This window comes from Salminus brasiliensis, chromosome 10 (genome assembly GCF_030463535.1).
Source record: "Salminus brasiliensis chromosome 10, fSalBra1.hap2, whole genome shotgun sequence".
NCBI classification, from domain to species: domain Eukaryota; kingdom Metazoa; phylum Chordata; class Actinopteri; order Characiformes; family Bryconidae; genus Salminus; species Salminus brasiliensis.
In genome coordinates, this window is record NC_132887.1 from 40384042 (window position 1) to 40451199 (window position 67158).

Sequence of the window (67158 nt, forward strand, 5' to 3'; positions counted from 1 at the left end):
TGATCTGAAGGCCTGAGACACTGGGCTGGTGTATAGCTGGTGTATGACTGTGTTAACACCTTTACTCCATATGTGAAAAAGTGGCAGAATGTGTGTGTGTGTGTGTGTGTGTGTAATTTATTTACCCACTGCTGCCATGCGCTAACAGACGCATGTCGATCTTAACCCAGCTTTCTTTCCGAGAGCCCGCTGGACGCCTAAACTAATGGCCTTGTGCTGCGTTCACTCGGCCTGCGCTGCAGATTACAACCTTCAGACTCGCTCTTCTGACAAATCCAGACATTCACCCGACTGAGGCCGAGAGAAAGAGACCATTTATCGGTGTGTTCTTCTCCTGCACCCCCACACACCACCACACACCGCCTCCGCGCTTTCTTCCCTAGAAAAAACACACATCTGTGTCACAAAGTGACCATTTTCATCTTTTGCAAGGACAGTCTATTCTCTCTCTCTCTTTCTCTGAGTCGGTGGGTCTCTCGCCCCTTGATCCTGAACACATCTTCCGCCTGAAACACAAGTGAAACACAATAGTAGAGAAACAGGTTAGGGATGATCCTCTGGAAAAAAAGGAGGAAAACAAATGCAACCCCTGTGTTCTTACCTGTGTTCAAATAAACAAATCAACAAATCAATAAATACAAATATTAATTACCATTCCTTATTGTAATACTAACACAATTATTAGTTATACATTAATTAGCAAACAGAGAGATGCAGTCTTGTGCAAAAGCTTTTCCACGTGTTTTTATTGGATGTGAGTGTAAATAAGCTGCATTCTGCACAGTCTAAAACATCCGGACTGTTTATTTGCCTTAATTTTACATATTAGAAAAAGAGGAGCTGTGTTCTGAAATTCAGTACATAAACAGAAGCTTTGTGCAGAGAAATGTTTGTTGGTTTCTTGTAGAAATAAAATGTTCACCTATTTATACTTCAAATGTGATTTGAATGGTGTGCCATTACTTTTGCATAAGACTGTACAGAGATACAGACGGACAGAAATATATATAGAGATAGATAGATATAGACAGACAGACAGACAGATATATATATATATATATATATATATATATATATATATATATATATATATATATATATATATATATATATACACACACATATAGAGATACCTAAATAAATAGATAGTTAAAAAAAAAAAAAAAAAAAAAAAATATATATATATATATATATATATATATATATATAAATATATAGAGAGAGAGAGAGAGTGTGTTAAAAAGACAGAAATACAGATCCATATATATTTAAACAAATAACCTTGTTATAGTAATATTAAAAATGCTCTGTAACCATAGAACAGACATTGTGAAAATATCAGACCAGGCAAAAACCAAATAATTCACGTATACTCATTTTATTCTGCCTTAAGCATTTTAATTTCAACCTTAAAATGTCAAAAAGAAAATCTAGACATTTATAATTTTAAGACTTTTTAATCAATAATTACTGGTTTAAGAGTGTTTATATATATATATATATATATATATATATATACTTTTAAAGCTGTGACTTTAGTCCATCGCTGCAAATTTGGTGAAACATTCCTAGAACCCAGTGCAGTGCACGTCGGTCACAATGCCACGAGTCTGGCCAAACTCTGGCTATTACGTCTGACCTAATCGTTCTAACAGTCCAGCTAGCACAAATCAGCCAACCCACTGTTCTCCTGTCAAAACATCAGAACCACATAACAGGATCAGAATCTGACCTAAAAAACCTACGGCAACCCGTCCGGTAGTTCGGGCCCACCTGATCCGACATGTGCTTCTCACAATCTGAAAGACTCTTTGATCTGGAGGCTTATCGTCGGCGCCGAGAAAACAAAGCCTTAGAGAACTTTCCAGGAGAAGGGCAAAGCAGGGCTGGAAGAGAAGAGTGTACTGGTCTGTTTATTGTTTTTTTAGAATATAAAACTTTTAAAAAGCTGAAACTTTTATTTTTTAATTTTTGTTTCTTTAAACATCTACAAAGAAACTAAGACCGGAATACAACATGAATTTGGAATTTCAATGTCATTTTCAGTGTACCAGCTTTCACTGCTGCCTCCAGGCCAACAAGGGTTCTGAAGAATAGAAAATCTAACATACAGGTTGGATTTCTTCTTTAATATTTTTGTTTTTAGTAATTCTATGTCCAGTTTTTTTTATTTCCCCCTAAAACGTAAAACACAGCACAAATAAAGTGGTCGTAAGAATGATCCAAACTTTTGACTGATTATGTGCTCAGAAACCCAGCCTGGAAAGCCAAGCCTTCCTCTCCTGGAGGTTCTTCCACGGCCTTGTGCAGAAAGAATAAGAGCTCCAGCACAATGCTGCAAGAATGAACGGCAGGCAGATGGAGCTGTGTGTGTGTGTGTGTGTGTGTGTGTGTAAGAGAGATATCGGCAGTGTCGACTGGCCTTGCACGTATAAACCCACACAGGGAAAACTGAATTGCACCAAGAATGGCATTCACACACTCACAAATAACCTGTTACCTCGCCTCACAGCTAAAAACAATATAAATAAAAAACCCACAAAGCAGCAGAAAGACTCATAAGCTTAATGCCAACCAACAAGCTTCCCAACCTCACAAAAACACCCATTATTCAAGTGTCTGAAAGCAAACCGCCTCGAAACCACGGCGGCCTTTTGTGCGAGACGCCCGCAATCATCTGCGCAGTAAAAACGGCTGCACAAACGAAGAGGAGGAAGAAGAAGAAGAAGAAGACACTTTTATCTTATGAAATTTCACCCGGCCTACCCATCTACCCATCTACCCTCCTACCCTCAGCCGTACATCAACCGGACCTGACGCCAGAAAACTGGAGGATTTGAAACCCAGCTGAAACTTTTCCTAATTTAAGCTAAAAATGTGGACAAAGCAGGAAATCCTAAAGCAGGAAATTTGTCCTTTAGGATTTGCAAAAGCAAACAGGCACCTGAACTCAGAGACTCCAGTGTTTATGTTTATGTTAAAAAAAACAATAAAAATAATATTAATAACTTTTTTTTGGTTTGTTTTACATTTTAGATTTTTTTGTTGTTGTTGTCTTTATAATAAAAAAATATAAAGTTGGTTTGGCACAAAATAGGTAGACACATTTCAGAAAGATGCTCTGTAAAAAACAATTAAACATTATAGTAAGAAATTTGATATTACACAAATATTTTTCAACAAAATATGATTAAAAAAGTTGTTCTTTATATTGAATCAGAATTTCGGGATGAACGGACCAATAGAAATGCTCCGAAGTGCCTTGGAATAAAATCTTTTTTCATTGACTTCCATTGAAAGTTAAGCAGTTTTTTTCCTCCTCCTGTAAAGTTGTTATTTTAGTCAGACGACGAAGTAGAATTTGTGAAGCTTAGCATAGAAAACAACCTAATTTCAGTGGAGGAGATCTGAACTGTGTCCAGTCAGACTTCAAAGCAGTTTTCATAAAATAAGGAGAGGATTTACATTAATAATCTAATGATCATTAATGACTAAAATCTGATAAAATGTTAATAAAGTTAATGCTAAAGTTAAAAGAGTGTGTGTGTGTGTGTGTGTGTGTGTGTGTGTGTGTGTGTGTTTGTGTGTGTGTGGCAGGAACAAAAAAACAAAAACAAAAAAAAGAAGATGCTGGACTTATTTTTCTTTTTTTTTGCAGTCATATATAATATATATCCACATTCGTACCACAGGTCACAAAGGTCAATGGTCAACATGATTCAAGAACAACAGTGGCGGGAAGTTTCCTCCCCTACATTCACTCTTTGCATTATTTGCAAATAGACTAATGATCTATTTATTACAGACGTGAAATAATTTACAATAAAATAACATTTTTTTTTAGTTACAGTTCTCAATTGTTTCCTTTCCTTTTATACTACAATAATTTCACCCCCGGCATCAGTTTCCGTCCCTCCGTCTTCACGCTGGGTGAAGAATCTCCTTTTCTCCAGTTTTTGTTTTTTGTTTGTTTTTTTGTAGAAAGATTGGGGGAAAAAAATGAGGAAAAAATTGTTCCATATTGGTGTCAATTGTGTGTTTGTTTGTTTGTTTATTTGTTGTTTTGCCTTTTCTTTATTTTCCTCGCCTGCGGCAAAACGTCTAGTCCAGAAAATCCAGGCCAATCCTACAGAATCTCCAGGATGCAACAGAAGCCCCCCCTCTCTCCCCAGGACGCCTCTCTCTCCTCTCTCTTTTCACCTCGGAGCGCCGCGAGGGGGAAGGTTTAACGCTCGTGTTGGAAAAACAAACCAAAGAAATGAAAAATTTCAAATAAAACCCACAGAACAAAACATGGAAACTCAGGACTACATCTCCAGTACCATCGCAAAAACACGCAAAGAGCAAAGACTGCATATTCAAAGACATTAACACACAGATCGAGACAGCCTCCGAGAACTCATACAGGAGCAGAAACGGGAAAACCCTCACGAAACCAGTTAGGAATGACAGTGCAGGGGGACAGGAGCGGGACTGGAGCAGGACAGAAGCAAGACAGGAGCAGGACTAAAGCGGGACAGGAGCAGGACAGGAGCAGGACTAAAGCGGGACAGGAGCAGGACAGGAGCGGGACAGGAGCAGGACAGGAGCAGGACAGAAGCGAGACAGGAGCAGGACTAAAGCGGGACAGGAGCAGGACTAAAGCGGGACAGGAGCAGGACTAAAGCGGGACAGTAGCGAGACAGGAGCGGGACAGGCGCGGGACAGCCGGATGACTACAAACTTCAATTTCTAAATTTGAGCCAAAAACAGAAAAATAAACAAAACCAACCTGTGGCTGCGAACCCATAACCTGGTGATGTAAACAATACGCTTATCATATCCAGCTTCCATCAGTACGGCCTCGCTGTGCAGCTCAGTGTACGCCGGAATCTGAAGACGTGATTTCGAGCTCTGGGGGATCGTTTTAATCAAATCTACAGGAGTAGCTTCCGCTGGACATCCTGTACAGTCCAACTGGAGTCTGCAATATTGGTTGGTTTTGATATCAGGGGTCTTATTAATCAGTAGCCAGTAGCTGCTCTCACTGATTCAGTATCCAGTACCTACTTACTGATTCAGTAGCCAGTAGCTACTTACTGATTCAGTAGCCAGTAGCTACTCTCACTGATTCAGTATCCAGTACCTACTTACTGATTCAGTAGCCAGTAGCTACTTACTGATTCAGTAGCCAGTAGCTACTCTCACTGATTCAGTAGCCAGTAGCTACTCTCACTGATTCAGTATCCAGTAGCTACTTACTGATTCAGTATCCAGTAGCTACTTACTGATTCAGTATCCAGTAGCTACTTACTGATTCAGTATCCAGTAGCTACTTACTGATTTAGTATCCAGTAGCTACTCTTACTGATTCAGTATCCAGTAGCTACTTACTGATTCAGTATCCAGTAGCTACTTACTGACTTACTGATTCAGTATCCAGTAGCTACTCTTACCGATTCAGTATCCAGTAGCTACTTACTGACTTACTGATTCAGTATCCAGTAGCTACTCTAACCGATTCAGTATCCAGCAGCTACTCTCACTGATTCAGTAGCCAGTAGGTACTCTCACCGATTCAGTATCCAGCAGCTACTCTCACTGATTCAGTACCCAGCAGCTACTCTCACTGATTCAGTAGCCAGTAGGTACTCTCACCGATTCAGTATCCAGCAGCTACTCTCACTGATTCAGTAGCCAGTAGGTACTCTCACCGATTCAGTACCCAGCAGCTACTCTCACTGATTCAGTATCCAGTAGCTACTTAATGATTCAGTAGCCAGTAGCTACTGTATATTAAATGGGTTTATTCTAATGTTGTATAGAGTTAATTACAGGTAGACACTCTCACTGACCACTGACTTTATGTTTATTAGGCTTTAGTTGAGCTGTAAACAGTTTCTGTGACTGCCTAAGACTTTTTGCACAGTAATTATATAATGCACATCATATTACAGTGTAGATTATATATCTGTATTATTGTATAGATTTATTTTAGAATATTTGCACAGCACTGTCCATAACTCAGTACTATGAGACTATGAGTGTAGGTTCTGGAGCTGTGAGTGTGAGGAATAGCAGCAGCCCCACAGGCCTGATCCGAGTCACTGTTCAGCTCTGTAAGACCATGTTTGGCAGTCTAGCGCAGGGTGTTTTTCAGGGCTGACTAACATAAAATCATGTTGGAAAACGTTGTCCCCGAAATCACAGCGTCTTTTCCCCTTGCTACACATCCTTACTTTCCGATTTGGGTGCTGAGACTCTAAATTAGTGCAAGAAGCTCCTGTTTCCGCGAGAGAGAAGCGCGAGTTGGCTTTTCCGCGACCTTCCGACAACGTGAGGAATTTGAAAGAAGAAACAAAACCCCTAAAAACATAAAAGCGCGAGACTGACTGACTGACTGACTGACTGACGGACTCACAACCACGGCACGGACGACACGCAGACAGAGATTTTCTGTTTCTTAAATAAAACCAAAAACAAGAAAACAGGGAAGAAGTTCAAGAGCCAAAAACAAACGTGGAAACATTTCAAAAACAGGAAAATTGAGAAATTCAAAAATTTCAGACGCAAAAAAAAGAAGGAAAGGAACAGAGATCATTCCAGAACTTTCTTGTCCAGCACTTCTTTGCCATTGGTCCGCGAGTAGGGCTCGAACGCAGACGAGCTGAGGTACCGCGCCGACAGTTCCTGCAGGTTGCCGGCCAGCGAGCCGGCCATGGCCAGCGGCCCGGAGGAGGAGATCCTGGAAGCCACGGATGCCACGGAACCCAGCAGCGATGGCACAGGGAAGCTGAACAGGCTGTGGGGGGCCGGGGGCGACCCCTGCAGCCCAGACACCGCCGTCCCAGAGCTGGTCGCTGCCGGCAATGGGGGGCTCCCGGCTGCCGAACCCGACCCGGATGCACTTCCGGTTCCGCCGCCGCTTGCGCCGGAGGACACGCCGTTTGCGGTGATGCCGAGGGTGGGTGCGCGCAAGGCCGAGCCACAGTGGGGCAGGAGGCCTGGCAGCCCTGGGGGGGTCAGGAGACGACCCTGCTCCAGCAGCCGCAGCACACTACAGGTGGCAGCAGTCTCGGACACGACAGAGCGGAGCTCCGAGTCTTTACCCTGATCTTTCTTCTGCTTCGTGCGACGGTTCTGGAACCACACCTTCACCTGGGGGGCGGACCCAAATAAAGTCAGTGGTCAGTGAGAGTGTCTACCTGTAATTAACTCTACATAACATTAGAATAAACCCAAATAAACATAAAGCCAGTGGTCAGTGAGAGTGTCTACCTGTAATTAACTCTATATAACATTAGAATAAACCCAAACAAACAAAGTGTGCCATTATTCCTTTTTATTTAACCACATTACAACCTTTCTTTCTCTAAAGTGTCTCTAAATGTGCTATTTGTGTGCCTTTAAGTTGTATGTAAATACCCTCTACTCTGATTGGCTGCCCATATATTGTCTGCTCTTATTCGAAAAGCAGGCTGAAATACTCTTCTATTACTTCATAACTTCAGCCTGAACGTACCTCTGTCAACCAAAACTGGCGTGGGCTCAATGCTCAGATATCTGTAAATGTGTTGTGTGCATTTTTGTGACATCACAAAATCGTGAATATGAAGCCGTTTCTGCAGCTTAGCTGCCATATATGGACTATATGCATTGCCATACGTGGGGGTGAGCGCCACAGTAACCCAGTACCTGACACTGATACTGGTACTGCCCATCTGACCGATGATTTAACAGCTGCATTTCCACGGCTAGCTAAACTGGACTGCCTTTTTTAATTCAGTTGCACAAACAAATAGTCAATAAATCAGTGAGCCAGTCAACTCTCCAGTAAGTTCACTGTATTCAGTGAGTCAGAGAATCAATATATCAATCAGTCAACCAATAAATCAATCAATCATAGAATCAGTCAGTCAGTGAATCAATGAATCAGTGAATCAATAAATCAGTGAATCAATAAGTCAGTAACTGAATCAATAAATCACTGAATCAACAAATAAATCAGTAAACAAATCACTGAATAAATCAGTCAGTTACTTTATCAGCCAGTGATGTTACACACACACACACACACACACACACACTGTTCTTTAGGGTGAGATTTATAAATAAATAAAAACTAAATGAAAGTGAAGAAATAAATCAAAGAGACAGAAATCTGATCAACTCCTAATTAATAAACAGACAGAATAATCAGACCAATGAGAATCAGTTTCTCTCTCAGCATTAGCATAATTAGAGCAGAACTGACCGCTACTGTGACCCACTAACCCAGCTCCTCAGAGGAACACAGCAGAACTATCAGCTCACACACACACACACACACACACTACAACTTTCTGCTTCACACAGACACACATACACACACACACACGAAAGTACAAGCAAGCAAGCACCAGAACAGAGGAGAGAGAGAGAGCGAGAGAGAGAGGGGGGAAAAGAGAGAAAGAACAAGAGAGCGAGAGAGAGAGGGGAGAAGGGGGAAAAGAGAGAGAGAGAGAGAGAGAGGTAAAGAAAAAAGAGATGGAGAGATGGAGACATCGATAAAGAGAGCGAGAGAGATTAAAAAGAGAGAGAAAGAGACAGAAATACAGACAGAAGAGGGGGAGGGGGAGAGGGGGGGTGAGGGGGGTAAAGGAAAAAGAAATGGAGATAAATGGAGAGATGGAGGAAGAGAGATAAAGAGAGGTGGAAACAAAATAAACGAGAGAGAGAGAAAGAAAGCGAGAGCAGCGCGAGAGCGGGCTCATAGTTCAGTAGTTCAGCTTCGTGAGCTCAACCCGCTGACCTCCGGTTGACCCCAGAGCCGAGCACGAGGGGGAAACACGTCATGATATTTTTATTTATTTATTTATTTATTTTTAAGCCTGACTTCTAACACACACACTCTCTAAAAAGAATGCCGTGCTTACACAACGCTCTTACACACAGCTCAGCTCTCGCGTGGACGAGAGGAGGAGGAGGAGGAGGAAGAGGAGGAGGAGGAGGAGAGCGGCTGCAGTGAATGAACACACAGCAGTTATGATGCTGATTAATGTCATCATAGCCAGACCATTAGGAGCTATATTACAGCCTGCCCACAGCCAAACACTGTCTCACACACACACACACACACACACACACACACACACACACACACACTCATAGACTCTGCTTTCATTGGCTTAGAGGAGCATCTTCAAAACAGAGACAAAGCTTTTTGACATACAGATTCACAGACAGATTAGTGGATAGATAGGCATAATTTCACTATTTGGACAAAAGTATTGGGACGCCTGCTCATTCATTGCTACTTCTGAAATCAAGCTTATTAAAAAGAGTTTCTCCTGCTTCTGTTGGAGTGACTGTATCTACTGTCCAGGGAAGAATACTTTCTACTAGACTTTGGAGGAGAATTGCTGTGAGGATTTGATTGCATTCAGCGACAAGAGCTAGAGTTAGTGGGGTCAGGATGCTGGATAATGAACACCACCCCACCTCATCATCCCCAACTCCCCAACTCATCCCACATTAAAAGTGCTGGATGGAGCTCCACCACCATCAATCCAAAGGACACAGTTCTTCCACTGCTCCACAGATTCTCAATGCTGGGGGGCTTTATTACACCCCTCTAGTCCACGCCTGGCATTAAGCAGCATGGTGTCAATAGGGTCATGATGCTGATCTGCTCCAGAGAGTCCTATTCTATTGGCAGTACTTCTTCTCTACAGGGACTAGACAAGCTGTGTGTGTGTGCATTTGCACATCCGTGTCAGCAGCAATGGGTGCAACTTAAAGTTGCTGAATGCGTTCATTAGAAGGGGTGTCCGCAAACATTTGGACAGTTAGTATAGGCAGAAAGACAGACAGGCTCTGTTTGCTGTCTCTGTTTCTCAGACACTCAGAAACTCCGAGACACTCAGAAACTCCGAGACTGAGGTGTAGCCTCTTATGAGAGTGTGGACCCACATACAGGGGCCCTGTTCAGTGCAGCTCCAGCAGCGGTGTGTGTGTGTGTGTGTGTGTGAGAGAGAGAAAGAGAGTGTGTGATTATTGGTTTATTATGATTGAAGCCAAATGCTACGTTTATATCTGACATTTTCCAGCTCTGTGGTGTCACACAAGGTCACCTGCACTTATTCTAATGTTAGCGCCTGCCCAGACACATTAGCTTCATCCGTCATGTATATGTGTGCATGCAAAAGTTTGGGTACCCTCCGTCACTTTTTTTTTTGTTGTTAGTTTAAAGCATAAATAATATGTGAATGAAATGAACTGCAGCATTTTCTGCACATTTTAGAGCAAACAGAGTCAGAGGATGCTAATGCTTTAGCGTGTGTGTGTGTGTGTGTGTGTGTACCTGAGTCTCGGACAGGTTCAGCTGGCGCGCGAGCTCCGTCCTCTCTCGGCCCACGACGTACTGACAGCGCTGGAACTCCATCTCCAGCCTGTAGAGCTGCTCCGCCGTGAAGGAGGTCCGGGTCCGCTTGGGCCGGTCCAGATCCAGACCCTTCGGCAGGATGATCTCCCGGATCGAGCCTTTGGCATCTGAGCACAAACGCACAGTCACATCCCGTTTAGAACCAACAAGCTTTAACATACACTCGTAATAAATACACAACCCCTACCACAGTGCAGGCCTTAAAAACAGGGTTCTCCAAGGGTTCTTGAGCAAAGACAGAGGTTCTGTTAAGAAGCATGACAACCCAGACAACCAGATGGACGCCTAAACCGACATCTGACTCAGGGGGGGTGGTGGTGGTGGTGGGGGTCCTCACATTTGTGGAAAACCTTTTGTAATGGGTTTTATTCACAAATGCTAAAAAAATGGTTTTATACAGGGTTCCAAACAGGGTTCCGCTAGCAGGACTAGTGGTTCTGGATGAGACCCTTTTTTTCTTAGAGCGTAGAAAAAAAAAGAAAGCGCTGATCTGTTTCGAAAATAAAAAATATGTTTATTATATTTTAATGTTCGATTATAAAATGGAAACATTTTTTTTTTTTGCATATGTGACGTTTCCATGGAGAACCGAGCTGAAAACATCTGTCACTAATAAGAAAAAGCAAGACAGCAAATAAAAAGACGAGCCAAAAAAAACTAATATCAAAATATCAAAGTAATTCAATAGTTTTAATACTAGAAACACTTAATTTAAATTAATTATTAGTACTGATCCTCCTGATTTAGCTTGAAAATCAGAAGGAGGGTGTATCAGATCATGTAGCTGGGTTGCGTCAGCGTGTTGTGTGTTTACTCCCCTGATTTTTCTGCTCCCAATCTGATCTTGGAACCTTTCCAGTGGCTTTTCCCGCGAGAACTGGAGTTTAAATTTCCACTTAAAACCACACAGACAATTTCTCTCAACCTCTACCATCAAAAATTGACTTTAGAAATATGAAAATTAATGAAATATCTTTTCTATATTTGTTTTTATTATTGTTTTTTTTTGTTTTAAGAATCCGAACGACTTAAAAGTGACTAAATGATTCAGAATTAGAATAAAAAGTTTTAAACTAAAACGAATTTTAAATGTAACATTATATAATTATCAGTTCTAATAAACACAATGTAAATGAACATAAACAAAAACTAATATTATTACATGAAAAAATAAAAACATCTAAAGTCTTTTTCTATTTGCAATAACAATTAAAGCAACAATATTAATATTAAACCACAATAAAAATAATTTTTCAAAAATCAACATGACTCAAAATGTCTGATTAAATTACTCCACGCTCAGAAGCTTCCCTGATTTAGCCTCCAACCGGACCTCCAGGCCTCCAGAGTGTGAAGCAGGCGCGCCGCTCAATTACTCGGTCACGGCCGGAGGAAATAAGACAATCGTTTCATCAGCTTAATTTCATTGGCGTTTGATCAGGTCTCGGCGTGATGGTGATGGAGTTCGGGAGGGTAAATAAGACACGGATCTCACAGCCTGAGGATTCTCGGGAGCTACCGAGCGGCGCAGCGGGAACTTTTTAGTGCACTTGCTTTAAAAGAGATGTAAATTTAAACCCAATTTTCCAGCCCTCGGGTCGGGGATTACGGATGGCGTGCGAGCGACACGATGGGGCTTTATCCGCTTCTTCAGGGCTATCAGGTACCGGACCTCAGTCCAGTTGGGGAGGCACGGTGCTGAGGGTTAAACATACATTAGAAATAAATAAATAAATAAAAATGAGCCCAAAAATGACATTTTCGATATTTATGATTTATCTCCCTCAACACACGACTTCAGGATTCACCGCCCAACTTAAAATTAACACCGGAAACTGAGATTCTTCCTTTTTAAAAGTGATCAGAACAAAACTGGGAATTTATTCCCTTCTTTCTGGGATTCTGTGAAATTAAACGTACACCTGATTTTAAAACTACAAATATGTTCAAATACTTAAAAAAATAATTTCTAAAATGTTTATTACAAATCCTGCACAGGATACAAACTTAAACGTCGATTTTGGTGATTTTTTTAAAGTGAAAAAGTAAAACATAACATAAAATCCACCTTATTTTTTTTTGCACATGCCACATTTGCCATATATTGTACTTATTTACACTTATTTAGACATTTATATCAAAGAATTACATATATATTTGTAACTATATTTATATATATAATTATTTGTAATACTATATATTTATTTACAGATATGCTGCAATAACTTACTTACTATTTTAAAATATATATGTATTGATATTTGATTAGGTATTAAATATATTAATTACAATACAAATTTTGTGTTTTTATTAGACTAATCCCTTTATTTTAAATATCTTTCTTTTAAACAACAGGAAAAATATATAAATATAAACATATATATATATATTTTTTTGCCGTAGTTTGAAATTAACCTGAAATCCATCCCATTGCCACACTTCTAAACCCGGAACAGCAGACCAGGACTGAGTGTCCACCGTCCCCGGAGTGCATCACTCTGAGAGAGGCTTCAAATTCAGACCACAAGCCTGCTCGAGTACCGTCACTGGAGCAGAACTGGAACCCGGGATTGTTCTTGGATTTCCAGTAAGATCTGGATCATCTATAAACCAAACCAGACATGACTGCCTCCATGGAAAGTGGAAATTAGAAATTCTGATTAGATCTGATATAAAACAGGCCAAATGCGTCTGCTTTAACAGGAGCTGTTTCCATATATGAAATTAATTCCAAAAAAAAAAAAAAAAAAAAAAAAAAGATTAAAGAATTCCTAAACTGGACCACACCGGTCCTGCTTCCGCTGGAGCTGATCCCTATCATTTAATTCCAATAAGAAATTGGGAATTTTGGGAAACCTGACCACAACATTATCCCAGGAGACGTGGGATAGCTTCTATGGAAGCTGGTCTTAGAGCTCCATTCCGATAAGAACTCCATCCCAGACGCTCTGTGAAATCAGTTTCAGGGAAGAATTTCCTATCAGAATTTAGGAAGAACACACTGGCCCACGCCACCCCGAAGACACCCTTGCTACTCTACAGAGCCTCCAGACCCTTACCTCTGACCAGTATCCTCCGGCAGTAGTCCGGATCCCCCGAGCTTGTCCTGCTTTTCTCATGGTTCTCCACAGCTCCGGACGGGCCGAAGGACTCCTGCGGCTCCTTCAGCAGCGTTTTGGAAAGGTTGCCCTGGTGGGGTTCCTTGCCCTCCTTCCCTCCCTCCTTCAGTCCGTTCTTCAGCACCATCCCGGGCTCCGGCTCCTGGCTGTACCGGACATCCATTGCTGGCCTCGTCCCGCTCGGAGAAACGACTCTCTTTCTTTGCCTTCTTCTTCCTCTTCTCCTCCTCCTCCTCCTCTTCTTCTTCTTCCTCCTCCTTCTTTGTTGGGCCAAAGAAAAAAAAACAAAAAGGAAAGAGGAGAAAACGGGAGAACAGGAGAGTATCCCGTTAGTCCGACGCTCCCGATAATGCCGGGTTGTTTTGTCCCACCGCGTGCGGAACAACAGCAGCTATTGGGACGCTGGAGCCAAGGAGCTAATGCCTCATCGTTCCAGCGCTCTATTATCAGTGTCCAGCGTTAGCTTCTTCCTCTTCTTCGCCCAGTGATCGCCCGCACTTTTTTCCTCGGAAAAAAAGGCAAAAGAAGAAGAAAAAAAAAAAAAGAAAACGCAATTTGGCATCCCCCCTCTCCTCGTTAGGCTGATAGGGACGTTCTCCGAACAATCAGGGCTTCGGACGGACGCATCGTTCGCTCGTTCGGAATTGATTACGGTAATTTCGCACCGCACTTTTCGGGATTTGCGTAACCTCCCTGAACGCGCTAAATTGTTTGGGGGGAAATATATTGCGGCGCTAATGGAGGGGTGCGCTGCCTACGACCCCTCTTCTTCCAGCCCTCGTTCCTCACACACACACATTCACACTCATTCACACAGACGCACACATACATACACGCACGTACACACTCACGCAAAGGATCCCAGTCAAATGATTGGTCTCGGATCACGAAAGAGAGCGCATGCACACTCTCAGGCACTCACTCACTCTCACACACACACACACACACAACCGAGGGACAGCCCTTGAGGAAAAAAAGTTCCAGTCCAGCCCCGGGTGTCCCGGGACGGGGAGGGAGGGGAGGAGTAGGAGTGGGGAGGGGGGGGGGGTTCTCTGGTGGGGGGGTTCTCTGGCTCGGCTTTGGCTCTGCTGTTTTAATCTCTAATCGAGCAGCCGGCACATTCACACTCGGACCGCTCGCTCCTGAACGCTACGATGGATATGACACACATGGACAGAGCGCGAGAGTGCGCGCGAGAGAGAGCGGCTGAGCGCGAGAGAACGAGAGAGCTGAGATGAATAAGAACAGGTGGATAAACTGGAATCTACTTCTCCTACCACTTACAAAAGGGGACCCGCTAGGGACCCGAAAAGCCCACCGGACCTTGGAGGAGTTACCTGGACGCTGTCGGAAAAAGAGAACGTCACGTTCCGGCCTTTAAAAGCGAGGTTCTAGCCTCGAACGCCCACAGCAAACTGCCTCCTTCTCTTTCTTTCTCTCTCTGTTTTTCTTAAACCCACCCAAAAATACTGTCAAATAAAAATAACAACCTGCCCACAGCCTGAACACACACACTCACACAAGCTCAAGCAAAGCAGCAAAGCAGCCCACCGCCCGCCACCCACCCACACACTCGCACACCCTCCTTCCAGCCTGCTGCACACCCACCCACCCACTCACCCACCCCACTTTGGGCTATTTTCATTGTGGCGGCGACAATATCTGGGAGAATGGCGGCGGTGGGTAATCCAATAAGACCATTGATTAGGCAACAATGATTCAATTCAAGCCAACAGCCGCTCGCCCGGGCCCTTCTTGTCACCTTGTTGGGCCAGAGGGGCTTTTCCCTCTTCCCTCTGACCCCCCACCTCACCTCCTCCCTCCCCCTCCCTCTCCGTAAAGCCTTTCACTGCTGTATGGGAAAGAGAGAGCACAAGGGGAGAAAGATGGCAATTATCTAATTGGACTATTAACAAACAATTCAGCGAGTGTGTCTGCTAGGGAGTAGTGGGAAGAACGAGGAGGAGGAGGAGGTGTGGGGAGGGGGGGGGTGTGGGGAGGGGGTGTTCTCCGCTGCACTAACTTCATTCACAGAGTGTGTGTGGATGCGAGCGGCCTGTTGAAGAGAGAGAGAGAGCAAGAGAGAGAGAACGAGAGAGAGAGAGAGAGGGAGGGAGAGATTGTTTAAAGAAGAAGAGCTAAGTGGAGGAGGGGAGGGACTGTTTGAAGAAAAGGTAAGGAGAGGGCTCCGGGAGAGGGAGAGGGAGAGAGAGAGGGAGAGAGAGGGGGGGGGGTGCTGTTGAAGTTGAAGCTTGGGAAAAAAAAAACAAGGGTTTGGTTTGACAGTGACCAGCTGTGTGGCCTCAACTCCACGGCCCGACAAAGGACGAGGCGGCGAGGGGTCCCGGGACAGAAGTGCGCACTGCATAGAAAAATGACATCTCAGCAAAACGGAGGCATCTGCAATGTCATGTGATATCCCCCTTTGATCATACGTTCCTTAATCTACAGCAAAACGTCATCACTTCAGCACGCCAGCTGCCCTTCCACTCGTGTTGGGATTGGTGAGCTAAAGGAACTGAAACCAGGCTTCAGTAACTGCATTCAATTCTAGTCGCCATTTCCATTGTACAAAGTTTCGCTATAGCAGTGGCTGCGTTTACACACCCATACCCTCCTAAACTGACCTTACTTCTATTCCCCTTAAAAACTGACCTTACTTCTATACCCTCCTAAACTGACCTTACTTCTATTCCCCTTAAAAACTGACCTTACTTCTATTCCCCTTAAAAACTGACCTTACTTCTATTCCCCTTAAAAACTGACCTTACTTCTATACCCTCCTAAACTGACCTTACTTTTATACCCTCCTAAACTGACCTTACTTCTATTCCCCTTAAAAACTGACCTTACTTCTATACCCTCCTAAAATGACCTTACTTCTATACCCTCCTAAAGTGACCTTACTTCTATACCCTCCTAAAGTGACCTTACTTCTATACCCTCCTAAAGTGACCTTACTTCTGTACTCTTCAAAAGTGACCTTATGATTAGATGTATACTTTCAGGACGTGGTTTTATCACTAAATATACTGTAAAGTTTACAAGTTTACAATTTTTCAACATGCACTTTTATAACCTGATCACATTACTGAATATGTGTTTCTGTAAAATGGTTTGATGATTGATTCTATACTTATTATATACTCACAGAAAGTGACTTTATCGAGTGAAATGTACTTTGAATTATTAAGTATATCCAAATGAATTATTTAGAAAGTATTATAAATGAAAATTTATAGTATAAATAAAAAAATCTTTTTTATATAAATAAAAAAGTATCCGCTATGAATTATTTACTGTCTACTAAAAATGATTCAGTATCCATTATGAATTGTTTGGTATCTAGTATACATTATGTAGTATCCACTGTGAATTATTCAGTATTCACTATGAGTTCAGTAACTAGTATAAAAGATTCAGTATGCAGTATGAATTATTCGGTATCTACTATCAATTATATGAAAAATATCCACTGTGAATTATGTAGTGCTTATTATGCATTATTCATTATCTTATATTAGTTGTTCAGTATCGACTAGGTGTAACTATTATAAATGATTCAGTATCCGTTATGAATTATTCACTATTCATTATAAATTATTCAGCCTCTGCTTTGATTGGTATTTACTGAGTTATTCATTTTCTATTATGAATTATTCAGTATCCATTCTACTGCGACATATTCAGTAACCACTATGAATTATTTACTATTCATTATAAATGATCCAGTATCTACTATAAATTATTTAGTATCAACAATGAAATATTCAGTATCCACTATGAATTACTAGTATTTACTATATATTATATAGTATGAATATTTAGTATTTGTCAGTACTGACTGTGAATTATTTACTATTTATTATTCAGTAATTACTATGAAATGTTTGGTATCTGTGTATGAATTATTCAGTATCCAGTATGAATTAGTGTGCTAATGGGAAAAATTAACTGCCTCTACTTTTCATTTGCAGAGCAGGCGGACGCTCTGCATCTCTCAGACACCATTCAGCAGATTACACCCACATATGCGAGAGCGCCACTGTTAGTGCTGCTACTCCACTGAACACATACAGACTCGAGCAGCGTAGACGGAGGCTACACACGAGCCTGTGTCTGATTACAACAGCTCAATTAGACGTGTTTAATCCTATTCAGATTCAGCCCTGCGGTTCTTTAGAATCTGGCACTAAATACCCTCACACTCACAATGTCCTCAGACCCACCTTCATAAACCACAGGTGTGATTACATCAGATCCGATCCAAACCGTGTATGTGTATGATTAGATCAGTGTGTGTTTGTGATCAGATTGGTGTGTGTTTGTACAGATCAGTGTGTTTGTGATCAGATTGGTGTGTGTTTGTACAGATCAGTGTGTTTGTGATCAGATCAGTGTGTTTGTGATCAGATCGGAGTGTGTTTGTGATCAGATCAGTGTGTTTGTGATCAGATCGGTGTGTGTTTGTACAGATCAGTGTGTGTGTGTGTGTGTGATCAGATCAGTGTGTGTATGTGTATGATTAGATCAGTGTGTTTGTGTATGATTAGATCAGTGTGTGTTTGTGTATGATTAGATCAGTGTGTGTATGTGTATGATTAGATCAGTGTGTGTTTGTGATTAGATCAGTGTGTGTTTATGTGTTTGATTAGATCAGTGTGTGTGAGTGTGTGTGTGTAATCAGTTAGCTGATCTAAACTGGCTGTGTTTAAATCAGTGTATGAATCTAAACGCAGCACCGCCAGCTTGTCTACATTCAGCGTCACGTCACTCTGCAGCTACAACTTTCAGCAGCATGGTTCCCGCCTTGCTTGTTTAATGAGTTATTTTTAGTTGTCTGTGTGTGTGTGTGTGTGTGTGTGTGTGTGTGTGTGTGTGTGTGCCTGCTCGTCAGGCCTCAGGAAGGACTGAACACGGCTCTCCCACACAGTGTTTGTCTTTAGAGTGTTTGGGCTTCAGTTGTGGCTGTCGAGCAAACAGCACATTAATATTTCACTAAATAGACAAAAGTATTGGGACACCTGCTCATTCCCTGTTTCTTCTGAAATCAAGGGTATTAAAAAGAGCTGATCCTGCTTTTGTTGGAGTAACTGTCTCTACCCTAGAAACCCCCTGGGATATCACAGCAATTATTGTGGGTGATGATGGGATGGAGAGACCTTGGTTGGGCTTAGGCCAGGTTCATTCTCAGAACGTGGTGTTGAGGTTCGGACTGGGCTTGGACAGAAGGTTGGGTAAATTGGTATCTGAGGTAGCACAGCACCATCATAGGATCCACCTGGGATACCTCAGGAACCACTTTGGGTAATTATGGGTCAGTTTGGGCGAGTTTGAGAACACTGAGCGAGAACATTTAACAGCTATTAGAGGAAAGATTACAGAGAGAGAGAGAGAGAGAGAGAGAGAGAGAAGGGTAGACAGCTCCACTCACCCTCAATCCACTTTAACAGTCTCAGCTCGGGCAGCACAAAAGCACTGGTCATTTTGGATCCTCTGCTGGACCATGAAGGTAAACCTGCCACATACACTATATGTCCAAACGTTTGTGGACACCCCTTCTAACCAACCCGGCCTAAGACCAACAAAGGTCCAAACTATAGCCCGTCAAGTTTATGCTAAAACACTGATGTGCAAATGCACACACACAGCTTGTCTAGTCCCTGTAGAGAAGAAGTACTGCCAATAGAATAGGACTCTCTGCAGGAGCAGATTAACATCATGACCCTATTGGCACCATGCTGCCTAATAATGCCAGGTGTGGGCTATATAGGGGTATAAAGCCCCCCAGCACTTACAGCTGTGGAGCAGTGGAGTTACCTGTGTTCTCTGGAATGATGGTGGAGGAGCTCCATCCAATTCGCTTTTGGATGAGTTGAGGATGATGAGATGGGGTGGTGATCATCATCCAACATCCTGACCTCACTAACGGTCGATGCAATCAATGCAATTCTCACAGCAAGCTTCCCTGGACAGTAGAGACAGTTACTGCAACAAAAACAGGAAGAAATGAGCAGGCGTCCCAATACTTTAGTCCATTTAGTGTGCAAATATAGTGTGCATGACTTTATATATATATATATATATATATATATATATATATTGAAATGCTAGATTTTTCATCTCTCTCTTTTTGTCCTCTCGGTAAGCTCCCATTCATCTGTGTCTGAAATGCTAAGCGCTAGTGCTATCTTCCTCAACAATCGTCCTCTTGTGTAACACACACACACACACACACAAGGACAGGGCTTTTCATTAAGGACTGTAATAAGGCTTTAATCGCGGCCCGCCTCCGGTGTGTTAGCGGTGTTGTGATGTTGTGGCTCCGTGCCATTAATGTGTGTGAGACGGTAAAGAGGTGCCAAAAACATTAGCGGCTAAAAAGGTAGCAGCCATCTAGAGGAGGCCGTCCTAATCAGCAATAATGAGCTATTAGAACAAGATGGAGCTCAAAGCACACACTCTCTCTCTCTCGCTCGCTCGCTCTCCCATTATTTTACTCTCTCTCCCTCTTTATCTGTCTATCTTACAGCCTCACTGTCTCTCTCTTTCTCTTCCTCGCTCACTTATTCGCTCACACATATTTCTTCGTGGCTAATGGATGCACTAACTATACAGAAATACACTTATCTGAGTGTGTGTGTGTGTGTGTGTGTGTGAGAGAGAGAGAGAGAGAGAGAGTGACAGGCTGGACATCAGGTTTGTGTCTCAGTGTTGTGTAAATGGGCCATAAACTAAGCGTACACTGGCGAATGCAGAAGGAGGCCGGGTGGTAAGCGCTACCGCGGCGGAGCTGAAAGTGCTGCTGTGATCCATTAGAACCGGGATGTCGAGGTCCGGAGTTTCTGGTAGGAAACTTCACCTGGAACGCCACCATAACTGTTACTGTGCAGTTGATCAGCACTGCTGTCCATCAGCGTCTCATTACATCAGTCCAGCGTCTACCTGTGGACAGTGGAGTTCCCACTGAGGTTTGGCTGCTCAAAATACTGTTTAATGTGCTGTGATCAACTGGCCTCGCTAACAGTGCTAACCTGGGTCAGTGCTAACGGTGCTAACCTGGGACAGTGCTAACCTGGGACAGTGCTAACGGTGCTAACCTGGGACAGTGCTAACCTGGGACAGTGCTACCCTGGGACAGTGCTACCCTGGGACAGTGCTACCCTGGGACAGTGCTACCCTGGGACAGTGCTAACAGTGGGACCTGGGACCTATTTTAGTAAGATGAGCAGATCCCATTAGATGTAGGTAAACGTGAAAATATAATAATTAAAATAAATAAATAAACAATAATTAAAAAAACTATATATATATATATATATATATATATATATATATATATATATATATACTATATATATATAGTATATTATATATATATGTGTGTGTGTGTGTGTGTGTGTGTGTGTGTGTAATGAAAACCATGTATCTCCGCTGTAGCAGATTCTGGACACTGTGTGAATAATTCTTTACAAATTCAAAAATTTGGATATATTACACAATTTGGATATATATCACAGTTAACACATTATATATATATATATATATATATATATATATGTGTGTGTGTGTGTGTGTGTGTGTGTGTATATGTAGCAATACAAGAAAGAAGACAAAAAGAGGGAAAATTAATGAGTTATGGGAGAGAGAATGTCTTAGTGTTCTATAAGTGTGTGTGAGTGTGTGTATATATGTGTGTGTGTCTAGGTGGACCCCTAGACCCCTAGGCTGTGTGTGTTGAGAACAACTGCACTCACAGCAGGAGTAATCCACTTTAATACTTCATCACGCAACGCCGTTAGCATGAGGTTAAACAGAGAGCACTCACACACACACACACACACACACACACACACAGACAGACATAAAGAGCCTCCAACACTCCAGATTTAACCCTATAGAGGGGGTTCGAGGCCTGTAATAAACGAACCTGAACATCTACACCACAGAAGCGGCTCCTCGCAGTCAGGCAGCTTCCCTCTGATAAAACATCGATATTAATGCTGCTGCTGATTATCAGAAGTGCTGCGGCCACTCTCAAAAACCTGCTAATGGCACTTCCGCGCCGATCGGCGGCCTGGGCTGATCCTAATGGGAGCCGCTCCGGACCCCCGAGACAGCAACACAAAGCTAAACCCCACTTTAATCGGAATCCTCCCAGTAATGAGAGCCGGGTTCAGATTAAGGACTGCACAGAGAAGATGGGGGTGCAGATGCTGGAGCTGGAGCGATTAGGTTTACCCATAATCTTGCAGACGGAAGAAAACTGGTGGGGCAGAACTGGTGGGGTACAACTAGTGGGGTGTAACTAGTGGGGTGTAACTGGTGGGGTGTAACTGGTGTAGTGGAATTGGTGAAGTTGAACTGGTGGGGTGTAACTGGTGTAGTATAACTGGTGGTGTACAACTGGTGTAGTATAATTTATGGGGTGTAACTGGTGTAGTTGAACTGGTGGGGTGTAACTGGTGTAGTGTAACTGTAGGGTACAACTGGCGTAGTTGAACTGGTGGGGTGTAACTGGTGTAGTGTAACTGGTAGGGTACAACTGGCGTAGTGTAACTGGTGGGGTGTAACTGGTGTAGTTGAACTGGTGGGGTGTAACTGATGTAGTGTAACTGGTGGGGTGTAACTGGTGGCTAAAACAAGTGGTGGGACAGACCTGGTGGGTAAAGTGTGGGTGGAGCAGTATTACTGGTGGGGTAAAAGTGTGGTCATTAGGAGCCACTGGTTAGAACCGATCCTGCGTCAGTGTTTTCACTCTGGTCCATGGCGGGAATGTTGACGGCAGAGCCAGTCCGTTATATCGGCTACAGAACCACTCAGCAAACCCAAACACAGGTGTTACACAAACAGCGGCGCCGGACACTAAAGTGCCAGATCGGCGTGTAATTCTGGGTGTGTGTCTCTGCTGTGATGACACCTGCAGCCGCGCTCACTGTTGTGTGGATTATTCCGCAGCGCCGGAGGGATACCTGGCCATTTCCAGACGGAAATGATTTTCTTCTGAATAGGCCTCGAGACGCAGACGCACACACACACACACACACACTATTATCTACAGCCCTTCATTTCCCTGCTTGCACACTCGCTCTGGAAAATCAATACAGTCACAACACCGCCCCCCTCCACGGCACAAACGCAGCTCAAGCCCTTCTCCAAAATCACAATACAGGAGCGAATACCTGCAGGAGGAGAGTCAATGCTGGATAAATGTGGCCCAGTGACCCGCGGACCCCGCCTGAGAGAGAGAGAGGGCGAGGCAGATGCACTCTGCTTGAGGGAGGTCACTGTATACACTCACACACTTTCTTGATTGCGTGCTTAAACTTCCAGCTCCCAAACGGACGAGGTCTCAGCTTCATTTAGCCTTTTCAGTCGGAGCGTTTTAACCACATTCACACAGAGCGAGCGAGGCCTCCAAAAAAAATCTGCTATTTTAGATAGAATACAGGATTTTCTCGGCTTCTTAGAATCCTCGTGTTGTCAAAAAATGACCCGCCACCATGTTTAACAGCAGGGACAACCCCTTAAATGATCATTTTCCCCTGGGGTGAGAGAGTGAAACACTGTAGAGAAAGCTCTACACCGCCAGATCACTTACACTTTACGGACAAAAGTATTGGGACACCTGTTCAGTCACTGTTTCTTGTGAAATCAAGACTATTAAAAGAGTTTCTGCTGCTTCTGTTGGAGTAACTGTCTCAACTGTCCAGAGAGGAAGACTTTCTACTAGATTCTGAAAGAGCATTGCTGTGAGGATTTGACTGCATTCAGCGACAGAAGCGAGAGTTAGTGAGGTCAGGATGTTGGATATTGATTGCTCTACTTAAAGTAGCTGAATGCATTCATTAGAAGGGGTGTCCACAAATATTTGGACTTGTAATATGCAAACACTATGCGACACTGGACTGAACTAAGCCTCTAACAGTGTGTACGGAGTTGAGGTGAGGGTTTGAGGTGGTTTAGTGGAAAAGGAGACCCGTTACTCCACTGGAGGACTTGCCATCATCAGGAATTCAGGATTTACCTCGAGGTCCGACACGCTCAACCGGGGACGACTGACTGACTTCTGGAACATTGTCGTATCTCCAGAATGGCAACCTTACAGAAGAAAAAAAAACATAATAATAATATTAATATAATTTCAATATAACTTCATTAAGAATGAATATTCATTAACTACAAATTGCATAATAATTACTGTAATCTAGAATCTATAAGTCAGCGCTGTTATGATTATTATAATAGAAGTCATTTGATAAATTTGGAGGGTTGTTTGAAAAGGGCAAGGAAAGGAAATGGAGAAATCTACAGGTCTTCAGGGTTTAAAAGGTCCTGAAAATAAATAGGTCCTGTTTCCAGCTGCTGTAACTGATTATAATAATCGTCTAAACGTTTATGCTAATTATTGTTTTTCAGAATAAAATTCTCTGGCAAATAAAAATAACAAACAGCTCAGTGTACTGTTTTACTGTATATTTTGAACTAGTATTTTATTACTAATAATTACTAGTATTTATTATTACTGTCAGATTTATGAATTCAGCACAGTTATTTAAAAAAAATCTGACTACAATAATTTAAAAAAAATTAAAATTGAATGTGATGATATTTTATGACAGACTAAATCATTTCCTTAATTAAACTGAGGTCTAAACTACAGAAGACATTAAACACTAAAGTTACCAGTAAAATAAGAAGAACAGCAGATGGATCACAGAGATCTCCTCAACTGCAGAGGAGAGGAGGACAGACAGCGTGAAAACGAGCCCCCTGCCGCCAGGGGAGAGAAGTGCAACCCGCATGGCTAATGCAACAGTGCCACCATGTGGTCAAACCGGCACATGGCAGCATGCCTCGGAAGCAGTGTTTTTGAATCTGCATTTTAAATATCTAATATCTAATATTTTAGGCAAACATATAAAATGTAATCAATTATAAATAAATAATAATTACTAATTATTAAAAACTTAATCATTAAATAATGACTGTAATGAGACTCAAAAGAAGAACTTTCCTAAAAACACGAGGAAGAACCACTGAAAAGGAACTGAGCCACACAAAGAGAACCTCCCTTAGAACATGAGGAAGAACCACTGAGCGGAACCAAGACTCAAAAGAAGAACCTTTTTGGGAGTATGAGGATGAACCACTGAAAGGAACCAAAATTCAAAAGGAGAATCTCCCTCAGAACACTGAGGAGGAACCACTGAAAGGAACCAAGACTCAAATGGAGAACCTCCCTCAGAACACTGAGGAGGAACCACTGAAGGGAACCGAGCCACACAAGGAGAACCTCCCTAGGAACATGAAGAAGAACCACTGAAAGGAACCAAGACTCAAATGGAGAACCTCCCTTAGAACACTGAGGAGGAACCACTGAAGGGAACCGAGCCACACAAGGAGAACCTCCCTAGGAACATGAAGAAGAACCACTGAAAGGAACCAAGACTCAAATGGAGAACCTCCCTTAGAACACTGAGGAGGAACCACTGAAGGGAACCGAGCCATACAAGGAGAACCTATCGGAGAACAAGAAGAAAACCCCACTGAGCGAAACCAAGACTTAAAGGAGAACTTCTCTTAGAACATGGGGAGAACCACTGAAAGGAACCGACCCACACAAGGAGAACCTCCATAAGAACATGAGGAAGAACCATTCAGCGGAACCAAGACTTAAAGGAGAACCTGTCTTAGAACACAAGGAAGAATCACCAATAGGAACTGAGCCACACAAGGAGAACCTCTTTTAAAACATGGTGAGAACCACTGAAAGGAACCGAGCCACACAAGGAGAACCTTCCTGGGAACATAAGGAAGAACCACTTAGAAGAACCAAGATCCAGAAACATCCTCAGAACATCAAGAAGAACCACTGAGAGGAACCGAGACTCAGATGGAGAACCTCCCTAAGAACCCGAGTGGAACTGAGACTCCTGCTGGAGCTGCTGCTGAGTGAGGAGCGTGAGCAGAGCTGTATGTAAAACGTGTGGTTTCTGGTCTCGAGGTGTTTAATTTGAACCATCTGCTATGGAAATTCTGTGGGCTGTTAAAGCTGAGGAGGCGTCTCGCTCTCCAGGCCGAGGTGTGACACCACCAGCATCACCCTCCACCATCTTTCTCACGTCCGGCTGTACGCAAAGCCTGCGGTCGCGTCTCGCCTCGGCCGACAGGCTGCTTTCCCATGGGCCGCTATCTGAGCTCAGCTACTTTGCCTCCCTCATACAAAGGAGCTCTCTAGTGCTGCAACACTGTCCAAATATTTGTGGACACCCCTTCTAATGAATGCATTCAGCTGCTTTAAGCTGCACTCCGTTGCGAACACACATAACACACATACACAGCTTGTCTAGTCCCTGTAGAGAAGTACTGCCAATAGAATAGGACCATCTAAAGTAGATAAACAGCATGACCCTATTGGCACCATGCTGCCTAATGCCAGGCGTGGGCTAGTAGAGGGGTGTAAAGCCCCCCAGCATTGATCTATTCTATTGGCAGTACTTTTTCTCTACAGGGACTAGACAAGCTGTGTGTGTGCATTTGCACATCTGTCTCAACAATGTGTGCAGCTTAAAGTAGCTGAATGCATTCATTAAAGGGGGCGTCCACATACATTTGCACTATTTTTTATGTATTTATAGATACAGTATAATTAAAAATGTCAATAGAAAAAAACAATGTCAACAATGGGACTAATATATATATATATAATATATATATATGTATATGTATGTATATATATGTACACAAATCAGTGTACCGTCAAAAACAATAGGAAAAAAGCCATTATTTTTTTACACTTATATACATTTATCCTAATACTTAATATATACAGTAATAAAGTCAGTGCCAACCTAAATGCTGTGGTTTGTTTTTCACTTATTATATCATAAAAGAAACCGAAAAAAAAATCAATAATCCTAAACACCCTAACTAAAAAAAACGTCCAAAGTGTGCACTTTGTAGACGGTCCCTTACTGGCCAAAACTTTTCTGTTGTTTTTTTAACCACTTTCTCTGCAAAAACACCCCAATATTTTAATCGTTTATCACCCCTATTACATATATGATCATCACTAGCCACTTACATAACGAGAAATATTGTATATAATTGTATTATTAATATTTTTCTGGTCCTATCGCACACTCGCTCCGGAGCCCTTGAGCCTTATCAGCAGTTCTAGGCAAGAGTTTCATTTTTCCAGGGAAGTGAACGTGTGAACACACACGCACTCACACACACACTCACACACACACTCACACATATATAAATACACACATGTCGAGGCCTATTAAAACAAGCACTCACTGGTTTTTCGGGTTTTACACACATAGCTGCACGTTGGGACAACTCAGGGATCCTCTGTCAGGCACGGATTTGGGCAGCAACGTGAATACGGTTCATTATGAAGGTATGGGTAGTTTTAATGGGGTTTGAGGTTTGAAATGTGTGTTTTTTAAATGTTGAAAAGACGTGTAGCATGTACTTTTATATGGGGTTGAAATTAGCTCATTTTAGCTCAACTTTAAATTGGAATTTTCCGTTCCACCTTAAATGGTGCAGCAGTTCCATTCTGGCGCCTGAGGCGCCAGAATGGAACTGCTGCACCATTTAAGGTGGAACGGAAAATTCCAAAATCAACCAAACCTCAACGTAAAGTTTGGGGATTTTTACCGTGTAGGTTATATTAAATGCTTCCTCGCAGATTATCCAACATCTAGACCTTCTAAACAGTAGACTGAGCCCAAAAATGACACATATATCCATTTTCTGTACTGGTTTCTCAAGAAATTCGTCTTTCCTCACCTGCCTCGTAAACTGTCTACCCACAGTGTGTCTCTACACAACCCTTCTGCACGAGAACGTGGGCAATGTGGGCGTGTCCTCAGTGGACGCGGCAAAAAACAGGAGCTCCGTGATTGAAGGGTCAGTGTTGACTGACAGCTGAGAGATCAAAGTCGTAGTCATTAGCAATTAGCAATGGCATCTATAAGGTGGTATCTATGATGTTAGGAAGTTACAGAAGTGGACAGGGGTCAGCATGGGCACTCTGACTGCAGCTATGTAGCCCCCCTGTACACTGCAGTGCCCCCTGCTGCCCCTAGTCTGAATGACGCTGTTGACAATGCATCAATCATCAGTCTTAAATTCATTTTTTAGTTTTTTTCTAGAGTTTTGAGAAGATTTTCAGTCTAAAGGTAGCTAAATCGTGAAACGTTTAAGCCCATAGCGTTGAAGTGGTGGAGGGATACATGCAGGGGTTGTGTGGCAAAAAGTAGTCCCCCTAGATTTGCCACTGTTTTGCCATCATCAGCATTTCATGCGAAGCTCAGATGGCGCGTAGACATGGGTTTTAGACCAGGTGAGTTTTCAAAGTAAATAAAATGGCTATATTTGTGGCGTTGTCATGGAAACCGACACCCGGTTCCATTGACCATCACTGTAGAGGAATTTTCTCGGCCAGTTTCTCAACAAGGAACCCTTTCACATCAAACTTCTACCACATAGGGACGTTCGTATCAGCACCACTGAGTTCTGCAGAACTTATGAAATCTCTGTGGTAATTCTCTTTAATTCCGAAACCCAGCGCTGCTCCTGTGAGAAACTGGCCCCATCTCCCCAGCTTACCCTCAGTTAGAGGAAGTGATAGGTGTTGTAATCTGGTGACCGTGGTCTTGCTGTCTGTCTAGACCACAGGCCGTGTTTATGTCTGGTCATCTGCTCTGGTAAAGGAATAAATGCTTCCATCGGGAAACGGGTGTGTGAATACTGGTGGTGCAGAGAGGTGTGTGTGTATGCTGATGAGCCTCCTCAGGCCTGTATAGTGGCGGTCAGTGTGTGTGTAGGTGGGCTCTCTCTATACAGAGCTGAAGGGGTTCTTTCTGTTTCTGGGTCCATACAGAGAGAAGTGGTGCCACACTGGAACCTGTCCGTCAAAGTGCTGCGAGGGAAATTCCGCTATTCTCGTGACTACCGTACGTCCTTCACACACACACACACACACACACACACACACACACACACACACAAGTCTGGTTTCTGTGGATTTTTTAAATGAACTACAGTGTCTATGAAAAGTCATCAACCTCACTGGACCCTTTCACACTTTATTCTGCTACTGAATAAAAAACACATATTTAATTAATTTAGAGAAATAAAGAGTTTTTAATTGATTAAATAACTCCATCACATGATTTCCTACATTTATGACTGTTTAAAAGTGTGGAATCACTTTTAATCACATTTATCATTTCTGTTATTCTATATAATAATAATAATAATAATAATAATAATAACAAAAATAACACAACTCCAAACTACACATCAGACAGATATGATATGTGTTTTTTATAATAATATATTTTTTTCTATTTTTTTTCTCTTCTCATCTGTTTTATCAGCTTGTTTTAATATTAATGTTATTAGAGTTTCATACTGGATATTAATGTTATTAGAACTTCATACTCGATATTAATGTTATTAGAGCTTCATACTGGATATTAATGTTATTAGAACTTCATACTGGATATTAATGCTATTAGAACTTCATACTCAATATTAATGCTATTAGAACTTCATACTGGACATTAATGCTATTAGAACTTCATACTGGATATTGATGTTATTAGAGCTTTACACTGGATATTAATGTTATTAGAACTTCATACTGGATATTGATGTTATTAGAGCTTCATACTGGATATTAATGCTATTAGAACTTCATACTGGATATTAATGTTATTAGAGCTTTACACTGGATATTAATGTTATTAGAACTTCATACTATTTTTATGACCCAAGGTACAGAAGGTGAGACTGTTTGTTTTAATAGTTTTAGGATTTGAAAATGAATCATGACTCATTAAATTCAAAAAGTCATTCATTACCAGTTCTGTCAGGACAAAGGTCAGAGTCCTGCACGTGGCTCTGAGAACACTGCCTCTTCTACAGCAACCCAAGTGACCAAGCCACCAGATTCAGACTGGTGTCCTTACATATAAAACTCTATGGCCCAAAACCAGTGTAGAACTGAGCGTGTATCTGCACATATACTTCTACTGCATAAACACACACCATGATCTGCTGATAACCCTAATAAAGGCCTGTAGTGCCGTATAATGATTAACCTGTAATGTGTTCTAAGGAAGAACCAACCTGATGTTTATACTCTCACTTTCCTCTGAACAGTATCACAGTCTGACCTCTATGTCACCTTGCACCTTCCCACTGCCTCTGCCCGTACACTCCGCACAAGATGTATCCCCAACAACAACACACCAGAGTGGAATGAAAACTTCCACTTTCGCGTGCACAGCCAGGTCAAGGTGAGTTAATTTCCTGAAAATCAAATTTGGTATTGGATCTCTAGTAATAGCTCTAAAAAAAACTCAGTAGGGTATTCAATCTCAAGTATTATGACTGAAAATAAATTTGATATATTGGCTTCATAGTTATTTAGGACTCAAAACTCAGTTGGGTTTTGGATCCCTTATATTAAACTAAAAAGTAACACTAGTAGGATATTGGATCTCTTGTTCTAGAACTGAAAATAAACCCAGTAGGGTATTGGATCTCCAGCATAAGGACTGTAAATTAACTCTATAGGGTATTGGATCTCTTGTTTTAGAACTGAAAATAAACCCAGTATGGTATTGGATCTCCAGTATTATGACTGTAAATTAACTCTGTAGGGTATTGGATCTCTTGTTTTAGAACTGAAAATAAACCCAGTAGGATATTGGATCTCCAGCATAAGGACTGTAAATTAACTCTATAGGGTATTGGATCTCATGTTTTAGAACTGAAAATAAACCCAGTAGGATATTGGATCTCCAGTATTAGGACTGTAAATTAACTCTGTAGTGTATTGGATCTCTTGTTTTAGAACTGAAAATAAACCCAGTAGGATATTGGATTTGGATTACATACTTTTAACTTCCTAACAACCAATCAGCATTCTCTGGAAATACCGTAATGTACGGTTTTAGCTGTAGAAACTGAAATATCTTCTTCTACAGAATATTCTTGAGCTAAACGTCTATGACCAAGACATGTTGAGAGATGACCGCTGCACCAGTATCCTGTTTGACATCAGCAACCTCACCCTGGGCCAAAAGGAGACCAAAGTCTTCATCACTGATGACAAGGTCAGTATGAGTTTGACCTTATCTCACACTGTGGGTGTTGATCCAACACTGGAAAGTCTGTTGTCTCGTCATGTCACAATAATGTATTTTCCTAACTTTGTATATGTTAATACTTCAGAGTCTAAGATGTAAGATGTAAGATGTAAGATGTAGGATGGAAACCTTACTGTAATTCTTACTGTAAACCTCTGAGTGCTCTGTGGTTTCCATTGAAAAGTGCAGCTTGAGTAAAACAGCAGCAAACCAAGCAACCATTGAGCTTTTCAGTGTGTTGCTCAGGGTGAGCAGGATGAGCTGGAAAGTGAAAGGGTAAGTGAAACTTTAAGCTTGCATGCTTCAGAGTGGAGGAGTTGGAGGACTGGGGCTGCCGTCTTTGGGCTGTAGATTAGAAGGCAGAGGGCAAAAGCTCACACTATCAACCTATAAACTCGGTAGGTAGATCTCCAATATCAGGACTGAAAATAAAACTCAGTAGATCTTCAAGGTTGGTAATAAACTCAGTAGGTTATTGGATCTCCAGTATTAAGACTAAAAATAAACTTGATAGGGTATTGAATCTTCAAGATTGAAAATAAACTCAGTTGGGTATTAGATCTTCAGGGTTGGTAATAAACTCAGTAGGTTATTGAATCTCCAGTATTATGACTAAAAAACTCAGGAGGGTATTGGATCTGGTTGAAGGGAAACTCAGTATAGTGTTAGCTCTCCAGTATTAAGACTGAAAATAAACTCAGTAGGGTATTGGATCTCCAGTATTAGAATTTGACAGAATACACTACAGTTAAAAAACCTGCAAACAGGTGTATCAGAAAGTGTTGTGTGAGCTTTCACCCACGGCCACCTCCCTGTCTTTTCTTCAGGAGTGGACTAACGGCATGACCTTAACTAACCTGGGAGAAAACTGAGCCTGTGTAGAAGCGGTTCTCTAAGGGTGTGTTAGTAATTGTGCTTCTGTTTCCAGACGAAAGACGAGCTGTGTGTGGAGTTGGAGATTACTGAGAGGTAAGTGTGGAAATGTTATTTTTCTTTATGAAAGTTGGTGCTCATGTTCTCAACTGATGGACAGGAGATAGATAAGCTGCTCCAATAAGCTCCAACCTGACTGCATTCAGCCATAGGAGAGTGAGGGCATCAGTAAGGTCAGGCCACTCTAACTCATCCCAAAGGTGTTCGATGGAGCTCCATCACTCCAAAGAACGTAGCTGCTCTGCTCTGCTCCACAGGCCAATGCTTTGCACTGGAAATGGCAACCTTAGCTTCACAAGCTGACTGAAATATCTGTTTGTGTTCCAGTCCTGAAGAACCGGGGCAGTACGTCACCAATGGAGTTTTAGTGGTAAGAAGCCGTTACCTGAGAGGTTCATTGGGTTCCTTTTTGGTTCGTTTTTGGTGTTTCTAATAAAGTAACAAGGTAGGGGTTTCTAATAAAGTGGCCAGTGTGTGGAAGCTCAAGGTAGGTGTTCCTAATAAAGTGGCCAGTAAGTGGAAGCACAAGGTAGGGGTTCCTAATAAAGTGGCCAGTGGGTGGAAGCACAAGGTAGATGTTTCTAATAAAGTGGCCAGTGAGTGGAAGCACAAGGTAGGGGTTTCTAATAAAGTGGCCAGTGAGTGGAAGCACAAGGTAGGGGTTTCTAATAAAGTGGCCAGTGGGTGTAAGCACAAGGTAGGTGTTTCTAATAAAGCGGCCAGTGAGTAGAAGTATAAAGTAGGGGTTTCTAATAAAGTGACCAGAGTGTTAAAGTACAAAGTAGGGGTTTCCAGTAAAGTGGCCAGTGGGTGGATTTGCCCTGTTCTTGGATAGTTTTCTTGACCTCAGCTTTCTCTGTAATCGCAGGCAGCCCCGCTGTCCAGTATGGACGTGAAGATAGACAAGCTGCCCCCGGCTGAAGGTGAGGTCATTAATCGGACTTGTACAAATACATTTCACACAGTTTCTGTTTGTATTAATGTGTGTGTGTGTGTGTGTGTGTGTTTCAGTGGGCAAAGACCTGGTGTTAAACATTAGAGGGGCGTATAAAGAAGACCAGGTCATCTCACTTCCAAAAAATGAAGGCCTCCTGCAGACGCTCCGTTTTTTCATCAACAGAGAGCTGGAGACCGAGATTGGACTCAGAACACAGAGCTCAGAGGTGTGTGTTGAGGCCTCCTCTATTTCACACACTTCTGTGTTCTGACGCTGTCTGACTCTCTGTTGTCTATAAAGCTGGACTGTAGTCCAGCCACAGCCGAGTAGCGTATAAGCTTTCATTGCTTGTTAGCTGCACTAGCCTCGTAGCTCTACAGCTAAAGGAGCGAGAGTGTTTTCTACTGCTGTTAGATCAAGCCCTCCCTGTCAGTCCTCTTTCTTTTGACGTGTGTCTCCATGTTGTTTCTGTGGAGGAATGCGATGAGGACGTTTCTGCACAAGCGTCCAGTCCCGTCACCCCGTTTACGCCCAAAAAGGAGCTGACCCTCTCCCTTCCTGTGGCAGAGGTGAGAGGGCCGTGTGCTCGGCTGATGTGCTACATTAATGTATATATAAAATATATACACCAAGCAGCCATAACATTAAAACCACCTGCCTCCTATTGTGTAAGTCTCCCTCATACTGCCAGAACAGCTCTGACCATTCAGGCTTGGACTCCACGAGACCTCTGAAGGGGTCCTGCTGTGGTCTCTGGCACCAAGACAGCAGATCCTTTCAGTCCTGTAAGCTGTGAGGTGGTTGGGGCCTCCATGAGCATCAATGAGCCCTGGTTGTCCTTCTCTGGAGCAGATTTGGTAGGCACTGACCACTGCATACTGGGAACACCCCACTCCACAAGACCTGATGCCTGATGTTGTGGAGATGTTCTGACCCGGTCATTGTCTAGAACATCACAGTCTGGTTCATGTTGTCCATTTGTCCTGCTTCATCACCTTAATCACCTTCAAGAACTGACTGACAGGAGCCACTGGAACCAGATCATTACTGGGTTTCACTTCACTGGGCAGTGGTCTTAATGTTATGGCTATAAGCAGGAGTTGAATTACAGTGTTTAATCTTTTGTTCTGCAGCATAAAGTAGATTTGAGTTTGAAGGCAACGGACAGGTACTGGACTTCCCATTATTATTATTATTATTATTATTATTATTATTATTATTGATTGGCTCATACTCTGATAATAACTGTTACATGATGATGATGATGATGATGATGGTTTGTTCTCTGGAGGTCTGAGGAGGACCTGAACGTCCGGCTGGATTTTGATATTTCTGAAGCAGAGAAAGCGTTTCTAATAAAGAGGAAAAAGGTGGCGTCCAGCGCTCTGCAGAAAGCTCTGAACCTCAACACTGCTCCTGATCCCAGCAAGGTTTACACACACACACACACACACACACTCACAACCAACATGTGGAAGCATGTGGCCTCATGACTGTGGTTGTTCAGGTTCCGACAGTAGCGGTGGTGCTTTCTGGCGGCGGTACTCGGGCGATGACCGCCACCTTCGGCTCTTTGAGAGGCCTGCAGAAACTCGGCCTGCTGGACACAGTCAGCTACATCACCGCAGTCTCTGGCTCCACCTGGTGGGTATTCAGGAGTATTACAACCACACAGGTACTCTCATACTTACAATTCACAGAAAGCTCTAAATGTAGGTGTTGTGATATACACTGAGGAGGTGGAGCTACAGTCTCTCATTAGGGTGAATATTAATAACGCTCTAAATGTAGGTATTGTGATATACACTGAGGAGGTGGAGCTACAGTCTCTCATTAGGGTGAATATTAATAATGCTCTAAATGTAGGTATTGTGATATACACTGAGGAGGCGGAGCTACAGTCTCTCATTAGGGTGAATATTAATAACACTCTAAATGTAGGTATTGTGATATACACTGAGGAGGAGGAGGTACAGTCTCTCATTAGGGTGAATATTAATAACTCTAAATGTAGGTATTGTGATATACACTGAGGAGGCGGAGCTACAGTCTCTCATTAGGGTGAATGTTAGTAACGCTCTAAATGTAGGTGTTGTGATATACACTGAGGAGGCGGAGCTACAGTCTCTCATTAGGGTGAATATTAATAACGCTCTAAATGTAGGTATTGTGATATACACTGAGGAGGCGGAGCTACAGTCTCTCATTAAGGTGAATATTAATAACGCTCTAAATGTAGGTGTTGTGATTCCTCTCTCTCTCTCTCTCTCTCTCTCTCTCTTTCTCAGGGCAGTGTCGACTCTGTACAGTGACCCAGGCTGGTCAGCCAGGGGCATGGATGAGGTCATGCTGTCGGTGCAGAAGGAGCTCAGTAAGAGCATGTCCAGCCTGTTCTCTCCGAGGCTGCTGCAGTATTACAGCAGAGAGCTGGAGCAGAGGGAGAAAGAGGGACACCCCGTCTCGCTCATAGACATGTGGGGACTCGCCCTGGAACAGCTAATCTTCGGCAAGGTCTGACTCCAGCGCCGCAGAGGCTTCTGCACAAGCACTGCTAAAGAGGAACTCAAACAGATAGAGATCCAGAGATCTAATATTTCACAGTCAAAGTATTTTAATCAGTCAGTGATTGAATGTACATGTTATGGACAAAAGTATTGGGACACCTACACATTCCACCTACAGGAGTTTGTATTACACCCCATTCTAAACCCATAGGAGTCAGACTGCATGGCTAGAGGCTTGATTTTATACACCTGTGGCTACGAGACTGAATTAGACACCTGAATTCAGCAATTAGGAGGTGTGTCCCGATACATGCTTGCGACCAGATCGTTGTTATTGTAAATTAAATGAGCAAGTTTGCATTATTTTTGTCCTTTAGAAATATGCAGGGACCCTGTCTGGCCAGCAGAAGGCCATCTCAGAGGGTCAGAACCCACTCCCCATTTACACAGCGGTCAACATGAAGCAGGACGTCAGCGGCTCCATGGTGGCTGGTAAAGACTGCTCTGTAGTACTGTAGTACGGCCACCCCACATCAGTATCTTTCTGGTGCCCAATGATTTCAGGTGTCCAGGATCCACAGTGACCCTAACCAGGAAGAAGCAGCTGTGGGGCAGCCATGGCCTGAGGGTTAGCCTAATGGAAGCCGACCAGACCAGAGACACGGTTTTCTGACTCCCTGTAGGGCTGAGGGATCTTTAACGAAGCTGGAGTTTGCTCTGCCTCGTTAATATATCCTCCTGGAGTCATTAGTAGTTTTAGAAGAGGGTTGTTTATTTATTTGTTTATTTATATATTTGTTTGTGTTTACTCATTGGCACTGCTGTGTTTACAGAGTGGTGTGAGTTCACCCCGTTCGAGGTGGGACTCCCCAAATATGGAGCTTTCATCCCGACAGAGAATTTCGGGAGCGAGTACTACCTGGGTCACCTTATCCAAAAACTCCCGGAGACACGCCTCTCATATCTGCTGGGTCAGTGGTGTGTGTGTGTGTGTGTTTATGTGAGGTAAAGAAATGTGCAGCATCAGTACAATTCAAGAATGTATAGTGTGTAGTACAGTCACCATGTTTAACTTGCAGTGTGTGTGTGTGTGTGTGTGTGTGTGTGTGTGTGTGTTTGTGTGTGTTTGTGCGTAGGTACGTGGAGCAGTATTTTCTCTCTGAATCTGACTCAGTTGTGGAGCACCGTGACCGGAGCGATGCCCTCCTGGACTCTGGAGTCTGTCAGTAGCATTGGTACGCCTGACTTACAGCTGGGTAACAACACCTGACAGCTGAGCTACACTCAAACTACACTTCATTCAATATAATATGATTATTTAAATATTAAGAATATTGTACACATGGGGGATGTTTGGAAATTGCACAGGAATACTTGATTAATTGATTTTTTAATTAAAAATAAATCATTAAATGATAATGTATGATGAAAATCTTTTCCTTTGATGTTCAGAGAAGGATCAGAAGCCTTCAGCGCTGGACACTCTGAGGGTCAGTCCCGAGGCGGTGGTTCTGAGCAGCTTCATGAACAGGCGGCCCGTCATCAGCAAAGCCTTCAACTTCCTGAGAGGATTCTTCCTCCACAACAGCTACAGTGATCACTCCACCTTCACTGCATGGAGGGGTCAGTACTGTTCACTCGCTCGTCCCCGGTCTGAATGTGTGTCATATATTAATAACCAAGTTTAATATTCCAATTATTATCTACAGAGTTCATCACTTTACTTCTTCATACTGTACCAGACACTCATGATGAATGGACCAATAGAAATGCTCCACCCTCCACTTCATTTACATTTAAATATTATTTTTTTTCAAATTATTATTAAGCATACACTGTATGTCCAAATATTTGTGGACACCCATCTAATGATTGCATTCAGCTACTTTAAGTTTCACCCATTGCTGATACAGGTGTGCAAATGCACACACACAGCTTGTAGAGAAGTACTGCCAATAGAATAGGACCCTCTGGAGTAGATCAAAATCATGACCCTATTGGCTCCATGCTGCCTAATGCCAGACGTGGACTAGAGGGGTATAAAGCCCCCCAGCATTGAGGAGCTGTGGAGCAGTGGAAGAACTGTGTTCTCTGGATTGATGGTGGAGGAGCTCCATCCAGTATTTTTAGGATGGGATGAGTTGAATGTCAGTCCAGTCAGTGGTCTGTGGTAAAGGCTGTGTTTATTAGATGTTTCCCACACAGGAAATCTCACTGTTTATGATTCTCTTCCCAGAAGCTCCAACCGTGAGCACATCCAGCTTAATGCTGCTTTAATATGATCACACCTCCCACGGCCGCACACAGGCTGGGGTCATCCCGCTATACTGCCCCATCCTGGCCTTCCTAAGATCTGATTAAAGCGATAAACTGGCCAAAACTCTCTCCTCGGAGCGTGTGGAGGTGTTCAGTAATCTCTAATTGACTTTGTATGTGGTTCCTAGCGCTGTACCACTCTCTGTTCTCTAGAACATGGTCTGAAATCCTGAGCAGAGCTAAAAGCAGTATTATTTATTATTTATAATAATAATAAATGAATGAACTCATTTTTGAATTCACGCAGACACCCATCCGGACGCGTTTTCGAACAAGCTGACCCCGGCGGACTCCAGGCTGGGTCTGGTGGACTCCGGCTTTGCTATTAATTCAAGCCTTGTGCCGGTGCTGCAGTCACACAGACGCACCGACGTCATTCTGTCCCTCAACTACTCCTGGGAGCCCGACCAGTTCAAGGCGAGTGCCAGTTTCCATACACTCTTACAAATGAAGGTGCAACACGGGATTAATAGACCCTGAGGGTGTGTTTGTGGCTCATTTTACAGAAGGTAAGGTACAGAAGGTCCATATTAAGGCTGCTTTCGAACTATCAAATATTTTTGGAATCGAGTATTCTATATTTTCATCGATTAATCGAGTAATCGGATAAATCATACATTTGCGTTTTTAAAGATCTACATCAATCGTGTGTTGTGCAACATGAAAGGACTCTTAAAAGGAGCAAGCTGTTATTCCTCACAGAAGGTCTGACATTTCCTCTAACCAGATACCCCTGTTTAAGGTTCTTTACCGATTTAACAGGAGTTTTTGGTCATACATGGTTTTTCATGGAACCAAAAGTGGTTTCTATGGCATCGCTCAAAGAACCACGATGTTTAAGACTGTAGTCCTGGACTCTTCATTGCTTCTCCATTCAAACCAACGCATCAGTTATCAAGATGTGAAGGTTGGGCCTTATTGTCCAGCCTTACTTTTGTGTGTGTGCTGCAGGTCCTGAAGCAGACTCAGCAGTACTGCGCTGACCGCCAGATGCCGTTTCCCCGGATAGACTTCAATAAGGTGGCGTCGGAGCCTCAGAAGGAGGTGTACGTGTTTGAGGATGAGGGCAATCCCGAAGCTCCCATCATTCTGCACTTCCCCATGGTGAACATCTCCTTCAGGCAGTACAAAGCTCCCGGTAACTCCACCCCCCTCCACACATTCAACTCTTTTAATATCCTTGATTTTAGAAGAAACAGTGAATGATACCTAATACTTTGTGTGTATATGTATGTCTCCTCAGGTGTGAAGAGGCAGGGCGAAAAGGAGCTGAAGGAAGGAGAAGTTGATGTTAGCACTAGCTCCTCTCCATACGTCACTAAAAACCTGACCTACGCCCCGATAGACTTCCAGAGACTGACCGACCTCACCTCCTACAACATCCTCAACAACAGAGACACCATCACACGGGTGCTGCAGAGAGCTCTGCACAGGGGGGCGCCCAAGGAGCAGCCAGCCGGCCCGACCACCCTGACCAGCTCAGTCTACTCACGGATAGTAGCTAGCGTGATGTCCCTGTTTTAACCTAAAGACAATTACTGTCTGAATTACGTCGTTGAATTTGTCCAGTAGGGGTCAATCAAAAAAAAAAAAAGAAAAGAAAAAGAAAAATAATAATATGATGAATGTTAGATGTGAATGTAATTATTACAAAGAAATTATTTAATTATTAAATATATCATTTAAATAAAAAATGGAATTTTATGTTAAGTGTCTGCTGTGTCACCAGGAGGTTGCAGGTTCAATTCCCTCTGATGACAAATTCACTAGTGACTATGGATTTTGATTGAATCGGGTATCCCTAGTCTGTCAGGTTTACATACAGAGCCGTATGTAAAACGTGTGGTTTCTGGTCTCAAGGTGTTTAATTTGAACCATCTGCTATGGAAATTCTGTGGGCTGTTAAAGCTCAGGAAGCGCCTCGCTCTCCAGGCCGAGGTGTGACGCCACCAGCATCACCCTTCACATCGCATGGGCCTTTATCTGAGCTCAGCTACTTTGCTTCTCTGGCCTTCAGCTACATCAAAATGACCGGTATTCATACAAATGAGCTGCCAAGCCATCAGGTAAAGCTCTCTAGAGCAGCAAGATTGACGTTGCTGTGGTTCATGCTGCACACAGTGAAGACCGCAGCTCTTGGCCTCAGTGTATATTAGTTTATTAGGGCAGCTGGTGACTATCAGTAGGGCGATGGGCAATAAAGGGCAGGTTTATACTGAGGAACTAATTATTGTGTTGTTTTTTTGCATACTGACCCTGGAGATGCTGAAGTAGCTGGCAACCAAAAGACAGATAGGCCGGTACAGTCGAGGCCATGGGACAATGTTGTGGTGGCATGTTCGAAAGGAATGTCCTAGCCATTGTAAACCTAGAAGCTCTACATCAACATTACCTACTATTATTAATTAGAAGAATATTAATATTTAAAAATATATATTTTTTGTAGACTTTTCCAAAAACTTTATTTTAAACATCTTGTTTCTTCAAAACACTGAAGCGTCTAGTTTCATGTACTAGCTGCAATTACGCTGCTTCAGAAGGTGTCCAATTTATTGGAAAACGAGGAGGCACCACCTGAAGGCACCTCACCACAAGTGAAATTTTCGATGCAGCACAAACAGTTGTGACGTAAATGCTATTTCCAACATGGCCGAACAGCTCATCAATAGTACAATATCAAATATTAATGTACAAACTGTACAAATTAAAGGCAGCCGAGGCCCAAAGAGAGCACAATTGGCCCAAAGAGAGCACAACTGGCTGGTGTGGCGAAGCCGGGCATGCAGTGCCCCCCTCCAGGTGCCTTGGTTCTCCGGGGCAGTTTGAAAAATGAACACCTGGACTGTGCACAAGCCGGACCGCCAGGGGAGCTATGTATGGGCTGGGGTAGTGTGCCACCACAGTCACCACACTGGCCCACTTCCACCTCTTTTAACTATTCCTCTATAAGTGGTGGGGTTAGCTGAGCTAACGCTAGCAGCTAATGGCTTATTTAGGCGTCAATGAATTTGCTAGCATCTCCTGCCTAAGCTGTTTAGCCTAGCCTGGGGTGAGTTAGCGATAAGCTACTGCTAGTAGGTTAGGAATTCCTCAGTGTTACTTCCCCCCAGTAATAATCAACACTACTAAAGGCGTCTATACTGTAGCGATGACTTACCTCTGAATTTGCCTCGCGCTTTGATCTCTGCTGACATCATCAGCCTCCTCCCAGCACCACTGTCTTCTACCTTCAAACCAGAGGATCCAAGCTGCTGTAAAGACCCGGGGTGTGTGAGGATCACTCCCCCTGCTCTATCTGACCTCTCTGACCTCTCGCAGTGGCCTCAGGTTCAAAGCTGGGCCGTCTGCAATCTCCTGCGAGCTCTGAAATACTGGAAACACAGAAGAAGAGACCATTATTAGCAGCTGTAACTAATATTATTAATAGCCATTATAATAGCTAAAGGATAAAGGTGCACGTATTCGTCACTGTACAGTGTGGACTGTACAGCGAAATGTGTCCTCCGCATTTAACCCATCTGGTAGTGAACACACACTCACACACACACACGTGTTAGGGGCAGTGAGTACACACACACACCCAGAGCGGTGGGCAGCCAACTCCAGCGCCCGGGGAGCAGAGAGGGTAAAGGGCCTTGCTCAAGGGCCCAACAGCGGCAGCTTGCCGAGCCCGGGAATCGAACCCACAACCCTGTTATCGATATCCCGGCGCTCTAACCGCTGAGCCACCACTGCCCCCAGCTGTAGCTGTAGCTGTCATCAGAAGCATCCATCTGACCGGCAAAGAACACAATCAAACACACAATCATACATCTTAAATGTATATTTAACGTTAAATATTTGCTATTAGTATTATTAATGCTAATGTTAGTCAAATATATGTAGTGTTTCATTACAATAAAAAAATACAGAAATTGAAACAATATAGAAATAAAAGAAATGTGTGAAATGTGCATATAAAATGATATACATATTTGTGTCCTGCATTTAATGATTAATCACTTATTCACACACAGGAAATCAATAAAATGTCTACAATTTTGACAAGACTTTTGCATAAGCCGAGTGACAAAATCCTTTATTATATTATATTATATTATCTTCTTTTTCCCCCCATCTTGTCTGTTCTACCCAGGTGATATAATACAATACATTTAATTATATAATTAATTAATTTCATTAATTTACGGAATTTAACCTGTTCTAAAATAAAACAATATATTTAATATTAACGTTAATTTTGCCCGCACCGAGTTATTATTATCAGGAGATGACAGAGACTACAAAGACTGAAACAGTACATTCGAGGAGTTTGCATGTTCTGTACTCTTTGTGCCACTCTGTGTGCCTATTTTGTTTAGCCCTCCAGATCTCATTTTCCTGTAGCTTTCAAAAGTGAACAAAACTGAATGTCACCCAAGAAGTATCAGGATATTTAAATGTCAGTACTTTGTATGTTAAAACATTTAAACAATGGGACTTTATATTCATAAATTACTATTAAGAAGTCTGTAAACTGGTTGAGCTGTTCCTAAGCTGTTAGAGTGAGGAACGCAAGCCTGGGACCATCACTGGTTCTACACATTTTTAGAGGCTACCTGAAAATCAAGGGGCAACAATGGCTACCCAACCTGGACGTTTAATGTTCAATGATGGTCACACATTGCAGATCTCCCTGCTGTGCAGCTACAGACGGGTCAGTGTGCCCATGCTAACCCCTGTCCACCATCAAAAGAGCCTCCAGTGAGCACGCAAGCATTTGAACTGGCCTGGTTTGGGCCCAGTTTCCCCAGAAGCATTGTGTTTCCGTCATCTTTCCACAACTGGCAGAGAGAGAGAGTGTTCTGTGTGATGCTTGCTCTGCCATTTAAGAACCATCTTTAAACACTCAGATGCTTTTGAGGAACCCAGCCCAGATTAGTCCGGATGGTTGGGTACACGGCTAATGAATAGGACTGGACCCTCCACAGGAGCTGTTTTGGGGGCACAAAGATGATCATCAGCATGTTATGCAGGAGGTCTTACAGTTTTGAACCACTGGTGTATAATTAATATAATACAGCATAACAAACTCTCAAACTAAACATTTATCAGAAGTGCACACTGTACAGCTGCGAATGACCAGAGTGTGCACTTTGTAGACGGTCCCTTATGGAATAAACCCTTTTGAGGTTTTGCAACACGTTCTCTGTTTAGATTTGCTCTTAAACCTGTACTGTAGCTGTTTATCATCTATATTACGAATATGATCATCACTGGCCAGTAATATATGTAATATATTATGTAAATTATGCAAATTATGCCCTTCCCAGGGAGGTGAACACACCTACATGAACAAACGTGTAGATCCTGCCCCACACTGGGGTTTCAGGTTTTTTTTTAGGTTTTACACACACACACACACACACACACACACACACACACACACACATATGTATATATATTCGTAGATCTGCACGTTGGGACAGCTCAGGGCTCATCTGCCAGGAACGGAATTGGACGGCTGCGTAGACACGGTTCACAATGAAGGTACCGTTTTGTTTAGGAGTGAAAATGACTTGTTTTATAGTATTGAAGTCGTGCTGCATGTTGATTGACGTTAAACTTAAATTTGCTGATTATTTTCTACCGTCTTTTTCGATTTTTCGTTCCACCTTGGATTTAAAATACGGAATTGTCCGTTCCACCTTAAATGGTGCAGCAGTTCCATTCTGGCGCCTGAGGCGCCAGAATGGAACTGCTGCACCATTTAAGGTGGAACGGACAATTCCAACATGAAGCAAACGGCAACGTAAAAAACAAAAAAACTATATTTTTATTTTAATTTATGCACTGTTTAGGCTAGATAAGCATTTTCCTCGCAGATAATCATTTTTCTGGACCTTTTAAACTAATCTAATTTGAGTATAAAAATAACAAATGCAAAAAAAAAATTTTTTTTAACCGGACTAAAGGAAAAACCTTAAACCACGTCAGCTAAAATAGATAATTCATATTTTTAACTTATTTCTCACCTGTGACCCAAAATGTGTCTTTTATCGTTGCTAACTAGCTATCTAAACCCAGGAACGCTAAGCTAAAAACAAGTGCGCGTGGCCTAAAACTGAAGCTCCGTGATTGGAAGGTTAACGTTGATTGACAGATGATCGATTAAAGAGGTAGTGTCGATTGCCATATTGTGTGTTGTATTTGAAGGTATAGTGGCAGACTTTTGCCTTTTCATCACTTTGAGGTCCAGGTTCGATGCACGTGGGTCAATAGTAGGCACTTTTGATGGTGGACGGGCGTTAGCATGGGCACACCGACTGGTCTGCAACTATGCAGCCCTGTACAGAGCAGGGGCGCTATGTATAGAGCTGAGAATGACTTAATAATATTAATAATTCTTAATAATATTAATTTATTCTTAATTACATTTTAAATATGATGTAAACATAGTAATTCAGGGGTGAATTGAAGAGTTTAATGCTCTCTAAAAGCTTTCTCATGGAAATGATTACACCAGATGGTTATGAATTCATGGCCTGATGCTGACAAACATTGTTTATCAGAGTTTTTAGGAGATATCGGGTCTAAAACTTGTTTTTAAAATCAAATATTGTTAAAATGGTGGAGGGATACAAACGTGTTGTGCGGAAAAAACTAGTCCCCACTGAAATTTGAGTTTTTCTTTTCAGATATGGAATCAATATTCGATATAAAACAGATCGGACGACATGAGAAGGTTCACTGGTGGGTTTGGATGGTACATAAATTGGCTATATTTGTTTTGTAATTGTGGCGACCGCCACCTGGTTCCATTCACCTCCACTGTAATGGAATTTGGCTTGATACGTTTCTCTACAGTGAACAGTCTCACACCAGACCCCCGCTCTGTAGGGATGTTCATATCAGAACCACTGAGTTAAGCAGAAATTCTAAAAACAGCTTAGCACTTCCCTTTATTTTGACAGACCGCACTGTTCTTATAAGAAACTGGCCCTTGCTGACCGTCTTATCCTCTGTTACTGGAAGTGGTGTCTAATCCACACAGAGCAGTGGTGAGTCTGGCTATCTGGACTGGAAACCTTGCTCATTTCTGGTCTTACACAGAGCCTGTCTGCTCTGATAAAGGAGGAAAGTCTGCAAATAAGAAATCAAACCTGGATTCGGGTTCAAATTGCCTCCTGTTCCCCCGTCCTGCTTAGAGCTGCTGTGTTCGGCTGGGTTTGACTGAGGGTCGAGGTTGTCCCATCGGGAAATGGGTGTATGAATACTGGTGGTGCAGAGAGGTGTGTGTGTATGCTGATGAGCCTCCTCAGGCCTGTGTCGCGGCGGTCAGTGTGTGTGTAGGTGGGCTCTCTCTATACAGAGCTGAAGGGGTTCTTTCTGTTTCTGGGTCCATACAGAGAGAAGTGGTGCCACACTGGAACCTGTCCGTCAAAGTGCTGCGAGGGAAATTCCGCTATTCTCGTGACTACCGTACGTCCTTCACACACACACACACACACACACACACACACACACACACACACGTCTGGCTTCTGTGGATTTTTTAAATGAACTACAGTGTCTATGAAAAGTCATCAACCTCACTGGACCCTTTCACACTTTATTCTGCTACTGAATAAAAAACACATTTAATAAAAAAACAATAATATCAAATAAAACAATCTATTAATTAGAATCAAAGCTTTGGTTTATATGAACTAATGCAATGTTTTAATACATACACTGTATATTGAAACACATAAACTGCGCACACATATGTTTAGATTAGATTAGACATATTTTTAGATGAAATATTTCAATTATTATTATTTTATTTTAAAAAATTACATTTCATACTGTGGTTTGCTCACCCCAGACATTCTGGATATTAATGTTATTAGAACTTCATACTGGATATTAATGTTTTTAGAGCTATATACTGGATATTAATGTTATTAGAACTTCATACTGGATATTAATGTTATTAGAACTTCATACTGGATATCAATGTTATTAGAGCTTCATACTGGATATTAATGTTATTAGAGCTTCATACTGGACATTAATGCTATTAGAACTTCATACTGGACATTAATGCTATTAGAACTTCATACTGGATATTAATGTTATTAGAGCTTCATACTGGATAATAATGTTATTAGAGCTTCATACTGGATATTAATGTTATTAGAACTTCATACTGGATATCAATGTTATTAAAGCTTCATACTGGATATTAATGTTATTAGAGCTTCATACTGGATATTAATATTAGAACTTCATACTGGATATTGATGTCATTAAAGCTTCATACTGGACATTAATGTTATTAGAGCTTCATACTGAATATGTAACCTGTAAGAACCAAATTGAGGTTTATACCCTTTTTTTATACCCTCCAGTGTCACAGTCGGACCTGTTCGTCACCTTGCACCTGCCCACGGCTTCTGCCCGTACGCATCGCACCAGATGTATCCCTAACAATAACTCCCCCGAGTGGAACGAAACCTTCCACTTTCGCGTGCACGGCAAGGTGAAGGTAAGTCAGGGCTTCAGCCTGGGTTCAGTTCCAACACCCCCAGTAAGCACTATCATCACCATGACAATGCACAGGGCTGCAGTAATGGAACAGGGGTAAATACATTACACATGCTCTGAAGGGTATTGGATCTCCAGTAGTACAACAAAATATACACTCAGTAGGGTATTGGATTTCTAGTGTTAGGTCTCAAAATAAACTCAGTGGGGTATTGGATTATGATGAAAAATACACTTAGTATTTTTACTACTACACAGAATATTAGAGTAAAACAAATACACTCGGTAGGTTATTGTATCTGTAAGTATCTGGACTACAAAAATACACTTATTAGGGTACTGGATCTCCAGTATTAGAGCTAAAGAAAAAAAACACTCAGTATGTTATTGGATCTCCAGTGTCTGCACTAAAAATACACTTAGTAGGGTATTGGATCTCTAGTATTAGTACAAAAAATAAACTCTGTAGGTTATAGGATCTCCAGTATCTGGACTGAAAATACACTTAGTAGGGTATTGGATCTCCAGTATTAGAGCCAAAAAAAACACTCAGTAGGTTATTGGATCTCAAGTATCTTAACTAAAAAATACACTGAGTAGGATATTGGATCTCTAGTATTAGAGCTAAAAACACTCAGTAGGCTATTGGATCTCAAGTATCTTTGACTACAAAAATAAACTTAGTAGGGTATTGGATCTCCAGTATTAGAGCTAAAGAAAAAAACACTCGGTAGGTTATTGGATCTCCAGTATCTGGAGTGAAAATAAACTCTATGAGAATATCTTAAATAAGAAGATCTGTGTGATGATTCCTCCAGAATATTCTCGAGATAACTGTCTATGACGAAGACATACTGCAAAATGAACTCTGCACCAGTATCCTGTTTGACATCAGCAACCTCACCCTGGGACAGAAGGAGACCAAAGTCTTCATCACTGATGACAAGGTCAGTAGGTTTCCTAATTGTCTGGTGCATTACTGCTTTCATATACTCGCCCAGAATCCGTGGCATTGAAAGTTTACCGCAATTCTTGTGAACCCTTGAGTTAAAAAGGGCTGCGCGTGTAGAACAGCGGCAACACAAGCAACCACTGACGTCTCCAGTTGTTCCACTAAGGGCGAGTGGTCAGAACACCTGCAAACGTCTGATGTCGGCGCTGGGAATTGACCGCGTTCCACTTAATCATTCGGATAACTTTACGCTAGTTCACTATTTCACATCCCAACATTTACGAACTATAGCTAGTTAAAGACTTCGAGGTTACCCCAACTGGTTTGACGTTTTTTTTATAGGGAATCTAACCAAAATATGTCCAAGTATTTATGTCTCAGGTTAGCATTGTTAGCATTAGCAGTGTTAGCGATACCAGTCGATGGCAATACATTATTCGGTATTTCGTGCATCCAATCACCATAGGTACTGCTTTCACTGCTGCTGATGTGCGGTGCGGCCATATTGGATTTTGAACTCTCTCCTGATTTTCCAGTAGGAAATCTGACCAATCAGAGGAGAGAGCATTCTCACCATGGTTTGTTGTGATGCTTGATTCCTTCTCCTGTAAAGTAGCTGCTTACCTGTGACTGTGCTTCTGCTTCCAGACGAAAGACGAGCTGTGGGTGGAGTTCGAGATCACTGAGAGGTAAGGGTTTACACCAGATGTTGGAACATTGCTGTGAGGAGGGTTTGACTGTATTTAGCCACATCAGAGCATAAGTGAAGTCAGGTACTGATGTATATCAGATTATTTCTGATATTTCATCTCATCCCAAAAGGTAATGGATGGAGCTCCATCACTCCTAAGAGCGTAGCTCCTGTGCTCCACAGCCCAGTGCTCACCACTGGGACTGCCGACGTTAGTCTGGTGTAAGCCAGTTTTCAGTCTGACTGAAATATCTGTGTTTGTGTTCCAGTCCTGAAGAACCCGGGCAGTACGTCACCAATGGAGTTTTAGTGGTAAGAACTCGTTACCTGAGGGCTGTGCTGGGTTAGTTCCTGGTGTAGGTCCAAGTCCTAGTGTTGAATATTCTAATATGCTATGAACGTGTGTGCTCCCTGGCCACTATATCAGAAACGAGCTGCCACGGTTGGGCCCTCGAGCAGGACCCTTAACCCTCCCTGCCGCAGCAATGGCTGCCCACCACTCCAGGCATGTGTGCTCACGGTCACTGTGTGTGTTTGCTTACCTGTGTGTGTGTGTGTGTGTGTGTGTGTGTATGTTCACTGCACGGATGTGTGGAAGACAAGTTCCGTGAGAGTCCAGTTATTGGAGTCACAAGGTTGGTGTTTCTAATAAAGTGTCCACTAGGTGAAAGCACAAGGTAGGTGTTTCTAATAAAGTGGCCAGTGAGTGGAAGCACAAGGTAGGTGTTTCTAATAAAGTGGCCAGTGAATGGAAGCACAAGGTAGGTGTTTCTAATAAAGTGGCCAGTTAGTGAAAGCATAAGGTAAGCGTTTCTATTAAAGTGGCCAATGAGTGTAAGATATGTACTATATGGTCCCCTTTTGAACTTTCTCCTTTGCCTCTGCGTTTGCTGTGATTGCAGGCAGCCCCGTTGTCCACTGTGGAGGTGAAGTTAGACAACCTGCCCCCGACTGAAGGTGAGGTCATTCACTGTATATCAGTTCTAGGTCATAAACAACACAATTACACTACATGTCCAAATGTTTGTGGACACCCCTTCTAATGAATGCCTTCAGCTACTTTTAGTTGCACCCAAATGCACACACACAGCTTGTCTAGTCCCTGTAGAGAAGAAGTACTGCCAATAGAATAGGACTCTCTGGAGCAGATCAACATCATGCCCCTATTGGCTCCATGCTGCCTAATAATACCAGGCGTGGGGTAGAGGGGTATAAAGCCCCCCAGCATTGAGGAGCTGTGGAGCAGTGGAAGAGCTGTGTTCTCTAGAATGGAGAGTTGGGGGTGATGAGGTGGGGTGGTGATCATCAACATCCTGACCTCACTAACTCTAGCTCTTGTCGCTGAATGCACTCAAATCCTCACAGCAATGCTCCTCCAACATCTAGTAGAAAGTCTTCTTCTCTGGACAGTAGAAGAAGTTTTCAGAAGAATCAATGAACGAGCAGTCCCAATACTTTTGTCCACATAGTTGTATTGCTGGTTCTAGCCTGTTTTGGTCTGGTGGTTGAGTTGGTGATGGGTTAATATACGCTGTGTGTGTGTGTGTGTGTGTGTGTGTGTTCCAGTGAACCAGGCCCTGGTGTTAAACCTAAGAGGGGCGTATAAAGAAGACCAGGTCGTCTCTTTTCCAAAAAACGAAGGCCTCCTGCAGACGCTCCGCTTTTACATCAACAGAGATTTGGAGACCGAGATTGGATTCTCAGAGGTGTCTATAAAGCTGGACTGTAGTCCAGCCACAGCCGAGGCCTCAGGATGCTGCTAGTGTTTTTAGCCATGCTAGCGTACGCTAGCCCATGTTTAAAGCTAACACAGAGTCGCACAGTGTCAGAAACCTCATAATTAAGAGTATTAGAGAGCCCTGAACACCCTGAACAGGCCTGCAGTTAGCACCATGCTAGCTGGTAGCGTGTAAGCTTTCATTGCGTCGTAGCTCAGAGTCAGACCAACTCTTGCGTCATTAATCGCTTATTTGTTCTTCTCCTTTTTGTTGCTTCTGCATGTTGTTTACTGTCTGATGTCTGTGGCTGCACTAAGGACGTTTCTGCACAAGCGTCCAGTCCCGTCACCCCGTTTACGCCCAAAAAGGAGCTGACCCTCTCCCTTCCTGTGGCAGAGGTGAGAGGGCCGTGTGCTCGGCTGATGTGCTACATTAATGTATATATAACATATATACACCAAGCAGCCATAACATTAAAACCACCTGCACAACCAGCACTGCTCCCAGCGGACCACATACACACACACTTAACCACATACACACACACTTAACTACACACACATGTTCATGTTCAGGGAATACTGTGTGCAATATCCCACCCCCATGTGCAATTAAGAGTCTTTTACTGTAAATAATATTGTTTATTGCTTTTTTAATTCTTATCTATATTGTGTGTATATAGTGTAAATTATTTATTTATCTAAATTTTTGTAACTGAGTGTCCTGCTATCCCTTTCTGCTGTTACACTGTGAATTTCCCCACTGCGGGACTAATAAAGGACTATCTTATCTTATCTTATCTTACCTGCCTCCTATTGTGTAAGTCTCCCTCATGCTGCCAGAACAGCTCTGACCATTCAGGCTTGGACTCCACGAGACCTCTGAAGGGGTCCTGCTGTGGTCTCTGGCACCAAGACAGCAGATCCTTTCAGTCCTGTAAGCTGTGAGGTGGTTTGGGCCTCCATGAGCATCAATGAGCCCTGGTTGTCCTTCTCTGGAGCAGATTTGGTAGGCACTGACCACTGCATACCGGGAACACCCCACTCCACAAGACCTGATGCCTGATGTTGTGGAGATGTTCTGACCCGGTCATTGTCTAGAACATCACAGTCTGGTTCATTGTGTCCATTTGTCCTGCTTCATCACCTTAATCACCTTCAAGAACTGACTGACAGGAGCCACTGGAACCAGATCATTACTGGGTTTCACTTCACTGGGCAGTGGTCTTAATGTTATGGCTATAAGCAGGAGTTGAATTACAGTGTTTAATCTTTTGTTCTGCAGCATAAAGTAGATTTGAGTTTGAAGGCAACCGACAGGTACTGGACTTCCCATTATTATTATTATTATTATTATTATTATTTTTGATTGGCTCATACTCTGATAATAACTGTTACATGATGATGATGATGATGATGATGGTTTGTTCTCTGGAGGTCTGAGGAGGACCTGAACGTCCGGCTGGATTTTGATATTTCTGAAGCAGAGAAAGTGTTTCTAATAAAGAGGAAAAAGGTGGCGTCCAGCGCTCTGCAGAAAGCTCTGAACCTCAACACTGCTCCTGATCCCAGCAAGGTTTACACACACACACACACACACACACACACACACACACACACACACACACACACAACCAACATGTGGAAGCATGTGGCCTCATGACTGTGTGTGTTCAGGTGCCGACAGTAGCGGTGGTGCTTTCTGGCGGCGGTACTCGGGCGATGACCGCCACCTTGGGTTCTCTGAGAAGCCTGCAAAAACTCGGCCTGCTGGACGCAGTCACCTACATCACTGCAGTCTCTGGCTCCACCTGGTGGGTATTCAGGAGTATTACAACCACACAGGTACTCTCATACTTACACATGTACACACTCTCTCACTCTCTCTCTCTCTCTCTCGGTATCTCAGGGCAGTGTCGACTCTGTACAGTGACCCAGGCTGGTCAGCCAGGGGTATGGATGAGGTCATGCTGTCGGTGCAGAAGGAGCTCAGTAAGAGCATGTCCAGCCTGTTCTCTCCGAGGCTGCTGCAGTATTACAGCAGAGAGCTGGAGCAGAGGGAGAAAGAGGGACACCCCGTCTCGCTCATAGACATGTGGGGACTCGCCCTGGAACAGCTAATCTTCGGCAAGGTCTGACTCCAGCGCCGCAGAGGCTTCTGCACAAGCACTGCAGGAGTGTACATGCAGTCTGACCAAGGGTGCCTTTTGCATAACACTAAAATTGTTTTTCTTTTTTTCAAAAGAAAAATACAGGTACTCTGTCTGACCAGAGGAGGGCGGTCTCCGAGGGTCAGAACCCGCTCCCTATATACACAGCAGTGAACACTAAGGATGACAGCAGCGGATCCATGGTGGCTGGTAAAGACCGCTGAGATCTGGGAGTTTTAGCTGTTGTAGTCTATTATATGTGTAGATACAGCACATGTCCAAATATTTGTGGATGCATCCATTGCTAAAACACAGGGCCTATTGGCTCCATGCTGCCTAATGCCAGGCCTGGGCTAGAGGGGTATAAAGCCCCCCAGCATTGAGGAGCTGTGGAGCAGTGGAAGAACTGATGAGTTGGGGTAGAGTGGTGAACCTCCATGTGTGTGTGTGGGAGTGGTCATGTGTTTGGATAGTCATCAGACTATTTCTCTGCTGGTGTGTGTGTGTGTGTGTGTGTGTGTGTGTCTGATTTGATGTCTGCTGTTTTTACAGAGTGGTGTGAGTTCACCCCACTTGAGGTGGGATTCCCCAAATATGGAGCTTTCGTCCCGACAGAGAATTTCGGGAGCGAGTACTACCTGGGTCACCTGATCCAAAAACTCCCGGAGACACGCCTCTCATTTCTACTGGGTCAGTGGTGGTGGTGGTGGTGGTGGTGTGTGTGTGTGTGTGTGTGTGTGTGTGTGTGTGTGTGAAAGAGAGAGATCTGCAACCTCAGTACAATTCAAGGATGTAGCTACAGTGGTACAAAGGCAGTGTTTAAGTGTGTGTGTGTGTGTGTGTGTGTGTGTGTAGGTACGTGGAGCAGTGTTTTCTCTCTGAATCTGACTCAGTTGTGGAGCACCATCACCGGAGCGATGCCCTCCTGGATTCCATGGATCGGGAAGTCCGTGAGTAGCATCGGTACGCCTGACTTATCACTGCACCTGACACCTGAGCTCCACCTGACCGACACCTGACAGCTGAACCCCACCCGACTAACACCTGACAGCTAAGCTACATCTAAGCTACACTTCACTGATGCTTTACAGGTGGGATACACCTGACTGACAGCTGACAGCTTAGCTACACCTCACCAACACCTGACAGGCGAGCTACACCTGACCAACACCTGAGCTACATGTTGCCAACACCTTACCAACATCCGGCAGGTTGGCTGCAACTGACTTAACTACACCTGACCAACACCTGACAGATGAGCTACACCTCACTGACCACTGACAGGTGAGCTAGACCTGACCAACACCTGACAGCTGAGCCACACCTTACAAGTCTGAAATGGCCTTTGAATTGTTTCTGCACTGTTTTCCTTTGATGTTCAGAGAAAGATCACAAGCCTTCTGCGCTGGACACTCTGAGGGTCAGTCCTGAGGCCACGTTTCTGAGCAGCTTCATGAACAGCCGACCCGTCATCAGCAAAGCCTTTAACTTCCTGAGAGGATTCTTCCTCCACAACAGCTACAGCGATCACTCCACCTTCACTGCATGGAGGGGTCAGTACTGTTCACTCGCTCACTTTAGGGGTTATTAGGTCCTGTGTTCACATGTATGGACATTTTTCAAAAACGGTACTGATGGGAAATACAGACAGCGCTAGGCTGGGCTGACTGTCCAGACAGGCTCTGTTTGTTGGAATAAATGCTGTGTTTATTAGATGTTTCCCACACAGGAAATCTCACTGTTTATGATTCTCTTCCCAGAAGCTCCAACCATGAGCACATCCAGCTTAATGCTGCTTTAATATGATCACACCTCTCTCCTCGGAGCGTGTGGAGGTGTTCAGTAATCTCTAATAGACTTCCTAGAACATGGTCTGAAGTGGGAAGTAGAGCTATTTATCTATTTATTTATTTATTTTTATTAATTTATTTATTTGGTAGATACGCATCCGGATGCGTTTCCGAACAAGCTGACCCCGATGGACCCTAGGCTGGGTCTGGTGGACTCCGGATTCGAGATTAATTCCGGCTTTCCTCCGGTGCTACGCTCACACAGACACGTGAACGTCATTCTGTCCCTCAACTACTCCTGGGATTCCGACCAGTTTATGGTGAGGAACATCAGCTAGATCATCAGTGAAAAATGCTGCCTAGGATGCTCTGAGTGGCTCAGCGGAGCCAGAGGGGATAGGCGGGTGTCACGACACCGGCACAGGCGCCTGTTAGCTAAGCTTTGCTCCGAGCAGTGGCTGGCTTCATGTGTATCAGTCCAGGACTAGGCAAAGTTACCCTATGCTTTATTTTGGAGTGAGATATTAAAGATCATGTATTTCAGGTATGATAATGGGCCTTATCGTCCAGCCTTACTTTTGTGTGTGTGCTGCAGGTCCTGAAGCAGACTCAGCAGTACTGCTCTGACCGCCAGATGCCGTTCCCCCGGATAGACTTCAATAAGGTGGCGTCGGAGCCTCTGAAGGAGGTTTATGTGTTTGAGGATGCAGACAATTCCGAAGCACCCATTGTGATTCACTTCCCCATGGTGAACGTCTCCTTCAGGCGGTACAAAGCTCCTGGTAACTCCACCCCCCCCAACATATTCTACACTCACTCTACCTTATTTTACCTGGAGCACCTGCTCCATTAAAGCAGCGGTATGTACCATTTGTACCGTAAAGCAGCAGCTTCAGGATCATGTTGAATAGGCAGAATAGCGTATGTCTGTCGCTGCTGCTCTGGGCTCAGCATGTGCTGCTACTGCACTGGTACCGGCTCTTCTGTCAGTGTGATGGACTGGGTTTGGGTTTGGCAAATGCCAGGAGATTGCCAGGAGAACACTACCTGTCTGACTGCACTGTGCCTCCTGCAAACGTTTGGTGGAGGAGGGATCATGCTATGGGGCGGTGTTTTTCAGGGGCTGGCCTATAGGCCCCTTAGTTCTAGGGAAGGGACATCTTAATGGCCCAAACAGAGCCCTGACCTCAACCCCATTCAACACCTTTGAGAGTCTGACCTCACAGATGCTTTTCTGGATGAATGGGCAAAACTCCCAGAGGAGTGGTGTGTGGGTGTCCAAATACTTCTGTCCATATTTTGAAGGGAAGAAAATGGTTTAGCACTGGAGCTAAGGGCAGGTAATGGAAGCTTATGTATACCAATTAGCATGGTGCAAAGTGTTGTTACTGAACATGTGGTGTGTGTGTGTGTGTGTGTGTGTGACTCTTCAGGTGTGAAGAGGCAGGGCGAAAAGGAGCTGAAGGATGGAGACATTGATGTTAGCACTAGCTCCTCTCCGTACGTCACCAAAAACCTGACCTACACCCCGACTGACTTCCAGAGACTGACCAACCTCATGTCCTACAACATCCTCAACAATAAAGACACCATCACACGGGTGCTGCAGAGAGCCCTGCACCGGAGAGCGGCCGAGAAGCAGAATTAGCAGTTAGCGTTCTCCTCCAAGTGCGTTGAGCTCCAGCGGTGGTGTTGTGTTGGCAGAAGTTTGATAATATGTAGCGGAGCTTCTTTACGTGAGTTCTAGATAGTGGGTGGGAACTAAATTCTGTGGCGGATAATGTATCATTAATCAGCATGATCAGCTAACATGAATAAACCGAACCAATTGGGACTAAACACACCTGGATCCACAATACAGAGAAATAGAACATGTATTAGAACACTCTTACACTTAAAGGTGCTTCCGAGGGTTCTTTAAGAGAACCTTTTAACTAACCTTGTCATAATTAACAGCAGTTCTATAGGCCCTAACATAGAACCCTGTGGGATTCCACAAGATATGCTCAAGTAAGCAGCTATCAAGCAATTGCTGCTTTAGAAATAACTGAATAATAAACCTTCAAAGGGTTCAGAGGGTTAAAGAACCTTGACTTGACAAAACTACAGAAAAGTGGTTCCTCTATTGCATCACACATAGAAGCCTTTGAAGCACCTTTTGTTTTTATTAGTGTAGAGTGGTTCCAGATGCAATAAAATAAAAAATAATAGTAGATATAAATGAAAAATGTAGAAACACTATTTTGACAAAAGTATTGGGACACCTGCTCATTCAGTGTTTCTTTTGAAATCAAGGCTATTAAAAAGAGTTTCTCCTGCTTCTGTTGGAGTAACTGTCTCTACTGTCCAGAGAAGAAGACTTTCTACTAGATTTTAGAAGAGAATTGCTGTAAGGAATTGATTGCATAACATGAGTGTTAGTGAGGTCAGCTCCCAATGCATCCCTTCCCACCATCATTCCAGAGAATGCTTCACAGCTCAATGCTGGGGGGGCTTCATACCTCTCATCAGGCCAATAGGTTCATGATGCTTACCCGCTCCGGAGAGTCCTATTCTACTGGCAGTACTTTCTGCTCTGTGTGCATTTGTGCACATCTGTGTCAGCAATGCTAAAGCAGCTGAATGCATTCATTAGAAGGGGTGTCCACAAACTTTTTGGACATATAGTGTATTTAGGCCAATAGTACAGATTCATAAATTGTTCTCGAAAGCAAATTCCCCCCAAAACACTACAAGATCCGCTCCACAGGAGGAGTTCCATCAGTCTCACCACGTTCTGCTCGACTTCAATCAAATCACAGTTCAGAGGAAGTGGAATATCATCATTCAGTTGAGCTCTCGGGTCTCGGCAGTTTCCGACTGTAATGAACAGAATTATGCGTGTGAGCTTGTGTTCATGTGAAATCGAGTGCATCACTTTTCTTCAGGAGTGCAATGGTTGACATGATGTGAAAGCTCTGCCATCCGCTCTTTACATTGTGTGGAAATTGGGGGTGTGAAAGGGATCAATAAAGATGGTCTAAAATGACCAATGTCCAACCACCCCTCCATTCATATTCCTTCATTATTTCACTGCAGTGTAAAATATCATAATGCTTAAGACACCCTAAATATACGCTTTATGCTGCAGCCGTGCTCTAAGTGTCACTGAGTGAGGTATTTTGTTATGCTGTGTGGTTTCCAGTCTTGTTTCCTGCTGTCGCCTTTGCAGATGTGCTAAAATGACTCAAAGAAACAAAGTTTAGCGCTTACAGGTCATGAGAAGGATGGTTTGGCAGCTTTGTAAGGTGACGACTGTGAGGATGATGATGGAGACTTCATGATGTTTTATGAAGATGCAGTGATGTGATGCAGATTTGAAGAAGATGCCCAAATGTTTGTGGACACCTTCTGATGAATACATTTAGCTACTTTAAGCTGCACCCATTGCTGACACAGAGTGCAATGGTTGACATGATGTGAAAGCTCTGCCATCCGCTCTTTACATTGTGTGGAAATTGGGGGTGTGAAAGGGATCAATGAAGATGGTCTAAAATGACCAAGATCTCCATTTCATTTATTTACATGTTATGTTGTCTATCCATCCATCCAATCAAACACCTATCAATCCACCCCTCCATCTGTGAGTCTATATAAACACCAATCAATCCAACCATCCATGTATCAGTCCATGCATCCATCCATCCTCCATCCAACCAAACATCCATCAATTCACCATCCATGTATCAGTCCATGCATCCATCCATCCTCCATCCAACCAAACATCCATCAATTCACTATCCATGTATCAGTCCATGCATCCATCCATCCTCCATCCATCCAAACACCCATCAATTCACCATCCATCCAAACACCCATCGATTCACCCATCCATCCATCTATCCAACCAAGCACCCATCAATCCACCCTTCCATCCAGCCATCAATTTGCCATCCATCTGTCAGTCCATCCATCCAACCATCCAACAAACCATCCTATAACCCATCAAACCATCAATCCGTCACTCCATGCATCCATCCATTTTCCATCCAACCATCGTCCGTCCAACCATCCATCCATCCATCCACCCAAGCACCCATCAATCCATCCTTCCATCCAACCATCAATTTGCCATCCATCTGTCAGTCCGTTCATCCATCCATCCAACAAACCACGCTAAAACCCATCAAACCACCAATCCGTCAGTCCATGCATCCATCCATACATTGTCCAAACACCCATCGATTCACCCATGCATCCATCCATCTTCCATCTATCCAACCAAGCACCCATCAATCCACCCTTCCATCCAACCATCAATTTGCCATCCATCTGTCAGTCCATCCATCCAACCATCCATCAAACCATCAATCCGTCAGTCCATGCATCCATCCATCTTCCATCCAACCATCGTCCATCCAACCATGCATCCATCCACCCAAACACCCATCAATCTACCCATCCAGCTTTTAGTCCATCCATCCATCCAACCACCCATCCATCTAGTCCATCTACCCATCCATCTTTCCGGCAATTAATCCATCCATTTATCCATCCAAACACCCATCCGTCCATCCATCCATCCATCCAACCAAGTCCCCATCAATCCACCCATGCATCCTTTCATCCATCCATCCATCCATCCAACCACCCATCCATTCATATTCCTTCATTATTTCACTGCAGTGTAAAATATCATAATGCTTAAGACACCCTAAATATACGCTTTATGCTGCAGCCGTGCTCTAAGTGTCACTGAGTGAGGTATTTTGTCATGCTGTGTGGTTTCCAGTCTTGTTTCCTGCTGTCGCCTTTGCAGATGTGCTAAAATAACTCAAAGAAACAAAGTTTAGCGCTTACAGGTCATGAGAAGGATGGTTTGGCAGCTTTGTAAGGTGACGACTGTGAGGATGATGATGGAGACTTCATGATGTTTTATGAAGATGCAGTGATGTGATGCAGATTTGAAGAAGATGCCCAAATGTTTGTGGACACCTTCTGATGAATACATTTAGCTACTTTAAGCTGCACCCATTGCTGACACAGAGTGCAATGGTTGACATGATGTGAAAGCTCTGCCATCCGCTCTTTACATTGTGTGGAAATTGGGGGTGTGAAAGGGATCAATGAAGATGGTCTAAAATGACCAAGATCTCCATTTCATTTATTTACATGTTATGTTGTCTATCCATCCATCCAATCAAACACCTATCAATCCACCCCTCCATCTGTGAGTCTATCTAAACACCAATCAATCCAACCATCCATGTATCAGTCCATGCATCCATCCATCCAAACACCCATCGATTCACCCATCCATCCATCTATCCAACCAAGCGCCATCAATCCACCCTTTCATCTGTCTGTCCATCAATTTACCATCCATTCATCCATCCATCCATCCATCCAACAAACCATCCTAAAACCCATCAAACCACCAATCCGTCAGTCCATGCATCCATCCATACAGTGTCCAAACACCCATCGATTCACCCATGCATCCATCCATCTTCCATCTATCCAACCAAGCACCCATCAATCCACCCTTCCATCCAACCATCAATTTGCCATCCATCTGTCAGTCCATCCATCCAACCATCCAACAAACCATCCTATAACCCATCAAACCATCAATCCGTCAGTCCATGCATCCATCCATTTTCCATCCAACCATCGTCCGTCCAACCATCCATCCATCCATCCACCCAAGCACCCATCAATCCATCCTTCCCTCCAACCATCAATTTGCCATCCATCTGTCAGTCCGTTCATCCATCCATCCAACAAACCATCCTAAAACCCATCAAACCACCAATCCGTCAGTCCATGCATCCATCCATACAGTGTCCAAACACCCATCGATTCACCCATGCATCCATCCATCTTCCATCTATCCAACCAAGCACCCATCAATCCACCCTTCCATCCAACCATAAATTTGCTATCCATCTGTCAGTCCATCCATCCAACCATCCATCAAACCATCAATCCGTCAGTCCATGCATCCATCCATACAGTGTCCAAACACCCATCGATTCACCCATGCATCCATCCATCTTCCATCTATCCAACCAAGCACCCATCAATCCACCCTTCCATCCAACCATAAATTTGCTATCCATCTGTCAGTCCATCCATCCAACCATCCATCAAACCATCAATCCGTCAATCCATGCATCCATCCATCTTCCATCCAACCATGCATCCATCCACCCAAACACCCATCAATCTACCCATCCAGCTTTTAGTCCATCCATCCATCCAACCACCCATCCATCTAGTCCATCTACCCATCCATCTTTCCGGCAATTAATCCATCCATTTATCCATCCAAACACCCATCCGTCCATCCATCCATCCATCCAACCAAGTCCCCATCAATCCACCCATGCATCCTTTCATCCATCCATCCATCCATCCATCCAACCACCCCTCCATTCATATTCCTTCATTATTTCACTGCAGTGTAAAATATCATAATGCTTAAGACACCCTAAATATACGCTTTATGCTGCAGCCGTGCTCTAAGTGTCACTGAGTGAGGTATTTTGTCATGCTGTGTGGTTTCTAGTCTTGTTTCCTGCTATCGCCTTTGCAGATGTGCTAAAATAACTCAAAGAAACAAAGTTCAGCGCTTACAGGTCATGAGAAGGATTCTTCAAATGCGTGATGAAGAAGATAAGGACGGTTTGGCAGCTTTGTAAGGTGTAATGATGTCAACAGCGAGGACTATGTGGCACGTTTACACCCAGTAACGACTGTGAGGATGATGATGGAGACTTCATGATGTTTTATGAAGATGCAGTGATGTGATGCAGATTTGAAGAAGATGCCCAAATGTTTGTGGACACCTTCTGATGAATACATTTAGCTACTTTAAGCTGCACCCATTGCTGACACAGAGTGCAATGGTTGACATGATGTGAAAGCTCTGCCATCCGCTCTTTACATTGTGTGGAAATTGGGGGTGTGAAAGGGATCAATAAAGATGGTCTAAAATGACCAAGATCTCCATTTCATTTATTTACATGTTATGTTGTCTATCCATCCATCCAATCAAACACCTATCAATCCACCCCTCCATCTGTGAGTCTATCTAAACACCAATCAATCCAACCATCCATGTATCAGTCCATGCATCCATCCATCCTCCATCCAACCAAACATCCATCAATTCACCATCCATCCATCTATCCAACCAAGCGTCATCAATCCACCCTTTCATCTGTCTGTCCATCAATTTACCATCCATTCATCCATCCATCCATCCATCCAACAAACCATCCTAAAACCCATCAAACCACCAATCCGTCAGTCCATGCATCCATCCATACATTGTCCAAACACCCATCGATTCACCCATGCATCCATCCATCTTCCATCTATCCAACCAAGCACCCATCAATCCACCCTTCCATCCAACCATCAATTTGCCATCCATCTGTCAGTCCATCCATCCAACCATCCATCAAACCATCAATCCGTCAGTCCATGCATCCATCCATCTTCCATCCAACCATCGTCCATCCAACCATGCATCCATCCACCCAAACACCCATCAATCTACCCATCCAGCTTTTAGTCCATCCATCCATCCAACCACCCATCCATCTAGTCCATCTACCCATCCATCTTTCCGGCAATTAATCCATCCATTTATCCATCCAAACACCCATCCGTCCATCCATCCATCCATCCAACCAAGTCCCCATCAATCCACCCATGCATCCTTTCATCCATCCATCCATCCATCCAACCACCCATCCATTCATATTCCTTCATTATTTCACTGCAGTGTAAAATATCATAATGCTTAAGACACCCTAAATATACGCTTTATGCTGCAGCCGTGCTCTAAGTGTCACTGAGTGAGGTATTTTGTTATGCTGTGTGGTTTCTAGTCTTGTTTCCTGCTATCGCCTTTGCAGATGTGCTAAAATGACTCAAAGAAACAAAGTTCAGCGCTTACAGGCCATGAGAAGGATGGTTTGGCAGCTTTGTAAGGTGTAATGATGTCAACGGCGAGGACTATGAGGCACGTTTACACCCAGTAACGACTGTGAGGATGATGATGGAGACTTCATGATGTTTTATGAAGATGCAGTGATGTGATGCAGATTTGAAGAAGATGCCCAAATGTTTGTGGACACCTTCTGATGAATACATTTAGCTACTTTAAGCTGCACCCATTGCTGACACAGAGTGCAATGGTTGACATGATGTGAAAGCTCTGCCATCCGCTCTTTACATTGTGTGGAAATTGGGGGTGTGAAAGGGATCAATGAAGATGGTCTAAAATGACCAAGATCTCCATTTCATTTATTTACATGTTATGTTGTCTATCCATCCATCCAATCAAACACCTATCAATCCACCCCTCCATCTGTGAGTCTATCTAAACACCAATCAATCCAACCATCCATGTATCAGTCCATGCATCCATCCATCCTCCATCCAACCAAACATCCATCAATTCACCATCCATCCAAGCACCCATCAATCCACCCTTCCATCCAACCATCAATTTGCCATCCATCTTCCATCCAACCATCGTCCATCCAACCATGCATCCATCCACCCAAACACCCATCAATCTACCCATCCAGCTTTTAGTCCATCCATCCATCCAACCACCCATCCATCTAGTCCATCTACCCATCCATCTTTCCGATAATTCATCCATCCATTTATCCATCCAAACACCCATCCGTCCATCCATCCATCCAACCAAGTCCCCATCAATCCACCCATGCATCCTTTCATCCATCCATCCATCCATCCAACCACCCCTCCATTCATATTCCTTCATTATTTCACTACAGTCTAAAATATCATAAAGCTTAAGACACCCTAAATATACGCTTTATGCTGCAGCCGTGCTCTAAGTGTCACTGAGTGGGGTATTTTGTCATGCTGTGTGGTTTCTAGTCTTGTTTCCTGCTATCGCCTTTGCAGATGTGCTAAAATGACTCAAAGAAACAAAGTTCAGCGCTTACAGGTCATGAGAAGGATGGTTTGGCAGCTTTGTAAGGTGTAATGATGTCAACAGCGAGGACTATGTGGCATGTTTACACCCAGTAACGACTGTGAGGATGATGATGGAGACTTCATGATGTTTTATGAAGATGCAGTGATGTGATGCAGATTTGAAGAAGATGCCCAAATGTTTGTGGACACCTTCTGATGAATACATTTAGCTACTTTAAGCTGCACCCATTGCTGACACAGAGTGCAAATGCACACAGCTTGTCTAGTCCTTGTAGAGAAGAAGTACTGCCAATAGAATAGGACTAATAAAGCCAGGCGTGGGCTAGAGGGGTATAAAGCCCCCAGCATTGAGGAGCTGTGGAGCAGTGGAAGAATTGTGTTCTCTGGAATGATGGTGGTGGAGCTCCATCCACTACTTGTGGACAGAGCTGGGGAGTTAAGGATGATGAAGTGGCGTGGTGATCATCCTCCGACATCCTGACTTCACTAACTCTAGCACTTGTTGCTGAATGCAATCAAATCCTCACAGCATTGCTCCTCCAAGTCCCCATCAATCCACCCATGCATCCATCCATCCATCCATCCAACCACCCATCCATTCATATTCCTTCATTATTTCACTGCAGTGTAAAATATCATAAAGCTTAAGACACCCTAAATATACGCTTTATGCTGCAGCCGTGCTCTAAGTGTCACTGAGTGAGGTATTTTGTTATGCTGTGTGGTTTCTAGTCTTGTTTCCTGCTATCGCCTTCGCAGATGTGCTAAAATAACTCAAAGAAACAAAGTTCAGCGCTTACAGGTCATGAGAAGGATTCTTCAAATGCGTGATGAAGAAGATAAGGACGGTTTGGCAGCTTTGTAAGGTGTAATGATGTCAACGGCGAGGACTATGTGGTGAATGCAATCAAATCCTCACAGCATTGCTCCTCCAAAAACTAGTAGAAAGTCTTCTTCTCTGGACAGTGGAGACAGTCACTCCAACAGGATCAGCTCTTTTGAATACCCATGATTGCCGAAGAAACAATTAAAGAGCAGGTGTCCCAATACTTTTGACCATATAGTGCATTACTGAAGATCATGTCAGGCCAAATTAGACAGAATAAAATTCTGAATTAAATCAATTTCAGAGTTCAAAGCGCAAACAGCACAAGCTGTTCTGTGTTAAAGGGCGACACTTAATAGCCCACCAAGCACACCACCCACCCCCACCCACGCGGACAGTGTATAGAGAAGGTCCCCCAGCATTACAGGCGTGTGAAGGGCTTTTACATAAATATTTACTCGCAGGACAGTAAGCAGACAGCAGCGAGGGTGATGGGATGAAGTCAGTGGACAGGCGCGCTGGTGCCGGACTGAGAGACGGCAGCAGCAGCAGCAGCAGCATGGGCTTATAAGGGCTTACAGTGCTAAGAGGAAACCTCCTGCAGCTGGGTGGAGGACCGCAGCTCATCAGGGCTGCACAATATGGACAAAATAGCAGCCCAGCCCAGCCTAGCCCAGCTCAACTCAGCATTACCCAACTCAATTCAGCTGAGCTCAATTCAACTCGAATCAACTTATTTTGATTCAAATCTGTTCATCTCAACTCAGTTAATCTCAGAGCATCCTGTCTAAATCCAACTCAATTCAGCACGGCTCAGCCCGACTCAGTTCAGATCAACCTATCTAAACCCAACTCAGTGCAACTCAACCCATCTAAACCCAACTCAGTTCAGATCAACCCATCTAAACCCAACTCAGTTCAGCTCAACCCATCTAAACCCAACTCAGTGCAACTCAACCCATCTAAACCCAACTCAGTTCAGCTCAACCCATCTAAACCCAACTCAGTTCAGCTCAACCCATCTAAACCCAACTCAGTTCAGCTCAACCCATCTAATCCCAACTCAGTTAAGCTCAACCCATCTAAACCCAACTCAGTGCAACTCAACCCATCTAAACCCAACTCAGTTCAGCTCAACCCATCTAAACCCAACTCAGTGCAACTCAACCCATCTAAACCCAACTCAGTTCAGCTCAACCCATCTAAACCCAACTCAGTGCAACTCAACCCATCTAAACCCAACTCAGTGCAACTCAACCCATCTAATCCCAACTCAGTTTAGCTCAACCCATCTAAACCCAACTCAGTTCAGCTCAACCCATCTAAACCCAACTCAGTGCAACTCAACCCATCTAAACCCAACTCAGTGCACCTCAACCCATCTAAACCCAACTCAGTGCAACTCAACCCATCTAAACCCAACTCAGTGCAACTCAACCCATCTAAACCCAACTCAGTGCAACTCAACCCATCTAAACCCAACTCAGTGCAACTCAACCCATCTAAACCCAACTCAGTTCAGATCAACCCATCTAAACCCAACTCAGTTCAGCTCAACCCATCTAAACCCAACTCAGTGCAACTCAACCCATCTAAACCCAACTCAGTTCAGCTCAACCCATCTAAACCCAACTCAGTTCAGCTCAACCCATCTAAACCCAACTCAGTTCAGCTCAACCCATCTAATCCCAACTCAGTTAAGCTCAACCCATCTAAACCCAACTCAGTGCAACTCAACCCATCTAAACCCAACTCAGTTCAGCTCAACCCATCTAAACCCAACTCAGTGCAACTCAACCCATCTAAACCCAACTCAGTTCAGCTCAACCCATCTAAACCCAACTCAGTGCAACTCAACCCATCTAAACCCAACTCAGTGCAACTCAACCCATCTAATCCCAACTCAGTTTAGCTCAACCCATCTAAACCCAACTCAGTTCAGCTCAACCCATCTAAACCCAACTCAGTGCAACTCAACCCATCTAAACCCAACTCAGTGCACCTCAACCCATCTAAACCCAACTCAGTGCAACTCAACCCATCTAAACCCAACTCAGTGCAACTCAACCCATCTAAACCCAACTCAGTGCAACTCAACCCATCTAAACCCAACTCAGTGCAACTCAACCCATCTAAACCCAACTCAGTTCAGCTCAACCCATCTAAACCCAACTCAGTTCAGCTCAACCCATCTAAACCCAACTCAGTTTAGCTCAACCCATCTAAACCCAACTCAGTTCAGCTCAACCCATCTAAACCCAACTCAGTTCAACTCAACCCATCTAAACCCAACTCAGTTCACCTCAACCCATCTAAACCCAGCTCAGTTCAGATCAGCCCATCTAAACCCAACTCAGTGCAACTCAACCCATCTAAACCCAACTCAGTTCACCTCAACCCATCTAAACCCAGCTCAGTTCAGATCAGCCCATCTAATCCCAACTCAGTTCAACTCAACCCATCTAAACCCAGCTCAGTTCAGATCAGCCCATCTAAACCCAACTCAGTGCAACTCAACCCATCTAAACCCAGCTCAGTTCAGATCAGCCCATCTAAACCCAACTCAGTGCAACTCAACCCATCTAAACCCAACTCAGTTCACCTCAACCCATCTAAACCCAGCTCAGTTCAGATCAGCCCATCTAAACCCAACTCAGTGCAACTCAACCCATCTAAACCCAACTCAGTGCAACTCAACCCATCTAATCCCAACTCAGTTCAGCTCAACCCATCTAATCCCAACTCAGTTCAACTCAACCCATCTGAACCCAACTCAGTTCAGCTCAACCCATCTAAACCCAATTCAGTTTAACTCATCCCATCTAAACCCAACTCAGTGCAACTCAACCCATCTAATCCCAACTCAGTTTAACTCATCCCATCTAAACCCAAATGAGTTTAGCTCAGATCATCTTTACCCAACCCAGCTCAACTCGTTTCACCTCAGCTCAACAAATCCAACTCAGTTCATCTACATCCAACCTATCTCAACTAAACCCAACTCAATCTCAGCTCAACCCAATTAAATCAACCCAATTCAGCTCAGCTTGGTTTAACCAAACTCAGCCCAACTCTAGGCTCAGCTCAATCTAACTCTAACTCCATCCTGCTCAACTAAATTGCCCAACTGCCCAACTCAATTAAGCTCATCTTAACCCATCTCAATCCAACTAAATCCAGCTCAATACATTCCAGTTCAGCTCAATCTAATTCAGCCCAACTTCAGAATCTCATCTTCTTAAGCCATTTAATTCCAATTCCATCCTGATCACCTCAGCCCAACTCAATTCAGCTCAGCTCAACTCAACTCAGGTTTGATCAGCTTAACCCAATTTAATCCAGCTCAGTTCAGATCAGCTCATTTCAACTCACCCCAACTCAACTAATTAAACTCGTCACAGCTCTGATCAGTTCAGCTCATCACAACTCAATTCAGCTCAGCTTAAGTTATTTAATATAAAGCTATATATATAAATTAATAAAGTCTCAATTACAATTCAGTTGTTTTATCACTGTAAATAAAATCATTATTTTATAGAAAATTATATAAAACAGTTTTAAAGGTTAAATTAAATTAATGATATACAATCTGTATATTTTTACTGAAAAATATTATATTATTCATACTATACTTTTCCACTTTCTTAAATTATGATCAAAAACATGTTAAATTACAATAATCATCCGTGATTTAAAAAATATTATAATATTATTATATAATATATACAATATATAATTATTATAATAATATAAAGGTTTATTGTCCATGCTCACAATTTTAGTTTTCTTTGTCATTTTGAAGCAAATTTATTTGTGCACTTTAAAATTTTGCAATGAATGCTTTCAATAAAGTGACAGCACTAAAAGTCCTGAATCAAACATATGCATATTTCCAATTGGCTCCTGGCACCGTCTATTTACATACAGGGCGTGTCCTCCAGTCACTGACACTGGCTCACGTCAGTGTGTGGTCGTTCCCCCAGGGCTACCTTCTCTTCGGTTGGGGGCTTGTATGGCTTGTAGTGCTGAGTGTATGTCTGAGCTGGCAGTGTGCCCGTGCTCACTCTCCTGCTACCACAGGACTATTCTCTCAGCGTTTGACGGACAGTTCGCTTTTTTCTCTGCAGAAAATTGAAGAAAAAAATATTCGGTGATTTTAATGTTTT

At 43.3% G+C, this 67158-nt stretch overlaps 3 protein-coding genes across 4 annotated transcripts; 2 read left to right on the forward strand and 1 right to left on the reverse strand.

The window, feature by feature from the left end:
- Positions 1-5475: 5475 nt before the first annotated feature.
- Positions 5476-23604, reverse strand: vax1 (ventral anterior homeobox 1). Of its 2 annotated transcripts, XM_072690614.1 has the most exons (5): positions 23549-23604; positions 19342-19509; positions 13462-14026; positions 10322-10509; positions 5476-7137 (listed from the first exon to the last, which is right to left on the reverse strand). In XM_072690614.1, the coding sequence occupies exons 3-5, from the start codon at positions 13682-13684 to the stop codon at positions 6577-6579; spliced, it is 972 nt and encodes a 323-aa protein (XP_072546715.1). In that variant the 5' UTR covers positions 13685-14026; positions 19342-19509; positions 23549-23604; the 3' UTR covers positions 5476-6576. The 2 variants fall into 2 exon arrangements, with proteins under 2 accessions (XP_072546715.1, XP_072546713.1); XM_072690612.1 differs by lacking the exons at positions 19342-19509; positions 23549-23604 and having other exon boundaries at positions 13462-14436.
- A 3251-nt stretch (positions 23605-26855) lies between these two features.
- pla2g4f.1 (phospholipase A2, group IVF, tandem duplicate 1) lies at positions 26856-39053 on the forward strand. The gene is made up of 21 exons (XM_072690615.1): positions 26856-26932; positions 28424-28496; positions 29710-29846; positions 30540-30668; positions 30948-30977; positions 31630-31670; positions 31962-32004; positions 32503-32557; positions 32646-32797; positions 33048-33140; positions 33705-33739; positions 33863-34001; positions 34079-34215; positions 34860-35082; positions 35453-35567; positions 35909-36046; positions 36212-36310; positions 36528-36698; positions 37639-37808; positions 38343-38529; positions 38635-39053. The coding sequence occupies exons 1-21, from the start codon at positions 26927-26929 to the stop codon at positions 38913-38915; spliced, it is 2454 nt and encodes an 817-aa protein (XP_072546716.1). The 5' UTR covers positions 26856-26926; the 3' UTR covers positions 38916-39053.
- A 221-nt stretch (positions 39054-39274) lies between these two features.
- Positions 39275-54847, forward strand: LOC140563954 (cytosolic phospholipase A2 zeta-like). The gene is made up of 20 exons (XM_072688909.1): positions 39275-39457; positions 44780-44852; positions 45764-45900; positions 46718-46846; positions 47500-47540; positions 47812-47854; positions 48445-48499; positions 49109-49286; positions 49568-49658; positions 50545-50579; positions 50697-50835; positions 50937-51073; positions 51169-51391; positions 51505-51619; positions 51962-52099; positions 52265-52372; positions 52792-52962; positions 53350-53519; positions 53795-53981; positions 54633-54847. Exons 1-20 carry the CDS (start codon positions 39275-39277, stop codon positions 54845-54847), a joined length of 2568 nt encoding a protein of 855 aa, XP_072545010.1.
- The last annotated feature ends 12311 nt before the right edge of the window (positions 54848-67158 follow it).

What these genes read in the sequence shown, in the direction of transcription:
- vax1 (XM_072690614.1), bottom strand. Translation starts at nt 13,684, where the DNA reads ATGGATGTCCGGTACAGCCAGGAGCCGGAGCCCGGGATGGTGCTGAAG. An exon ending in CCGGAGGATACTGGTCAGAG is followed by an intron (nt 10,510 to 13,461) that starts GTAAGGGTCTGG and finishes GTTTGTGCTCAG; the next exon opens with ATGCCAAAGGCTCGATCCGG. An exon ending in TGAACCTGTCCGAGACTCAG is followed by an intron (nt 7,138 to 10,321) that starts GTACACACACAC and finishes TCCGCCCCCCAG; the next exon opens with GTGAAGGTGTGGTTCCAGAA.
- pla2g4f.1 (XM_072690615.1), top strand. An exon ending in TCTCCCTTCCTGTGGCAGAG is followed by an intron (nt 33,141 to 33,704) that starts GTGAGAGGGCCG and finishes TTTGTTCTGCAG; the next exon opens with CATAAAGTAGATTTGAGTTT. An exon ending in GGAGTCTGTCAGTAGCATTG is followed by an intron (nt 36,311 to 36,527) that starts GTACGCCTGACT and finishes TTTGATGTTCAG; the next exon opens with AGAAGGATCAGAAGCCTTCA.
- LOC140563954 (XM_072688909.1), top strand. Translation starts at nt 39,275, where the DNA reads ATGGAAATTCTGTGGGCTGTTAAAGCTCAGGAAGCGCCTCGCTCTCCA. An exon ending in TCTTCATCACTGATGACAAG is followed by an intron (nt 46,847 to 47,499) that starts GTCAGTAGGTTT and finishes TTCTGCTTCCAG; the next exon opens with ACGAAAGACGAGCTGTGGGT. An exon ending in CAACCTGCCCCCGACTGAAG is followed by an intron (nt 48,500 to 49,108) that starts GTGAGGTCATTC and finishes TGTGTGTTCCAG; the next exon opens with TGAACCAGGCCCTGGTGTTA.